Source organism: Moschus berezovskii, chromosome 14 (assembly GCF_049115385.1).
Source record: "Moschus berezovskii isolate FMDL1 chromosome 14, NW_MosBer_1.0, whole genome shotgun sequence".
NCBI classification, from domain to species: Eukaryota; Metazoa; Chordata; class Mammalia; order Artiodactyla; family Moschidae; genus Moschus; species Moschus berezovskii.
This window is the reverse complement of record NC_142473.1, coordinates 83,026,242-83,098,330: the sequence shown is the minus strand read 5'-3', so window position 1 is coordinate 83,098,330 and position 72,089 is coordinate 83,026,242. Positions and strand designations below refer to the sequence as shown.

The 72,089-nt window shown below is 39.9% G+C and overlaps 5 protein-coding genes and 1 pseudogene across 6 annotated transcripts; 5 read left to right on the top strand and 1 right to left on the bottom strand.

The window, feature by feature from the left end:
* Nucleotides 1–16,648: 16,648 nt before the first annotated feature.
* Nucleotides 16,649–17,590, top strand: LOC129537473 (olfactory receptor 10A7-like). The gene has a single exon (XM_055396865.1). It carries the CDS (start codon nt 16,649–16,651, stop codon nt 17,588–17,590), a length of 942 nt encoding a protein of 313 aa, XP_055252840.1.
* Nucleotides 17,591–28,625: 11,035 nt separating this feature from the next.
* Nucleotides 28,626–29,558, bottom strand: LOC129537474 (olfactory receptor 5AR1). Its single transcript, XM_055396867.2, has one exon. The coding sequence runs from the start codon at nt 29,556–29,558 to the stop codon at nt 28,626–28,628; it is 933 nt and encodes a 310-aa protein (XP_055252842.2).
* Nucleotides 29,559–33,741: 4,183 nt separating this feature from the next.
* Nucleotides 33,742–40,040, top strand: LOC129554094 (olfactory receptor 5AP2). The gene is made up of 2 exons (XM_088843526.1): nt 33,742–33,752; nt 39,119–40,040. The coding sequence occupies exons 1-2, from the start codon at nt 33,742–33,744 to the stop codon at nt 40,038–40,040; spliced, it is 933 nt and encodes a 310-aa protein (XP_088699652.1).
* On the top strand, nt 35,109–47,383 carry LOC148775685 (olfactory receptor 5AP2-like; annotated as a pseudogene). Its single transcript, XR_016039053.1, has 3 exons — nt 35,109–35,165; nt 42,017–42,652; nt 45,776–47,383. The product of XR_016039053.1 is annotated as an olfactory receptor 5AP2-like (transcript).
* Nucleotides 47,384–52,957: 5,574 nt separating this feature from the next.
* Nucleotides 52,958–53,903, top strand: LOC129554091 (olfactory receptor 5M10-like). The gene is given in 2 exon segments (XM_055422733.2): nt 52,958–53,874; nt 53,876–53,903. Coding segments are annotated over 2 exon segments (945 nt in total).
* A 12,024-nt stretch (nt 53,904–65,927) lies between these two features.
* LOC148775684 (olfactory receptor 5M10-like) lies at nt 65,928–66,896 on the top strand. Its single transcript, XM_088843404.1, has one exon. It carries the CDS (start codon nt 65,928–65,930, stop codon nt 66,894–66,896), a length of 969 nt encoding a protein of 322 aa, XP_088699530.1.
* Nucleotides 66,897–72,089: the final 5,193 nt, after the last annotated feature.

Genomic DNA, 72,089 nt, shown 5'->3' with positions numbered 1-72,089 from the left:
GTCCAAGGGACTCTCAAGAGTCTTCTCCAACACCACAGTTCAAAAGCATCGATTCTTCGGCACTCAGCTTTATTTACAGTCCAACTCTTATATCCATACATGTCCTGGAAAAATCATAGCCTTGACTAGACAGACCTTTGCTGGCAAAGTAATGTTTCTGCTTTTTTTTTTTAATTAAAAAAAATTTTTTTTTTAAAAAAAGGAATTGCCTTATGTTTATTTTTTTCACCACACACATTACTTTTTTATTTTTTATTATAATTTTTTAAATTTATTTTAATTGGAGGCTAATTACTTTACATTATTTTTTGTTTGTTTTTTTATTTTTTTGTAATTAATTTATTTTTTATTGGAGGCAAATTATTTTACAATATTATATTGGTTGGTTTTGCCATACATTGACATGAATTCACCCCGGGTTTACATAAGTTCCCCCTCCTGAACCCCCCTCCCACCTCCCTCCTCCCTTTATCCTCCCTCTGGGTCATCCCTGCATGCCAGCCCCGAGCATCCTATAACATGCATTGACCCTGAACTAGTGATTCATTTCACATATGACAACATACGTGTTTCAATGACATTCTCCCAAATCATCCCACCCTCACCCTCTCCCACAGAGTCCCAAAGACTGATCTATACATCTGTGTCTCGTATACAGGGTTATCATTTTCATCTTTCTAAATTCCATATATATGCGTTAGTATGCTGTATGGTGTTTTACTTTCTGGCTTACTTCACTCTGTATAATAGGCTCCAGTTTCATCCACCTCATTAGAACTGATTCAAATGTATTCTTTTTAATGGCTGAGAAATACTCCATTGTGTATATGTACCAAAGCTTTCTTATCCATTCGTCTGCAGATGGACATCTAGGTTGCTTCCATGCCCTGGCTATTATAAACAGTGCTGCAATGAACATTGGAGTACATGTGTCTCTTTCAATTCTGGTTTCCTTGGTGTGTATGCCCAGGAGTGTGATTGCTGGATCATATGGCAGTTCTATTTCCAGTTTTTTGAGGAATCTCCACACTGTTCTCCATAGTGGCTGTACTAGTTTGCATTCCCACCAACAGTGTAAGAGGGTTCCTTTCTCTCCACATCCTCTCCAGCATTTATTGCATGTAGACTTTTGGATAGCAGCCATTCTGACTGGTGTGAAATGGTACCTCATTGTGGTTTTGATTTGCATCTCTCTGATTATGAGGGATGTTGAGCATTTTTTCTTGTGTTTGTTAGCCATCTGTATGTCTTCTTTGGAGAAATGTCTGTTTAGATCTTTGGCCCATTTTTTGATTGGGTCACTTATTTTTCTGGAATTGAGCTGCAGGAGCTGCTTGTATATTTTGGAGATTAATCCTTTATCAGTTGCTTCATTTGTTATTATTTTCTCCCATTTCGAAGGCTGTCTTTTCACCTTGCTTATAGTTTCCTTTGCTGTGCAGAAGCTTTTGATTTTAATTAGGTCCCATTTGTTTATTTTTGCTTTTATTTCCAATATTCTGGGAAGTGGGTCATGGAGGATCCTGCTGTGATTTATGTCGGAGAGTGTTTTGCCTACGTTCTCCTCTAGGAGTTTTATAGTTTCTGGTCTTACATTTAGCTCTCTAATCCATTTTGAGTTTATTTTTGTGTATGGTGTTAGGAAGTGTTCTAGTTTCATTCTTTTACAAGTGGCTGACCAGTTTTCCCAGCACCACTTGTTAAAGAGACTGTCCTTTCTCCATTTTATATTCTTGCCTCCTTTGTCAAAGATGAGGTGTCCATAGGTGCGTGGATTTATCTCTGGGCTTTCTATTTTGTTCCATTTATCTATATTTCTGTCTTTATGCCAGTACCATACTGTCTTGATGACTGTGGCTTTGTAGTAGAGCCTGAAGTCCGGCAGGTTAATTCCCCCAGTTCCATTTTTCTTCCTCAAGATTGCTTTGGCTATTCGAAGTTTTTTGTATTTCCATACAAATTGTGAGATTATTTGTTCTAGTTCTGTGAAAAATATCATTGGTAGCTTGATAGGGATTGCATTGAATGTATAAATTACTTTGGGTAGTATACTTATTTTTACAATATTTATTCTTCCAATCCATGAGCATGGTATATTTCTCCATCTATTAGTGTCCTCTTTGATTGCTTTCAGTAGTGTTTTATAGTTTTCTATGTACAAGTCTTTTGTTTCCTTAGGTAGATATATTCCTAAGTATTTAATTCTTTTCGTTGCAACAGTGAATGGAATAGTTTCCTTAATTTCTCTTTCTATTTTCTCATTATTAGTGTATAGGAATGCAAGGGATTTCTGTGTGTTGATTTTATATCCTGCAACGTTACTGTAATCATTGATCAGCTCTAGTAGTTTTCTGGTAGAGTCTCTAGGGTTTTCTGTGTAGAGGATCATGTCATCAGCGAACAGTGAAAGTTTTACTTCTTCTTTTCCAATTTGTATTCCTTTTATGTCTTTTTCTGCTCTGATTGCTGTGGCCAAAACTTCCAGAACTATGTTGAATAGTAGTGGTGAGAGTGGGCACCCTTGTCTTGTTCCTGACTTTAGGGGAAATGCTTTCAGTTTTTCACCATTGAGGATAATGTTTGCTGTGGGTTTGTCATATATAGCTTTTATTATGTTGAGGTATGTCCCTTCTATTCCCACTTTCTGGAGAGTTTTTATCATAAATGGATGTTGAATTTTGTCAAAGGCTTTCTCTGCATCTATTGAGATAATCATATGATTTTTATTTTTCAGTTTGTTAATGTGGTGTATTACATTGATTGATTTGCGGATATTGAAGAATCCTTGCATTCCTTTAGAGAAGAGCTAACACCTATTCTACTCAAACTCTTCCAGAAAATTGCTGAGGAAGGGAAACTTCCAAACTCATTCTATGAGGTCACCATCACCCTAATCCCAAAACCTGGTAAAGACCCCACAAAAAAAGAAAACTACAGGCCAATATCACTGATGAACATAGATGCAAAAATCCTTAACAAAATTCTAGCAATCAGAATCCAACAACACATTAAGAAGATCATACATCATGACCAAGTGGGCTTTATCCCAGGAATACTTTACATTATTGTATTGGTTTTGCCATACATTGACATGAATCTGCCCTGGGTGTACATGTGTTCCCCATCTTGAACCCCCCTCCCACATCCCTCCCTATCCCATCCCTGTGGTTCACCCCAGTACACCAGTCCCGAGCATCCTGACCTCCATGACCCACCTCCCAGAATATTGAAAATAAAAGCAAAAATAAACAAATGGGATCTAATTAAAATTAAAAGCTTCTGCACAGCAAAGGAAACTATAAGCAAGGTGAAAAGACAGCCTTCAGAATGGGAGAAAATAATAGCAAATGAAGCCACTGACAAAGGATTAATCTCAAAAATATACAAGCAACTCCTGCAGCTGAATTCCAGAAAAACAAACGACCCAATCAAAACATGGGCCAAAGAACTAAACAGACATTTCTCCGAAGAAGACATACAGATGGCTAACAAACACATGAAAAGATGCTCAACATCCCTCATAATCAGAGAAATGCAAATCAAAACCACAATGAGGTACCATTTCACACCAGTCAGAATGGCTGCTATCCAAAAGTCTACATGCAAAAAATGCTGGAGAGTGTGTGGAGAAAAGGGAACCCTCTTACACTGTTGGTGGGAAAGCAAACTAGTACAACCACTATGGAGAACAGTGTGGAGATTCCTCAAAAAACTGGAAATAGAACTGCCATATGGCCCAGCAATCCCACTCCTGGGCATACACACTGAGGAAACCAGAATTGAAAGAGACACATGTATCCCAATGTTCATTGCAGCACTGTTTACAATAGCCAGGACATGGAAGCAACCTAGATGTCCATCTGCAGACGAATGGATAAGAAAGCTTTGGTGCATATACACAATGGAGTATTACTCGGCAATTAAAAAGAATACATTTGAATCAGTTCTAATGAGGTGGATGAGAGTGAAGTAAGCCAGAAAGAAAAACACCAATACAGTATACTAACGTATATATATGGAATTTAGAAAGATGATAACCTTAACCCTGTATATGAGACAGCAAAAGAGACACAGATGTATAGAACAGTCTTTTGGACTCTGTGGGAGAGGGTGAGGGTGGGATGATTTGGGAGAATGGCATTGAAACATTATCATATGTGAAAAGAATCGCCAGTCCAGGTTCAATGCACGTATACGCCTTTTGAACTGCGGAGGGCATCGCCATGAAAGGATTATCAGACTTCTTCCCGTTAGAAGACATCTGCCAACCCGGGTGCCCCTCTTTCTTCTTTCCCCGAATCCGTTCTCATTGTCACCTGTCTGAAGGACTCCGGGGGCCTTACACAGCCAGGATCCTCATCCTGAACTCTGTTCCCATCATGAGACATACTCACATGCCTCGGTTTATTAACATGATTAAGTCCCTGCCTCACTTTATCAATGTTGGCAGAATCTTGGCACTGCTGCTGAACAGAAATAGGAGACAGGGTTTTGGAGAAAAGACATAGAGTAACTTTATTTCTTTGCCAGTCAAAGAAGGAACATAGAAGGCTAGCACCTCAAGAACTGTGCCTTCCTCTCAGGGAAGTAGGGAGAGGTTTTATAGCCAGGGCTCACGGTCTGGGGTAGGTGAAAATGATCAGAGTGGTGAAACTCTTTCATTCTTCCTTTCTTCGGCAAAATCTATGGTCAAGCCAGCATCAGGAGGTTCAGTAACAGTCTAGTATCTCTGAGGTTATCTGCCTGTGACTTTTTTTTTTTTTTTTCTGAAATCCAGACTGCTACAAGGGATTGTAGCGGGAGAAGAATGACAGGTGCAGAGTATAATTCATACGGAGTCAGAGAGTAATTCGCTTTGTGAAAGGCATGTCTACCTACAAGTGTTTGTTAGAGCAACAGCCAAAGAATAACCCAGATTGTTTAACTCTTGCAGACCTGTTTAGCTGGTTTGTGTTTAAGGCCGTTTATTCATTTCTATTTTTGCTGCAACATTAATCCTGCCATGGTCTTTAGAAAAAAGCTCATGAGCATTACCCTGTGGTTCTACATTAACAGAAGAGGGTGAAACATGGTAAGTAATGGTGGTCACCTCTCACAGGTCCAGTGTAGATTATTTGCTAAGTACAGTGAGGATTTGGCCAATCAAATTACAACTGCTACAATGTCTGCCTGCTGCTGCTAAGTCACTTGAGTCGTGTCCGACTCTGTGTGACCCCATAGATGGAAGCCCACCAGGCTCCCCCGTCCCTGGGATTCTCCAGGCAAGAACACTGGAGTGGGTTGCCATTTCCTTCTCCAATGTGTGAAAGTGAAAAGGGAAAGTGAAGTCGCTCAGTCGTGTCCGACCCTTAGCGACCCCATGGACTGCAGCCTACCAGGCTCCTCCATCCATGGGATTTTCTAGGCAAGAGTACTGGAGTGGCGTGCCATTGCCTTCTCCACAATGTCTGCCTACTTGGTAGATATTCAGGCAACAGCTTCACCCTCTCTCACTGATTTCCTTCCATGACTCCTCATTCTTTTGGGATAAAATTCAAAACTCATTTTAGACAGCTCTTTTTATGTTCTTGAGCTCAACTGCTGAGTGATTCTACAGAATTCAAATCCTTTCTCCTCCAGGCATTAGACGCCCTGGCAGGGACTTGGCTGAACAACGAAAGGTTGTTACAAATTCATATTTTATTACCTCCTCTCCTTATATTTGGTAATCTGCAGTATTAAATGGCTGTATTCACCTCTCACCTGGGTGGATGGGCAAGGTGGTAGGCTGCATGTCGCATGAATTTTTAAAGCATGCACTCTCAGAGACATTCTGCCTGTGCCCAAAGCCTGGCTCTGTTACCCACTAACCTAGTGAACGTGGGCAAGTTACTGAACCTCTCAGAGACTTTGGGGTTTGTGGGCTGGGATTCTATCATACATTAAATTATACAATCCATGTTTACTGAAGCACTCAAGATATTTGAATCTGTTACCTGAATAACTGCCAAGTAGGTGACACTGTAGTAGTTGCGATTTGAGTGGCCAAACCCTCCCTGTACTTAATGAATAGTCTACACCGAACCTGCGAGTGGTGACCAGCATGACTCACCGTGCTTCACCCTCGTCAGCTGTCCCACCGCATCTTGATCACTGGCTGATACTGCACCAAGAGTCTGAGCTTGCCGGGAGGGAACTGATGCTGTCAGTCTGAACAGGAGTGGGGTCCACAGTTTCCCTCCATCGGCCTTACCTGGGCTTCTCTAAGTGGCCTTTGGTTTGAATGTCTCTTTTAAAGCCAAGTTAATTCTACTTCTCTTCCACAAGCTCCAAATTGTCCAACTTCATATCTATTGCCTAAGTACATAGCTTTGCTCCTTTAGCTCAGGATCACAAGAATAACCTCCTAATTAGCTACTGCTATCTTCCACAAATCCTATCTTTCTTAAAAACACTTCTGGTGATGCATTTTCTCTCACTGAATTCCTTCCATGACTCTTCATTCTTTCAGGATAAAGTTCAAACTCCTTGACTCAGCACACAAGACTCTTCACAATTTGCCCACTAGACCCTGAGGATCTAGCAGTGAATAAGAAGACAAGTTCTTGGTCCATAACAAGTGTACATTCTGGTAGGGGAGACAGATCAAATACTACTGAAATTATTAATAAAAGCTTTGAGGGTATGTTAAAGAGTACCCAGACCCATAGGTACAGGAAAATCCACCTAGTCATGAAAACTATTAGAATATCAGAGCTAGGTGAAAAATATCATCTTATCTCCCTCATTTACTATATGCGAGGTTCAAGGCACAGAGGCCAAAGCACAGTAGACATTATTGCCAGTGCTTTATTTTTCTGGAAGACTACACTGACTCCTTAGAATTTTGATTATCGCTATCTCTATTTTTCTTTTTTTAACATTTGAGTGTCATTTCAGATGTAAAACTGGTATTGTTGCTCTGCTTTTTAAAATAATTCTTATATTTTATATATTTTGAAGTATTTATGGATGAAATTATATAATATCTAGGAATTGATTGAAAACAATCAAGAATGGGGAATGGAAAGGGCTACAGAAAACAAGACTAGTTATGAGTCAAGCATTATGGAAGCTGAGTGACAGTTACTTGGAGGTTCATTATGGAAGCCTTTTGCTTTTGCCTGTGGAAAGTTTTCCACAATGAAAACTAAAAAAACAAAAAAACCCAGTATGAGAATCCTTTGGTAAAATTTCTCTGGGTTCCAGACCAGTTCCTGGGATTCTTCCCAAGAGACATCACCCTGTATGTCTTTCAATGAGTCTACAAAAAACTCTACACACTCCTTTGAAAAGGAGGCCATATCTGCTCTGCTGGATTCATGTCCAAGAGGCATGGGAAAAATCAAACAAACCAACTCCTGGAGGTAAAACTGAAAAAGGACCAGAGGCTGAAGGAAGAATCCCAGAGATGATGATGGTCCTCGCTCGCTGCCAGACTATCTTCTTAGCGCCAGCGCCTCAGCAGTCCCTGGCTAAGCAGTACTTGAGGGCCGGTGGGGAGGCCCTTCTCCAGCAGACGTTCCGGTTCTAGTACTACCTCTGTTGCCTACTATCTGTGTGACCTTGAGCAAGTTCCTGACCTTCTCTGTGCCTCTCTCTCCTCACCTATAAAACGGGGATACGAGTATCAGTTTGGTGAGGGTTATGTGTTTATGCCTGGCGTAAGGTAAGTACTAAATAAATGTCAGCTGGCATTGACATCATTGCCTGAGCTTACCAGAAATCGGACTGAGAGTAAGAGCAGCCGTGAAAATGCAGCTCACCACCGTGTCCTGACCACCTGCAGCACAGAAGCCAACACAAAGGCTCCAACTGCTGCTGCCGTGGCCTTGACTTATGCTGGAGTCCCCAGGTTGGAGGGGAGGGCTGTGCTGCAGGGCGGGGAGCAGACGGCTTCTCCCCACTGCGGGCCCACCAAGCCCTCCCCCGGCCAAAGTCCCGGGAGCCGGGCCTCACTGGGTGTGTGCTCACCAGCAGCCCACCACAGGCAGGGGGCTTCCTCGTATGGGAGGTGGTCCTCCCAAAGACCCAGCACCAACTTCGGCTGGACAGGTTTCTGAGGGCTGAAGAGGATGATGGAGGAGCAGTGGGGACACCCTGGAAGACACTCCTTCCGTTCCAGCTCGGCCACGGGCAGCGCCAGGTTCTCAGCCAGGTGGCTGGGGCCTGGGGGAGGCCCTTCTCCAGCAGGAACCCGTCCAGGTCCACGGACAGCGGGTGGAACGGCTCGCAGTCACCTGACAAGGTCTGCTTGCAGACTCGCCCTTGGCTGTCTCGGCCTGTTCTTCGCCAGCTCTTCCATCTCTTTATCGCGGAGTGCCTCAGGCCGGGGCATCTCCAGGACCAGTGAGAGGGAGTCAGGTCGGCCCCGGCCCAGGCTGCGCACCGTGGCCTCAGGAGGCTTCTTTTCACCCGCCTCCTGGGGACGGAACCCGGGACCCTCCGCGATGGTGGCAGGTACTGCGCAGGCGCTGCCTCCCACCCCTCCCCTGGGTGTGTCCGACGTCGCTCTGGAGTGTTAATTTATCTATTAAATTTATTTTAGTCTTGTTAATAAAGCTGTCTGCTCTTCGAGGGCGGAACACAAGTGTGTCCACAGTCCACGTGCCTGAAGTGCACCTTGGCCACCATACAAGGTTCTCCATGGTTGCATGTTGGCGTCCCTGAAGTGGGACTGGGAAGTCCTCCAAGTTCGACTCCCTTGGACAGAGGCTGGGATTAAGGAGCCCAAGCTCGTTCTGCTTGTTGCTCCAGGCCAACGAATCCGGAGACGAGTTGTTGGAACAAAGGATAAAGACTAGTCCGAAAGCTAACTGACAGAGAAAGGGAGACTCACCGGTCAGAGCGCCATCCTCCGTGCGTCTGCATGCGGGCGCCTTTATTTGCATAGGGGCGGGGCTTGCTGCGGCAGCAACCAATGGCTGAGGGGGCCACTAACGGTCGGTCTTCAGTTACCGACAGCCTCCTGCCTGGGGGCGGGGTTTACTGGGGCGCCGGCCAATGGTGGAGCAGGGCTGCCCCAGCGTGTGCCCGCCTCCCGGCCTCAGAGCAGAACTGTGCCACTGCAGAAAGCAGCCGGTCAGAAGTACCAGCCGCTCCAGCAGTCGTCCTTCAGCTCTCAGTGGAGCAAGTCATGCAGACGGGAGAGGCGACAGTGGCCGCGTAGAGACAGCGGAGGTACCGTCAACTGGGATCGCTGTCTGAGGCGGCGGGCGCCAGGGGCTCACCCCACAGCCAGCCTGTGACCACCAGGGTGGCCCCGGATGGGCAGTGGGAGCAGCTGGCATGCCTGGTGGCAAGAGGGGTGCAGGTGGAGAGGTGTAGGGGAGCGGCCGTGGCCTCAGCGGAAAGGAACAGGACAGTGCAATGGAGGCAAAAGCCCATCACGTCTCAGGTTCGGACTACGGCAGCCACCACTGCACTGGTGGATTTTGCCCTCAGAAATTCCAGCCAGGCCTGGACCTTGTACCCTCTGCAGGACCGCTCCGAGATGTGTTTGGTGGCTTGAAGAGAAAAAAAAGAAAACAGCCCTTGAAAAATAGGTATTTACTGAACAGGCCCTCAGGGCAACTCTGGTGCTAGAGATATAACAAAACCACTGCTCTCAAGGAGCTGATGTTATTTTCCTGTTCTTAAATTTTATGAAGAGCAAGGATATACTTATTCATTTACCAGGTTTCTGTGTTAAAACTTATATCTCAATGAAATGAGATAACAAATGATTTCGGATGGTGTTGAATACTGTGAAGGAAATAAAAGAGGTTAAAGTGTTTAGGGAATGACAGACTCTCATAGGGAGGGAACAGGGATTTTGTGCAACAGTTTGATCAAACAGAGGGGGGCCGGGATAATAAATAGGTACCCATCGTGCAAATATCTGGGAGATCCAGATAGCTAGGACACCGAGTTCAAAGCTGCTGGGGAGGCGAAGAAGAGGGTAAAGAATGAGAACAGTTAGAAAGCTGACCTTTTCCAGTCCTGTGGCCACTGCTGAGTTTTCACATTTGCTGGCATATTGAGTGCAGCACTTTCACAGCATCATCTTTCATGATTTGAAATATCTCAACTGGAATTCCATCACCTCCACTAGCTTTGTTTGTAGTGATACTTTCTAAGGCCCACTTGACTTCACATTCCAGGATGTCTGGCTGTAGGTGAGTAACCACACCATCGTGATTATCTGGGTCTTGAAGATCTTTTTTGTACAGTTCTTCTGTGTATTCTTGCCACCTCTTCTGAAAATCTTCTGCTTCTGTTAGGTCCATACCATTTCTGTCACAAGAGAATACTCTATACATGGACATCACCAGATGGTCAACACTGAAATCAGATTGATTATATTCTTTGCAGCCAAAGATGGAGAAGCTGTATACCGTCAGCAGAAACAAGACCAGGAGCTGACTGTGGCTCAGATCATGAGCTCCTTATTGTCAAATTCAGATTTAAATTGAAGAATGTAGGGAAAACCACTAGACCATTCAGATATGACCTGAATCAAATCCCTTATGATTATAGAGTGGAAGTGAGAAATAGATTTAAGGGATTAGATCTGATAGAGTGCATGAAGAACTGTGGACGGAGGTTCATGGCATTGTAGAGGAGAGAGGTATCAAGACCATCCCCATGAAAAGAAATGCAAAAAAGCAAAATGGCTGTCTGAGGAGGCCTTACAAATAGCTGTGAAAAGAAGGGAAGCTAAAAGCAAAGGAGAAAAGGAAAGATATACCCATTTGAATGCAGAGTTCCAAAGAATAGAAAGGAGAGATAAGAAAGACTTCTTCAGCGATCAATGCAAAGAAATAGAGGAAAACAACAGAATGGGAAAGACTAGAGATCTCTTCAAGAAAATTAGAGCTACCAAGGGAACATTTCATTCAAAGATGGGCTTAATAAAGGACAGAAATTGTATGGATCATAGTGTATTACTGCTTAAAATTTGCAAATATTGTAATCGGAATAAAACTGAAACTTCTTACGATTTAGCTAAAACGGTACTACTCAAAAGCGTGGTTCAAAACCAGCATCATGAGCATCTTGTTTGAAAAGAAGACTCTTGGGACCTGACTCAGAACTACTGAATTAAAATCTGCATTTTAACAAAAAAACTATGCTATTATGTATAGTAAAGTTTGATAAGAACTCATCAGAAGATCCAGCATAATTTGTTCCCTACATACTTTTTATTTTTATTTTTTTTAGTATTTATTTATTTATTTTACACAATTTTTTATTAGAAAACTGAAATTTACAATGTGTTTATATCACTCACTGAGTACATGGCATTTAAAAACAACATCATTACAGAAAGATAACAAAAATACAAAGTCTTAAAACCTACAGGATATGGAAAACATTGTCCACTGAGGCCTTAAATGTAGTAGACTTTACATAAAAAGGAAAAGCAATGAGTAAAGGCAGCTTTGACTCTGTTGAGCCTCTCAATTTTATCTTTATTTTTATTGCATTAATACCTGGTATGTATTAGTTGCTTTCTTTTCTTTATGATTATTCTGTTTATTTTGCTAACTTCTTAAACTGACTGTATACTTGCATATTTATCTTTTGAAAATGACATATATAATCATATTTAAATGTATTAAATATGATTATATTTTATGTGTGTGTTTGTATGCACTCAGTCACGTCTGACTGTTTGTGACACCATGGACTGTAGCCCTCCCGGCTCCTCTATCCATGGAATTTTCCAGCCAAGAATACAGGAGCAAGTTGCCATCTCCTACTCTAGCTGATCTTCCCAATCAGGAATCGAAGCCCTGTCTCTTGCATCTTGTACATTGGCAGGTGGATTCTTTACCGCTGTGCAACCTGGAAACTTTTTACATGTGTTTACACATATTTAAAGATATATACGTGCACATATAAATACACACATAATGTCATGATAAACCATGGATCACATTAGCTATCTCATATTGCTGAAGAAGCCTCCAGGGTTTATAATATGTTCTTGGGATGACCATGGCCCTAGACAGCATATCTATTAATATGAGAAATGTTTAATTGCTTTTCATATCACTACTATGCAAATCAAATCACGTGATCTGCTCTGATATCAATAAAATGGAGTCTCCTCTGTTTCTCAGAGTCCTGAGATGCAAATGAGAAAATTTACGTCAAAGGAGGCTGTGTCTACCATGTACTATTCCTCCTTTGCATACTGGATAACTTCCACCATAATGCCAGGGTCAATGCATTCTGAGGGGGACGACAACTCATGGGGATCTAAGCTGGGAGATTCCAGCATCATTTAAAGCAAAATGTAATTGGATATTTTGAAAAGTCTTAGATGAATGTAGTACATTTTAGATGGTTTTCACACAATGGTTCTTAAAAGCTGGAATACAGTAGGGAAAAAAAAAAGGAAGTAACAAATGGAACGCCCAGCTTATTTCAGGCTTCAGTTCAGTTCAGTTCAGTCGCTCAGTCGTGTCCGGCTCTTTGCGACCCCATGAATCACAGCACGCCAGGCCTCCCTGTCCATCACCAACTCCCGGAGTTCACTCAAACTCATGTCCATGGAGTCGGTGATGCCATCCAGCCATCTCATTCTCTGTCGTCCCCGTCTCCTCCCACCCCCAATCCTTCCCAGCATCAGACTCTTTTCCAGTGAGTCAACTCGTCACATGAGGTGGCCAAAGTATTGGAGTTTCAGCTTCAGCATCAGTCCTTAGCTTTGTCTAATCCACAGTTGTATCTTTTTCCCAGTAAAATGTTGAAAGAATAAGATTTCAAGGGCTCACCTGTGAGGCTTTTAAAAATACCTATTTCTAAGTCCTATTTGCAGAGATTTTGATTCAGAATATGGCCTGGGAATTGATATTAAAATCAAACAAGGAACAACAACCAACTATAGTGCATTCAGGAGTTGAGAATTATGAGATTAAGTTATATTATTATGTGGAGACATTATTCGACTCAGCTGGCTCTTTGCACATTGAAAGTACTTAATAAATACTAACTTTCTAGTTTGCTCTTCTTCTCTCCTTCCCTCCTTCTCCCTTCCTTCCTTGCTTCTCTTCTTCCCTACTTTCATTTTTCCTTTTTTTCTTCCCTTTAGATTCACAACAAGGGAGTGATGTAGTGGTCTGAATATTTTAATGTCCATTTTGAAAATGAATAAATTTAGGAAAGTGAGATGATACACTTGAGCTTACAAAACTTGTAAGTTTCCATGCTACCCTTAGTGTTTCCTTATAAACAGTTTGCGTTTATCAGCTATGCAATTGTGGATGATTCCAGAGTTTAGCATGATCTAGGAGAAGAGAATCTAGAGTTCAAATATTCTATGTGGACAATTGAGAGTATACTAGGGTCATGCTGCTGCTGCTGCTAAGTACTTCAGTCGTGTCTGACTCTGTGTGACCCCATAGACAGCAGCCCACCAGGCTCCCCCGTCTCTGGGATTCTCCAGGCAAGAACACTGGAGTGGGTATACTAGGGTCATAATCATCTCTAAATTCAGTTGATTTTAGGACATGACTCTGTGCATGGTCTTTGACGCCTTAGAGTTTGACACTTTAGAGTTTGCTTTTTGTGTTGAATGCATCTACTTTTATGATTGCCAGAATTAGGCAACACAGAAGGTTGAGAATACCCTGGTCACTTGGAAGGTATTGTTTAACCTGGTACTGGTTCAAATGTAGGAGATGGAAAAGAAGGGAGCAACTGATACACACAGCAACCAGGACTCCCTCAGAACAAATCATTAATTAAATTTTAATCACTGGTCTTGGGACATCATCCCTCAAGAATCTAAAATTCAGTCTAAGATACTGAGATGAGAAAACTCAAATAACTTAGGGATTTCACTGTGCATGCATTCATTATCTTTATTTTTAATCTATAAAAAGGTTGGGTTGGATTATAGCAGTGTCTCATTTGTGGTTATCATAGAAGAAGCTTTATTTTATTTTCATGGAATTATAGTTTTTACACATGGATATCATGTCTTTTTTTTTTTTGCATGAATAAGTGGTGAGGACAGATATGAAGATTATTTCTACACAACACTTATCAGTTTTAGGTATTTTATCTGTGTTGTTTCTGATTTCAATTGTTTATTGAAATATTAAAATAATAATAGTAGTAAAATAGAGTAATAAATTATTTAAATAAAGGACATTTTGGACTTAGGTAAACTCAAGTATAAATTTATGACTTTGCTAAATATCCCAACTTTGAGACAGTTGTATACTCTCTGACCATCAATTTTCTCATATTTAAAATGTACATAAGTTCTATTGGAATTGTTGTGAAGATATGATTTACTATCAGCAAAGTACTTAAACAGTTTGTCATGTAATAGAGAATTATAATAGGTAGCATTTAATGTCACTTTTTTAAGTGATTTTTTTTTCTTTTCCATATAGAAATATTTTTTTCTAGGGGTTGGGTTCAGGTGGAAAAGTGATTTAATTGCCTCAGTGTGTCTGTGTGTGTATGTGTGTGTGTGCTCAGTTACTCAGTTATGTCTGACTCTTGGCGACCCACTGATTGTAGCCCTCCAGGCTGCTCTGTCCATGGAACTCTCCAGGCAAGAATGCTGGAGTGGGTAACCATTCCCTTCTTTCTATTCTTAAAAGACTTAGTTTATCTATCATGTGGTGTAGAGATTAGGAGTGCTCTTAATTCCTGTCTTGGGCACTTAACAAAGATCCCCTAATGAGGATCGCATATATATGTATATAAAATAATGATCGAGTTGAGTCCTTACAAGATATAGCTGACTCTGTTCTAGGTGCTTCATGTATTCTTTCATTCACCTGGTCCATCAGCTCTATGAGAATGCCCACTCTTGCCCCTGCCGTGCAGGTAAGTAGAGTTAAGCACAGACTGGTGGTCTGAATTGTACAAGCAAGGCCTCCCAGTTGGTGAAAAGTGGAGCCAGGCCTGTGATCTCAACTCTCCAGTGGTGGGCCCTGCTCACCATGTGCCAGCTCGCTGTCAACTGAGAAACTCACTCTGCATATCCCTTGCTATCTTGCTGATCACTTCTTAGCATTACCTGAATGGCTCATTTTCAGAAGGACTTTCTGACTATTGTTTGGAGAGTCTAAAAGGCCTCTGTCCAGACCCATCCTTCCTTTATCTCTGGACTTCATATTTTAGATCATTTGGCTTATCGGCTCACTGAGCTGTTTGATTTGAAAAGCCTTGATTTAAATCAAAATATAAGAAGACTGTCTAAAATGTATCACGTGCAAATTAATATTATTTGAAAATGATGTTTTGCATAAAGTAGTCTTTTTCATGATCTGCAACTACTACTTGGTTCATAAATGTCTTCTTGGGATATTTATGAAGATTCCTCACTTTCTTGGGAATCAATTTGTTTCCTTCATCTCAACTTTATATGGACAGTAGGGTTTATGAGAGTATCAAAATGTCTGCTGTGTTTATCAGAGCAAGCCCAGCATCTGGTACGTACTAGATTATTGATAAGACAGATTTCAAAGGAAGAAAGAAAGAAAAATAAAGAATGAAGAATGAGTAGATGAAGAGCTGGCAGCTTCTTGATATTGTAACTGTGCGCACCTCTAGGACTCTTCATTACTCCGTACGTTTCCAACTCCCTGCTTTTGATCTGCTGCAAATCAGTGAAGCACACACACTATTGATAACTCTGTGCATAAACTAAGAGTAGGTAAGCACAAGGCATAGTGGCTAAGGAACTCTCAGTGAATCGACCAAGTAAGTTTAACTTGTCTGGATCCTTTTTAATGCTATTATTTCTCTGAATTTTTTTTTTTTAAATTAGAGAATTCTTCATGAAAGTGGTGAAGCTGGGAGAACTGGCAGTTAGTGTGATCGATCGCTGGTTTTGTGATTGTGTGCACACTCTGTTCTTAGGGTATCAGAGTGTCTAATCACTAGAAAGCTGCATGAAGGCGATACAGAAGATACACAGGCCAGCGTTCCGGCATTTACTTTAAGGTTGGCGGGTAGCACATGAAGCAAAGCCCTTTATTACTTTTACCTTGAGTGCTACAACATGCTGTTGCTAGGTGCAGAACACAGACATAATTAGATCTATTTGAAGAGAGAAGCATAAGTAACGTTTTGAAGAATGGGTATGATTTGGAAAGATTGTGTGCATGCGTGCTCAGTCACTTTAGTCCTGCCTGACTCTTTGTGACCCTCTAGACTGTAGCCCACCAGGATCCTCTGTCCATGGGATTCTCCAGACAAAAATACTGGCGTGGGTTGCTGTGCTCTCCTCCAGGGGATCTTCCTGAAACCCAGGGATCGAACATGTATCTCCTGTGCCTTCTTCATTGCTGGCAGATTCTTTACCACTGAGCCCCCAAGGAAACCCTTGAAAAGATTATGAACAGCCAAAAGCACACACCCTTAGAGAAAAGACAACAATATCTATTTCACTTCATGAGTATTTGACTTTGACTATTCTCTTGGAATATTTCCTTTGAAAGCAGAAGAAATGCTTTCCACTTGTAATAGAACTCAGATACTCAAGACATATCATCAGACCAAGACTTCTCCTTGCTGTCTTACATATGTCCTAAATTTCCAACGTTGTGACCTAGAAGGCATTTGATTTCTTCTTTGGGTGAATGGATGGTTCTATGAAAGAGAGGTGACCTCAAAAATGAATATGATAAAAACAAACTTCACTGTGACTGAATTTGTGTTCCTGGGGCTCTCATCACAGCCAAAGATGCGGCTCATTCTTTTTATTATGTTCTTGTTCTTCTATTTATTAACCGTGGTGGGGAATATTATTATTATCACTATCATCCAGATAGAAACACGCCTCCAAACTCCAATGTACTTTTTCCTCACTAATTTATCCTTTCTGGATATCTGCTATACATCCACTGATGTCCCACAAATGCTGTCCAACATGGTGGGCAGAAAGACCATCCCATTTTCTAGATGTGCTACCCAGATGTACTTCTCCCTGTCCTTTGGAATGACTGAATGTGTTCTCCTTGGAGTCATGGCTTATGACAGATATGTGGCCATCTGCCATCCTCTTCACTACACAGTCATTATGAACCAAAGCACCTGTGTCCAGTTGGCAGGCATTTCTTGGGCCAGTAGTTTCCTGAGTTCCACGGTCATCAACGTCTTCACCTTGAGTTTACCCTTCTGTGGACCCAATGTCCTGGATCACTTCTTCTGTGAGGTTCCTTCCGTCCTGCGGTTGGCTTGCACTGACACCTCGTTCACCGAGATGGTGGTTTTCGTCTTCACTGTCATTATTGTCTTCATTCCTTTTCTCCTCATTGTTGTCTCCTACGCCCGAATCCTTCTGACAGTTCTCAGGATGCGGTCAGCCTCGGGAAGGCACAAGGCTCTGTCCACCTGTGCCTCCCATCTGACAGTGGTGGCCTTATTCTATGGAACTGGTATCTTCATGTACATGAGACCCCAGTCAAAGACCTCCAGGGCTGGGGGCAAGATCATCGCAGTATTCTACACTGTGATCACGCCCATGCTCAACCCCTTGATCTACAGCCTAAGGAACCAAGATGTGAAAGGGGCTCTAAGAAGAGCTCTGGCAAAACGGAGGACACGAGAGCTCTGAATGGGACACGATGTCAGCTGTTAATGTAAGATGACTGACTTCTGAATATGAAGTGACAGAGTGAAAAGTAGCTCCGACGGTCAGTATCTTCCCTGCCAACTCATAAAAGGCACATCATTCCAGCTGCAAACTCAACAAGCATCATGGCTCCCCCAAGGACAAACCACAGCTTTCATGTGTCAAAGCAACACCCTTTATTGAATGACTACTCTTTTCTTACTCCCTGAGAAATCTTGCTTCTCTAAAATCATAGACTGTCTGTAAATAATTTCCTTAAATCATATCAATAAGGTGAATTATCTTAACTTCGGTTAACTATACATGAAGTATGTAAAGGGCCTTGATAGAATAATTCTCCATTTTTAACTCAGATGCAGAACTTCAGATAAGCATTTTTGGATGCCACATTTCACATCTTAATTTTGTAGTTTCCAAGGAACCAAGACCCTGCAGCTACTTTGTGGTTTAGACCTGATTTTTACCCCATTACACACAGCCCTGCTTTGAAATGAATCTATCAAATATTTCTTCATTTAACTTTTACTTTAACCCTACCCTTTCCCCTAAATCCTGCTGTGTGGTATTCCTCTTTACAGTGGATCAATAAATCTGATTTTATCTGACTATAGGCTTATTCCTGGTGGTCCTAGGCTGATTGTGTGGACAGGATAGCAATGGTCAGAAGCAGAAGATTTGGTCAAATGTGAATGAATGAATAAACTCATTCATTCACTATGTATTATTGAATGATTATAGAACATAATGCTAAATAAAGCAGAAATACTTCCTTTCCTTATGTACACATACATATAATATACATATAATTTGGACACTTACATTGGCAAATTATGATAAATGGAATAAGGGAAATACTGATCAAGCGGCAGGGCAGACAAGCTGCAGACAAAGATTGGAAGGAGAAGTAGTCACATTGAGAAGTTTTCTATGTAGAGGCGGTTTGTGGGCAAAGACTGGAGAAAACTTTATCTCAGGGGATAAAAAAACTAGTGAGAAGCAGGAGGTGTGTGGTGAGCAGACCATAGCCAGACCATGCGGGACTACGCTGATTGTGGTAAGGAGTAGGAATTCATTCTTAGAAATTATCAAGAAGGGTGATATGACACAACCAGTTTTGAAAGGTTTTTCTGAATGCTGTATAGCAGACAGATACACATGTGTGTATCACAAATGTGTGGAAACGATTCCTGCGTTTTGAAGCTTTTCAACCATTGATATCTTTAGAAAAGAATCAAAACCAATACAATAATGTAAACTAATTAGCCTCCAATTAAATAAATTTAAAAAAAATCATTCCTTAAATTAAGAGAATAGCAAAAACAAACAAACAAAAAGCTTAAAGATGGCTTTTGAGTACAGAAGTAGTAGTTTCTAAAATTTCATCACTTGCTTATTTCACAATTTAGAATAAAATAAAAAGAAGGTAATTTCCATTTTACAGATGTCCAAAAATTAAATGCAACCATTTATTTTAATTAAATACAGGGGTTGTACCAATCAAGAAAAGGACTATCTCTGATTAAACAGGTGAAGGAAGCATCACTGGTTTAAAGAATGTTTTTAAAAATTTAAAGCAGGGGCTTTTCATTTAAGATTGCAATTCCAATGCAGGTGTCATGGATTCAATCCCTGGTTGAGAAACTAAGATCCCACATGCTGTGAGCCAAAAATAAATAAATTCATTAAAAAAGTAAAAAGCCATTAACCTTCTTTTTATCTAGATATCTCTAATCTCTCTAGAAGAGATTTATTATAAAATAATTTTAAAATGTATAATTATAAACCTGTCAAAGTTTATTCTGAAATGGTTTTCACTTTTTGGACACACTATATTAATTTTAAGAACAATGAACTTTCGCTGTAGGTGCAGAAACACTACTATCATACCTCATACATCATGTCACAGCTTTCTCAGTAGGTATCTTGGCTCTTTAAGAGAGCAAAATTAGTTTAACATTACTGTTAGAAAATACGAGGGTTGTAAACTATTGAAAAGGAGAAAAGTCACAGGGAAACAAATTATTTGTTATCAGTACTCTATTCCAAAATCATCTGAAAGCTGAACTACTTCTTTGATATCATCTATTTTGCTGTTCTCCTTCACTTAAACATCAATAGTGACTTTGGGCCCATTTGAACCTTCAATGGTCCAGCTCACCATAAACCATAGGCAATAGGGGCTTTCAACAAGTGCTTCACAGCACAGTACTGTCTAAATCTTGATTCATCAGTTTAATCAAAATATCAGATCGAATACAGCCATGTACCAGACCTTCATAGAGTTTCCCCAAACCTCTTCTCAATTCTACTTATCATTTTCTATAATGCTGTACATTTCCCTGTTTTCAGAATACTGGACTAGGAACCAGTAGAAGTTAGCTCTCCCCCCAGCTCTACTATTTAAGAGTACATTAGCTTGCCACTTGGGCTTCCCAGGTGGCTCCAGTGGTAAATAACCTGCTTGCCAACGCAAAACAGACATAGAAGACACCAGCGCAATCTTGTTATACCATATGATTTGAGGATGAAGAGAGACTACCTTAAAGTTTCACAGTCCACCAAGAAAGCTCCCTGTGCTCGATCTTGTTTGACTCTTTGTGGTCCCATGGACTGAAGCCCACCAGACTCCTCAGTCCATGAAATTTTCCAGGCAAGAATACTGGAGTGGGTTGCCATTTCTTCTCTAGGGGATTTTCCCCACTCAGGGGTTGAACTTGAATCTCTTGTTTCCTGCATTGGCAGCAGATTTTTTACCACTGGCATCACTGGCTTCATATAAAAAGAGTATGTGTTTTAATGTTATAGAAAAATTACATGTGCAGTACTTTTCTAGCACAAAGGACTGCTGCCATTAGTTAATACCCAAAATGCTTAAATACACTACTTGGGATTTTCTCATATTTTAATATCTGAATTAGGGCATTTTTGAGAGTAAAAGGTTGCACAATTGATACTTACTCTAAGAGAGTAGGAAAAAAATAAAACTCTCAAGCAAAGGGACAACTGGCCATGGTAATAGTATCTTGTTTGTTCTTACAGAAACTCCATGCTGTAGGTATTATTGCTACCATTTTACAGATGAGAAAAATCTGGAAGATGATTTCAGGAGTGAGTCCTAGAAAAAAGTAATGACTGACTTGTGACATAAAACAGAAGCATGTGTTTTCTAGGTGGGTTAGTTTTTATTTGATGCATAGGACTTCCGTTCCGTTCCGTTCAGTCGCTCAGTCGTGTCCGACTCTTTGCGACCCCGTGGACTGTAGCCTACCAGGCTTCTCCGTCCATGGGATTCTCCAGGCAAGAATACTGGAGTGGGTTACCATTTCCTTCTCCAGGGGATCTTTCCGACCCAGGGATCGAACCCAGGCCTCCCGCATTGGAGACAGACGTTTTACCCTCTGAGCCACCAGGGAAGCCCTGATGCATAGGACTAGAAGCAAGAAATTTTAAGGTATATTTAAGTTCAATGTAACTTGTACTTCTAAGGGCTTTCCCTGGTAGCTCAACTGGTAAAGAATCCACCTGTTATGCAGAAGACCCCAGTTTGATTCCTGGGTGGGGTTGATTCCTGGGAGAGGAATAGGCTACCTACTCCCTTTTACTTGGGCTTCCCTGGTGGCTCAGATAATGAAGAAACCACCTGCAATGCGGGAGACCAGGATTCCATCCCTGGGTTGGGAAGATTCCCTGGAGGAGGGCATGACAACCCCTTTCTGTATTCTTGCCTGGAGAATCCCATGGACAGAGGGGCCTGGTGGGCTTCAGTCCTTAGAGTCACAAAGAGTCAGACACACCTGAGTGACTAACAATTTCTCATGCTTCTAAGAGGCGGGATGTCGAAGCAAATGCCTGAGATGAAGCTGAAAATGCTGAATTTCAGGTGTCATCTGTGGATGGCATTCATAGAACTGATTTTATTATGGGCTCCTATTCCTGTCTCCAGAAGCCAGCTCTGATGAAGAGGCTTATTTCACTAACATTTGATCTAGCAGAGTTAAATACAGAGATATCAAAACAGCTGTTTTCAGAGCACCTCAAGTGGCTGCTTAGTTTCGGTGCTTGGTTGTTTGAAGCGGTCTGGGCATCAAATACTCACTCCTTTCTTTTCATGAACGTTTCTCGGTGTCCATTGGGAGGTTTCTATTGCCATGGCAACATCCAGGCGCATCTTACGTAGTGTCTGTTTCATGGCATTTATACACATATGTGCACAGCTATCACACCCACAGGGGCAACTTGTCAGTGAAAGGACTAGCTGTTCAGAGGAGTCGGTTTTCTCAGCAGTTCAGTGGATCAGAGAATGAGGGCTTTTTGGAGAGTGGTAGGCAAGCTGGTCCTTGAAGGAAGAGACCAGTTTGAATATTCCGAGATGTGGACTTCAGACTATTAGAGAAGCAGGAAGTAGGACGGAAGGAGTAGAGAGCTGGGAAGAATACAGAGGTAGAAAAATGTGAAGGCCATTCAAGAAATAACTTTACAGGAGGATTTTTGCACAAAACAAGCAGGGAGAAACAGTATCAGATTCGGTTTAAGGTAGAGGACTTAGAATACTGAGCAAAGGACTTTGGCAATTTTACAGCTTCCGTGTTAGGGAATAGGGGTAACTATGGGATAGGATGAGGAATCTTAGACCCTACTTATGCCTGGTATCCTCTCTAAGGAGCTTCCCAAGTGACACTAGTGGTAATGATGCAGGAGTGTAAGAGACACAGATTCCATCCCTGGGTCGGGGAGAGCCCCTGAAGGAGGGCACGGCAGCCCACTCCAGTATTCTTGCCTGGAGAATCCCATGGACAGAGGAGCCTGGCGGGTTACAGTCCATGGGGTCTCAAAGAGTCGGACACGACTGAGCCACTGAACTGTACTGATGAATGTAAGCTAGGTGAAGTCAGAAATGATAGACAAATAGATAGATTTAAGCACCAATTGCTAAAAAAAAAATAATCTCACCTGAGCTTTTATAGCTTGAGAGTGGAGAAGCTGAGTTTATCCTCAGCTTTATCTCACTCTGACATCTTCTGTATTAACCGCTTTTGCATCAATTTTTGCCTTTAGTTGCTCTTAGTATGGTGTTTATTAGTTCTTTGTTGATTAAAGAGAACAGCCATTCAAAAGGTTTTTGTAGTATACTGTAGAGAATATGATCAAAATCAAAATACTTACCTTTATTATGATTGCATTGCTGGATAAAGTTTTTAATGTATGAAAGATAACTCAAACCTTTTTAAACACCAGACATTTATGTATACTTATTTGAGCAAACTAATAGGATGCTGCTGCTGCTGCTAAGTCACTTCAGTCGTGTCCGACTCTGTGTGACCCCATAGACGGAAGCCCACCAGGCTCCCCCGTCCCTGGGATTCTCCAGGCAAGAACACTGGAGTGGGTTGCCATTTCCTTCTCCAATGTGTGAAAGTGAAAACTGAAAGTGAAGTCGCAGGTGAAGTATAAATAATGCCTTCGTTTTACTGTTGAAAAGAGGGCAGTACAGAGACATGGCAGGGTTTATCTGACATGATTATTGGTGGGACTGACTCAGACTATGGTGATCCAGCCTCTATCCACTATTCTCTTTCCATTATAAGTTGATCTAATGCTTCAACCACCAATTACATGGAAAAAATTAGTTTCCTCATTTAATTGCATCACAGTTACAGTGATCCTTTTCGCAGTTGAGATATAAATGAAGCAAAAATAGGAGGAATTATGTTTATTATATAATTTATGGGACAGATTTTTAACAGAGATCACTGCATATTATTGGACAAATGATAAAAAGTAAGCATTATTATTCCCATTTAGTAGGTAAAGGAATGTAGGCTTACAGAGACTTATTAAGTTGTCCAAAGTCTTAAAACAGAAAGAAATAGCAGAACCTATATGAGGACTATTTTCAAATACTACAAAGCCTGAATATTTTCCATTGGTCAGAGTGGAGAGGAGAGCCCTTGGATCAACTTTTGACTCTATTACTTACATTTGACAAGTTTATTGATCTTTCTGAATTTTGGTTTTAACCTCTTTAAAATGGGAATAATGGTTACCACTTTTCATTGTGATAAGAACCTAAAGAAATTTAAAGTGATTCATTTACTGACTGGATACAACTATCAATTAAGAAAGAGAGAATAAAAAGGTAGTCCTTTAATAGCAAAGTCACTGAATATTGATTTGAGACATAGAAATGATATTCAGAGATCTTTCTGGTGGTGAAGCTACTATTCGTTTCTTTTTTAAAAATTATGACATATACTACTTGGTTTGTAGTTAATGGGAAAGGAAAGCCCCATTTTCTTACTTTTCACATAGCATATATAGGATTATTCATTGGGTTATTAAAAATAAAAACAAAAACACTCAAAACAGAAGGCTAAATCTCTGGACTGTTTCAGGACTGCCAACACTGCTGCTGCTGCTAAGTGGCTTCAGTCGTGTCCGATTCTGTGTGACCCCATAGACGGCAGCCCACCAGTCTCCTCTGTCCCTCCGATTCTCCAGGCAAGAACACTGGAGGGGGTTCCCGTTTCCTTCTCCTCCCAACTCTACACCTGTCTATTAACCCCTGTAGTTTCCTCCATAATGTGACACCAGAGATATTTTAAGAACTCATGATATGGTTGAGTGATTTTGAACCAGGTCAATTTCAACTCATATATAATGACACCCATCAGAAAGACTGGTAAATTCCGAGGCTTCTATCCCTAAAACTCTCTGATGCTTTTCATGATGAGTGAGGATGCTCTATACTTTAAGGCCACCCTTGTGTTTCCCTGACCTTTCACTATACTGTACTGGAGGAAGGGCTGAGATAGAAATATTGTAAGTATTTGAAATGGATGATGCGACGGCATTTCAACATATCTGAGAAAACTCTGGTGTCCTTAGATCCCAGCCTCTGTCTCTACCCGATCCTGATGCTGGCACTCTCGCTTTCTAATCCAAGATCTGTAGGCTTCCCAGGTGCTCAGCCGCTCAGTTGTGTCCGACTCTTTGTGACCCCCAAGGACTGTAGCCACCAGGCTCCTCTGTCCATAGACTTCTCCAAGTAAGAATACTGGAGTGGGTTGCCATTTCCCTCTCCACTTCCCAGGTGGCACAGTGGTAAAAAAGAATCTGCCTGCCAATGCAGGAGATGCAAGAGATGGGAGTTTGATCCCTGCGTCGGGAAGATCCCCTGGAGTAGGAAATGGAAACCCACTACAGTATTGTTGCTGAGATAACTCCAGGGACAGAGGAACCTGGAGGGCTACAGTCCATGGAATCACAAAGAATTGGACACACGCGTGCACCCACACCATAATATTGAGAACACACAAAGAAAAGTTATATCTTCCTCTGTTGTCAGTCATTGATACATCAGAGTTAATGGAACTATTCTTTGATAAGGGCCTTGGGATGATGGTGGAAAACATGAAGACTCTTGGCGTCTTGTGATTAGAAGAGAGGGAAAGGAAGGCAGAGGGGAAATTAAGGATGAAAGCTGGACAGCCAGTCCTATAGACATTACAGTCTTGCTAAAATTAGCCTTAGGGATTGATCCAAACTATGTCCTAGAGCTTCTCTAAGGACTGAAAGGATGTAGCTATGTGAGGCTGACCAAACTCAGATGTCTACCCTTTTCAATATTCAGAAGAAGAGATCATAGGGTACCAGTGATTATTAGGTGAAACCAACCACTGGGCATCAGGGAAAACTGAGGACAGGAAAAAAAGTCTTTTCAATACTCACCAACGTAGTTAGCAGAGCCTGAGTCTCCAGTTCTTATTCTTGGGCTTTGCATTGTTGTTCAGTTGCTCAGTTGTGTCCAACCCTTTGCAACCCCATGGACTGCAGTGTGCCAGGATTCCCTGTCCTTCACTGTCTCCCAGAGTTTGCTCAAACTTATGTCCATTGGTCTGATGATGCCATGCAACCATGTCACCCTGTCACGCCCTTCTCCTCCTGCCCTCAATCTTTCCCTTTGCATAGCTCCTGATTTTGTTGGTGGCAGGAGTTTTAGACATAAAACACGGTAAACTCTCCGTGGAAGCACAGACAACCCCTGTCCTTGGCACACATGTGTCTCATGTTTGTATCCTCCAGAGACACATATCTAGCATTTATAAGGTTTTCCTGAAGATATGCATGAAAGGGTACTGGGATGAGTTAAGTCATCCTTCACATCAGCCCCATTTCTCATATGTTTAGCTAAGTTTTCTCTGACTTCCTTTCACAGTAGAGAAATTTTCAACATTTGAATCTATCATTCTTCATGACTCTGAAAAAATAATATTCTTTAGAGCGATGGTTATTTATTTCCTCTTTCATGTCTTGTCTCCATTTCTAATCAACCTGTGAGCCAATTTCAAAAACAGGAACAAACAGACAAAAAAACATGTATATCAGCGGGTAATGTGAGGGAGGGATAAATTAGAAGATTGGGATTGACATACACACTGCGGCTGCTAAGTCGCTTCAGTCATGTCCGACTCTGTGCAACCCCATAGATGGCAGCCCACCAGGCTCCTCTCCAGGCAAGAACACTGGAAAGGGTTGCCATTTCCTTCTCCAACGCATGAAAGTGAAAAGTGAAAGTGAAGTCAGTCGTGTCCGACTCTTCTCAACCCCATGGACTGGAGCCTACCAGGCTCTTCCGTCCTTGGGAGGTTTCAGGCGAGAGTACTGGAGTGGGGTGTCATTGCCCTCTGTGGACATGAAACACTACTACATATAAAACAGATAATTAATAAGGACCTACTGGATAGCATAGGGAAGTCTACTCAATACTCTGTAATGACCTATATGGAAAAAGAATCTAAAAAAGAGTAGCTATATGTGTATCAGATTCACTTTAATATACACCGGAAACTAGTACAACATTGAAAATGATCTGTCTTCCAATAAGAATTAAAAAAAAAGAAAAAGAAAAATCTAATGCATCTTTCTCAGCTTGACTTTCAAAAATATTAGTTCATCTTTTCTTCAGATCATAGAGTTAAAGATTACTGAAAATCCTTCGGAATTTAGGATTGACTGTACAAAAAAGATCTTCATGACCAAGATAATCACGATGGTATGATCACTCACCTAGAGCCAGACATCTTTGAATGTGAAGTCAAGTGGGCCTTAGAAAGCATCACTACGAACAAAGCTAGTGGAGGTGATGGAATTCCAGTTGAGCTATTTCAAATCCTGAAAGATGATGCTGTGAAAGTGCTGCACTCGATATGCCAGCAAATTTGGAAAACGCAGCGTGGCCACAGGACTGGAAAAGGTCAGTCTTCATTCCAATCCCAAAGAAAGGCAATGCCAAAGAATGCTCAAACTACCGCATAATTGCACTCATCTCACACGCTAGTAAAGTCATGCTCAAAATTCTCCAAGCCAGGCTTCAGCAATACGTGAACTGTGAACTTCCAGATGTTCAAGTAGGTTTTAGAAAAGGCAGAGGAACCAGAGATCAAATTGTTGCCAACATCTCCTGGATCATGGAGAAAGCAAGAGAGTTCCAGAAAAACATCTATTTCTGCTTCATTGACTATGCCAAAGCCTTTGACTGTGTGGATCACAATAAACTGTGGAACATTCTGAAAAAGATGGGAATCCCAGACCACCTGACCTGCCTCTTGAGAAATCTGTATGCACGTCAAGAAGCAACAGTTAGAACTGCACATGAAACAACAGACTGGTTCCAAACAGGAAAAGGAGTACGCCAAGGCTGTATATTGTCACCCTGTTTATTTTACTTATATGCAGAGTACATCATGAGGAACGCTGGCCTGGAAGAAACACAAGCTGGAATCAAGATTGATGGGAGAAATATCAATAACCTCAGATAGGCAGATGACACCACCCTTATGGCAGAAAGTGAAGAGGAACTCAAAAGCCTCTTGATGAAAGTGAAAGAGGAGAGTGAAAAGGTTGGCTTGAAGCTCAACATTCAGCAAACTAAGATCATGGCATCTGATTCCATCACTTCATGAGAATTAGATGAGGAGACAGTGGAAACAGTGTCAGACTTTATTTTTTTGGGCTCCAAAATCACTGCAGATGCTGATTGCAGCCATGAAATTGAAAGACGCTTACTCCTTGGAAGGAAAGTTATGACCAACCTAGATAGCATATTAAAAAGCAGAGACATTACTTTGCCAACAAAGGTCCATCTAGTCAAGTCTATGGTTTTTCCAGTGGTCATCTATGGATGTAAGAGTTGGACTGTGAAGAAAGCTGAGCACCGAAAAATTGATGCTTTTGAACTGTGGTGTTGGAGGAGACTCTTGACGGTCCCTTGGACTGCAAGGAGATCCAACCAGTCCATTCTAAAGGAGATCAATCCTGGGTGTTCATTGGAAGAACTGATGCTAGAGCTGAAACTCCAATACTTTGGCCACCTCATGTGAAGAGTTGACTCATTGGAAAAGACTCTGATGCTGGGAGGGATTGGGGGCAGGAGGAGAAGGGGACAACAGAGTATGAGATGGCTGGATGGCATCACCGACTCGTTGCATATGAGTTTGTGTGAAGTCCGGGAGTTGGTGATGGACAGGGAGGCCTGGGGTGCTGTGATTCATGGGGTCGCTAAGAGTCGGACACGACTGAGCGACTGAAGTGAACTGAACTGAACTAGAGGATATAATGCTTAGTGAATTAAGTCAGACAGAGAAAGACAAATACTGCATGATATCTCTTATATGTGGAATATAACAAAACAAAACAAACTAGTCAATATAACAAATCTACAGAATACGCTACAAGAATATCTTGTACAGTACAAGGAACATAGGCAGTATTTTATAATAATTATAAGTGAAGTATAACCTTTAAAATTTTTGAATAAGTATGCTGTACATGGAAACTTATACAAAACTGCACATCAACTGTACCTCAATTTTTTTAAAAAAATAGAAGATTGACTCAGCAAATAGTTGGTAACTTGTAGTGCTTATGGGAATGTTAGTAGAATTTTTTATTTCCTGCCACATCCTTCTACCACTATTATTTATCTGTGTTAATATTTTTTTCATTTTCGTTATTAATATTATTGAGGTTTCTTTCCAATTATTTTCTTGAGAGCAGCCTTCACATCCTTGTTCCGTAAGCTGTAGATCAAGGGATTCAACATGGGGATGATAACCGTGTAGAACACAGAGGCCCATTTGTCTTGATCCAGGGAGTAGCTGGATGTTGGCCTCAGGTACATGAACATGACTGTGCCGTAAAAAAGTGTGACGCCAGTGAGGTGAGACCCGCAGGTGGAGAAAGCCTTACGGCGGCCTTCAGCTGAGCGCATTCTGATAATTGCGACGAGGATGAAGCCATAAGAGATAAAGATGGTGAGGATGGTGCTGAATTCAATGAAGCCACAGAGACTGAAGAGCAAGATCTCACTGATGTAGGTGTCTGAGCAAGAGAGGGCTAAGAGTGGTGGGATTTCACAGAAGAAGTGGTTGATGATGTTCGAACCACAGTAACTCAGACTGAAAGTGAGGGAAGTGTGGGCGACTAAACTCACCAAGCCAGCCAGGTAGGAGCCCAGCATGAGAGCCAAGCAGACTCGCGTGGACATGCGAGTGCTGTAGTGGAGGGGTCGACAGATGGCCACAAAGCGGTCATAGGCCATGGCAACCAGGACGTAGCACTCGGCATCCACAAAGCCTACGAAGAACGCAAACTGGGTGGCACAGCTGGAAAAAGAGATGACTTTGCACTTTGTTAGGAAGTCAGCCAGCATCCTGGGGGCAATGGCTGAGGAGTAGCCCAGGTCGACGAAAGAGAGGTTGCAGAGGAAGAAATACATGGGTGTGTGAAGCTGAGTGTCTGTCACGATCAGGATAATCATCCCAACATTCCCCACGACATTGGCCAGGTAGACCAAGAGGAAGACCACAAAAAAGATGATCTGCAGCTGAGGGTCTTGAGTGATGCCCATGAAGATAAACTCGGTCACCACTGAGTGGTTTTCTTTATCCATCTTTTCAATTTTATGTGTGTCTGGATTTGGCTTATTGTTTGAGGTGATTCTTAAAAATCTTCCCAGTAATTAGATTCAGTGATCCACAGGACAAATCAAATTACTTCGGTGAAGGTGATGGCCTTGGGTTTTCTGCAGAAACTCAGTCAACAAAGGAGAAGATGTTAGTGTTTTAGGGATGGCAAAACTTTTTCTCCAAAAACCTTGTGTTCTGAGGTCATTTACCACATAGTACCAAATGTTTGACTTGATTGGTGTGAATATATGCCTAACTAATTAGTAAAGAATAGTTTTGAGTGCCCCTTCTTTCTAAAACAAAGCAGACAACAAACATGAACTCTCATTGCAGATTGACACACAAACACACACAAAAAAATCCCAGGGTCACAGGATATAACACATCATACCACCCTGCTCCCCACACACAAACACATACACAGAAAGTGAAATACTTGGAGCAGAGGGTGAGCAATATAAGATAAAGCAGTGAATAAAGATAATTTTTAAAAGGCCAGAATGCAAACTGTATGCCAGAATTTTCATTTCTTCCACACATTATGTAATTTCATCCTCCTCACAGCTCTATGAAGTAGGTGCCAACATTACCTCCATCTTACATCTGAAAAGAGCAAGGCTAGATTCTAAATACCTTCCATACAATCGAGAGCCAGTGAGTAGCAGAGGGGCTCTGACTCTAGAGTCTGCTTCACTGTGCCATCTTCTGTGTGCGTATGATCTGATGGAGGTTACAGATCTTTATTTTTGTGCCCACCTTTCTTTCTTTCCTGTCTTGCCTCTTATTCATGGGCATGGAATTAGTTCTTTAGTTTCTCTGATCTTTAGAAGCACCCAGGCTCTTGGCATGGAGCATAACCAGGACGAAGACACTGCTGTGTCTTTGAACGATTTTATTGCCTAGCCAACAGCTTCAACTCAGAGTTAAGATTCAAGGATTCCTCTCTTGGGAGAATAGGGAAAGTGTTATCCATCTCTATGGACACACAGGAGTATGCATTGGTAAACTTCTTTTTCTCTGTTTTTACAGATAACTGGTCCATGGAAGAATTCTAAGAAGGGAGTGGGCAAGAGTAACCCAAACTTAGCCAAACTATGAACTTAGAAATAAGTAGCACCCTCTATGCAAACCTGAAAGAAGTCAGACTGGATCTACCCTATTTGATTTATTGCTCAAGAAAGACAAGAAAGTAGAGTAGTAGAGTGCATCTTTCACTGGGGTGTGGTCATTCATAATGGGCTTCCCAGGTGGTGCTAGTGGTAAAGAACCCGCCTGTCAATGAAGGTAGACGTAAGAGACCCGGGTTCAATTCCTGGGTCTGGGAGATCCCCTAGAGAAGGGCATGGCAATCCACTCCAGTATTCTTGCCTGGAGAATCCCGTGGACAGAGGAGCCTGGCAGGATACAATCCATGGGGCCACAGAGAGTCAAACACGACTGAAGTGACTTAGCACGCAGTATGCATACGTTCGTAATGAGCTAAATCTTAGTGTGATTGATAGTAATACCCCCATCAACTCAATTAATCATTTGGACTTGATGAGTTGCTGTGAGATGCAGCTTCCTGATATGCGAAATGAATGGGGGAGAGAATGTAAACTCTATGGAGCTTTCTAATTCTAGCAGTTTAAATTCTGACTTAGAGTGAGACATCTAAAAGTCAAACCCATGGTCTGTATCTCTTCTGTAAACTTTAAGGTGGCATGGACCTGATGCCAAGGAAATCCATGTCCAAAGGAGCACTGAGTAGCATAACACTCCACTCTGAACAGGTCGTATTTCTTTTTAGCCCCAAACAGGCTGACATGGGATTAACTTGTGTGGTTTTGTGTTTGTTTGTTTGTTTTTTACCTTTTGGAGAGAGGTCCAATGTCTCCTCTTCTCTTACTTAGTTATGCTGAACAAATATTCTGAGAAGCATCCCAAGATGAGCAATCACCCTCCTGCTGTCCCTGAGCCATCAGCTCATCTCACTTTTGCTTCTATTTGCAGGAAGTATTTAAGTTTCAGAATCATCACTTCTCCCAGAAGAAATATGATGAAATGGTTTTTGCACTCACAGGAGACTCAGAGATTTGATGAACTGTCATTCCCTATGGAATTTCACTCTCTCTCCCTTCAGCTTTAATGATAAAAGAAGGAAACACAAGGGAATTTTTTTCCAGCCTCTCTAGTTGTGGTAACTGAGTCAATGATGAATGCTGCACGCACTGTTTTTACAACCCCCAAACTGCCTTCATGATGTTATTTTGACTGTAATTTAGAAAGTTCTGCTTACTGATGCCAGAAGTCACTTCAAAGAGGATAAGACTTTCCATGCTATACAGAGTGGCCATATTTTGTTGCTGCTTAGTCACTCAGTCATGTCTTACTCTGCAATCTCATGGACTACACGCCAGGCTTCCCTGTCCTTCAACATCTCCCTCAGTTTGCTCAGACTCGTGTCCTTTGAGTCAGTGAAGCCATCCAACCATCTCATGTTTAAACTCTATTTCTCTATTTAATTTGAAAGAATCTGGAATAAAAAACTGAAATTTAACAACAACACCAAAACCCAAATTTTTGAGATTAATCTTTTTGAGAGCCTAGTGGATAGGAAGGAGAAGGCAATGGCAAGCCACTCCAGTACTCTTGCCTAGAAAATCCCATGGATGGAGGAGCCTGGTAGGCTGCAGTCCGTGGGGTCGCTAAAGGTCGGACACGACTGAGCGACTTCCCTTTCACTTTTCACTTTCACACATTGGAGAAGGAAATGGCAACCCACTCCAGTGTTCTTGCCTGGAGAATCCCAGGGACGGGGGAGCCTGGTGGGCTTCCGTCTATGGGGTCACACAGAGTCGGACACGACTGAAGTGACTTAGCAGCAGCAGCAGTGGATAGGAAAAGGAAAAAAAAAAAGGGCTGCAGAACATTAGCATTTATTCATCAGAGATTCTGCAGGGTAATTTCCATATTTGGTCAATTGAATCTTCTGATGGTACCACGATTGCGATCAGAAAATTCATATGAGGAAAAGTCATATCTTCGTTAGTCAGCATTACCTCTGTTTTGTGATGAATAAATAGTAGTTGCTTGTTTTTTGGACTTGAGAGTCCCATGGTTCTCCATAAAAACTGCATTACAACTTGTCAGTGGTTTCTCTTTTATGGTGCCAATCTCACATTCTTATTTCCAAGGTGAATTCTCAGAAAACTCCATGGAGATCTTGTTGCATCCCAACTCCTGATGGTCCCCATCTTGGCATTAGGGAGATAAAGTACCGTCTGTTTTCTAAGATAGTTATTTATTTGTCTGTGCCAGGTCTTATTTGTAGCATGTAGGATCTTTGTTGCTTCCTGTGGGATTTTTTGTTGCAGAGCATGGACTGTTGTGGTGGCACATGGGCTCAGTAGTAGAGGCTGGCTGGTTCCAGTAGCTGTGGAGGGTAGGCTTATTTGCTCTGGGCATGTATGATCCTAGTTCCCTGACCAGGGATTGAACCCATGTCCCCTCAATTGCAAGGTGGGTTCTTATCCACTGGACTGCCAGGGAAGTCCCTGTCTGGTGCCTCTTTGAATGACACTTAAAGTGGGTTTAGAAATTAATTGTTTTCTTATTCTGAAGCTCCTTTAGACTTTCTGCTTCACAGCGTGGGCTGACTAGGACCTGCCCCCCAGCCTGTCCATGATTAATTACTCCTATGGTGTTCGGTAGTCTCATTCCACCACTGTGTTATCACCTAGGGTCCTTTCAGTCTTATATCCCTTACCACTGATCTCTCAGTGCTGTGTGATCTTTCTTCCAGCTTCCACCCACACTCCTGTATAATAATGAATTCACTATTAATTGAAGAAAGGTTATTTATTTACTTATTAAGTAAACTTCATTGTTTGCCAATTATGTTTCAGACTCTGTGTTGATAGGAGTCTACTGTATTTTCCCTCTAAGGAAAGGCTAAGATTTAACCAAAATAATGCAAATACTGCTTGAATTGCTAGAGATAAAGCCAGGTATCTTTTAAGTCTTTGTGTCCCCCAGAATTTAGTGCAAATTACATTGATTACATTGTACTGAGAGAAATCAATTGGGGTATCTTCTCAAAGTGACATAGATAATATAAAAGATCATCATATGTTGATCAATTAGTTTCAGACTCTGTATCTCTTATATGGAAAATACATTTAAGCAATGGGAAACTTGTAAGCATCAATCTAGACTACTTAGGCTGATAGCTATTTCTTATTCTAGACAATAGGGAGGACAGTCAGGGTGGGGAGACTCTTGCTTATCAGTCGGCTATCTCTGTGTATTTGATGCAACAATTCACATGCGTTCATCCATTCATCTACAGATTCAACCTATGAAGTGGGTGTCGGTGTTCCTACACAGAAATGGAAACGCTGAGATATGAAGACGCTTGATGCATTATCCAAAGTCACACCATCAGTGACAGAGAGCCAGGACCGAAAGTCAGGTCAGTCCTTGTTCTTGCTGCCTCCCTTTGCCTCCCTCAATTAGTCCATTACCGTCATTCAGGCGGCATAATTTCCCCGATGTACCCAAAGTCCTCATACGAGGCAAGATCAGAGATTGAACTAACCTGCTCTTTGTGGGTATTTTTAATGTTCCGAAGGGCACCAGACCACTAACTGTTGGGGTGACAGCAAAAGGGTGCTTAATGGTGATTAGAGGGGCTTCCCTTGTGTTTCAGTGATTAGGAATCTGCCTGGCAGTGCAGGGAACATGGGTTCCATCCCTGGTCGGGGAAGATCTGACATGCCAGAAAGACCTGGTGCTGGAGCTACTACGCTGTGCCGCAGCACTCAGCAGCCTGGAGTCTGTGAGCTACAACTACTGAAGCCCACACACCGAAGCCCGTGTGCTGCAGCAAAAGACCACCATAATGAGAAGCCTGTGTACTGCAATGAGACAGCAGTCCCTGCTCGTGGCAATTAGTGAAAGTCTGACGTAGCAATGAAGCAATAAAAAAAAAAAAAAATCAAAACAGTGGTTAGGAATACTCATCTGAAAATTCATTCTTATTAGCCCCATTTATCCCAAGGGTAAAGGAGAGGAACACAAAAGAGACATGTGATTGCAGAGGAGGCGGGGAAAAAAGTATATTAAAATGAGATGACATGAGGAAGACAGTCCCCAGAGCCATAAGAACAAGAAATATATCCTATTTAAGATGTCAGCATGCTTACTGCAGACTCCAGTCTAGGAACTCTCCAACCAGAAATAGCTGCAAACAGTATTACCAATACACTGCAGCAATGTATTCTATATTTTGAAATGTATTTTACATTTTAACATATGGGGATTCTTACCTTAAAGGAAAAGTAAAAATAAGAAGGACTCAGTCTCTGCTGAATGTGAGTGATTCTCTCAGGACAGGGAAGATGTAAGTGTTTCAGTTTTCTTGTCTCTGTAATGATTGGTGTCTAAAGTCCTTTACAACTGTGTCTACTCCTTAACCTGGGACGATGAGAGGAAACTTTTCTAAAAAGTTTTTTATGTTTTCTTGCCTCCTGATTTTCTTTTTCAGCTGAATTTGGGCATTGGATAAGAACAAGCAAAGGGATCAAGTAGAAGTCAACCAATTAAGAAAGGTAAGAAAAAAATATTAAATTTGTGTACCATGTAGGTTACTGATCTGAAGAAAAATTCACAATCTTGTTAACTTCTCCAATTACCCACAGAGCCAAGGTTCCAAGAATACTAAATGACTAAAAAGTATGTTAAATAACTGCTCTGTCCATTTTTATCAATACAAAATTTGTTAGTCTTCAGGAGAAAGCTAAGGAGAATAAATAATATGACTTGAATGCTTTTTTAAACACCAGAGATTTTAAGGAAATCTTACTATTATTTTCACAAACTCTTAGAAATTGAAAACTCAGATGAAGAATCTCTGGACTAGATGGTTGACTGCAAACTCTAAGCTGGGGGAAAGAGTATATTTCACAAAAACAAGAAATGTATTTGCTAAGGAAGAAGAGAGAATGAAGCATGGAATTTGCAATGCTAGATGTAAAATGAATGGTATTTTGCTAAAAAACAAATTAATGAGACTGAGTTCTGAAAAAGGAAATTTTCAGCCACTATAATTATATTTTCTTTTTAGGAGATATACACATTTTTTTCCCTAATGCAGGTAATGGATTCTAATGTATTAATATAAAGTTCTGAGAATTACAATATCAACATATCTGTATATTAGTTCTCACATCTATTATTGACAAGGTCCTTATAAATGACCTCAAATGTTAAGAGAAGGAGAACTGCACTGACTGGATCTAAATTAGACATGCACAGGCTCTCTGGGACTCTGAGCAGTAGTCACCAATCTTTGGTACATCTCATTTCTCATGTGCAAAAAGAGAACTATAATACTGCCTATCACACATAATTTAAATAAAATAATGCAGGAAAAATACTTAACATAGAGCTTGTAGATCATAGGGAATGATTAACCTAATTTAGTACTTATTATTTGTACACATCATTGACTTTCTTTATGTGCCTAAGACACACACAAAAGTTTCTAGAGCATTTTATTCTTTCTGCTATTTCTGATGGAAAAGTCCTCTCACGGATGCTTTCTTGTTGAAGATGAGAGGGAAAGACCCATTCCTTCTTTTTAATACCAGCTGAAGATGCTCTTCTGTGAAGTTCAAACAGCAACTTTAGTCCAAGGACAAGGAGCTAGGCTGAGTATCTGTCGAGTGAAATCAGAAGAGAGGCAGTGTAGTTTTGAGGAACAAATAATGTGGCATCAAGAGACCTATGTTCTAGCCAGCATTCATCACTGATTAGCTGAGACATTTCTATACTTCACTGACCTCACCTAACAAAAGATTATCTTCTTAATACTCATGGGCATATTCTTGATTGTCTCCCTCACTGAATTGTGGTAAGGCTTAGATAGGATAACGGGTGCAGTGATACATTGAAAGTATTGCAGTACTGTATAAAAGTGCCAGGCTTTTTGCTTATTGGAGTCTTGAGTCCCTGAGCGGATCTGAGTATGACTAGGCACTTCTTGTACAGTGGTGTCTGTAAGAATGGAACCAGATCCTGCCACCCTTCCCCCAAGCTGCGCTCAGTAGATCCTTAAACATCAATATTAGCACTGGTGCTGAGTTACTTTGATCTTCTGTTTTAAGTTTTTTCTAAAAGATTTATATTAATTCAGTTCAATCGCTTAGTCATGTCTGATTGTTTGAGCCATGGACTGTAGCACACCAGGCTACCCTGCCCATCACCTACTCCTGGAGCTTGCTCAAACACATGCCCATTGAGTCGGTGATGCCATCCAACCATCTCGTCTTCTGTCATCCACTTCTCCTGCCTTCAATCTTTCCCAGCCTCAGGGTCTTTTCCCATGAGTCACTTCTTCTCATCAGGTGGTCAAAGTATTGGCATTTCAGCTCACCATCAGTCCTTCCAATGAATATCCAGGACTGATCTCCTTTAGGATTGACTGGTTGGATCTCCTTGCTGTCCAAGGGACTCTCAAGAGTCTTCTCCAACACCACGCTTCAAAAGCATTGATTCTTCGGTGCTCAGCTTTATATATATGCCGAATTGCTTCAGCCATGTCCAACTCTGTGCAACCCTATGGACTGTGGCATTTCCCTCATAACTCAGTTTGCTAATAATCTTCCTGCAAAGCAGAAGACCTGGTTTCAACTCCTGAGTAAGGAAATGGCAACCCATTCTGGTATTCTTGCCTGGAGAATCGCAAGGACAGAGGAGCCTGGCAGGCTACAGCACGGGGTCACAAGAATCGGGCACAACTGAGCAACTGGGCACGCGTGGACTGTAGCCCACCAGGCTCCTCTGTCCGTGGGATTCTCTAGGCAAGAATACTGGCATGGGTTTCCGTGACTTCCTCGAGGCGGTCTTCCCTATCCAGGGATCAAATTCCCATTTTGTGCATCTCCTGCATTGTAGGCAGATTCTTTACCACTGAGCCACTGGGGAAGCCCATGTATATTTGACCATGCCACACAGTATGTGAGATCTTAGTTCCCCCAATCAGATATCCAACCCACACCCCTTGCAGTAGAAAAATGGAATCCTAACCATTAGACTACCAGGATATTTCACCTTATGTTTTAGTTTCAGACAGTACCAAATAGTTTGCTGCTCTAAATGATAAGGGGTTTAACGCTCTGAGATATAATTCGATAACTAAGTTAGCATCATGTTATCTACTGTTTTATAATCTAAGGCCATGGACCAGGTGAGGAATTGGAGTGGAAATAGAGAATTTCACTAGAGTAATTGGCCTAAACTTTTACTTTAAAGTTTAGGCTGGGGACGTGCTTTTCTTCTTTTTTCCTCCGTTCCTCCCTCTCTCCCTTCCTTCCATCTTTCCTTTCTTTCTTCTATCTTTTTCTTTCTTTCTTCTTCCTTTTGTCCTGGATTTCACTTCATTATACATTTCTAAGGGTAAACTTTACCTCCACTTAGATGACCTAGCATTAAATTATTCCTCAGATTTAGTATGGAGGCCGGAACGTTCTGTGTGCTGCTGGTGGTGTTTTCTGCTTCTGTTGTGATCCTGTGAATCTGAGTGTCGGGCGGGAGTTTTCTCTGCCCTGGCTTGTTCTATTACTTTCATCTGGGATGTGAGCTTATTCTTACAACCTGATTCTCTAAAAATTGAAGGGGATTTTTCCAAATGCTCAATATTTAACTTACTTTATTTTTTCTGTAAATGCTGACACTGGAAAATTAGGGTAGGGTTGGAACCATGCTGGCTATATGGGAATAGTCTCCTGGCTTGGCCATCAACTTTTAAAATTACCCCTACCACCAGAAAATTCAAATTCATTTTATTTTTTAATATTTAATCATTTTCAACATTTTTCATTCATTTCATTCATTCAGCTAGTACTGCTGAAGAACAGGCAGTGGCCTGAATTCATTTTGACACTTTTCTCTGGGAAATGTGCCTAAAAGGTGTGCTAATACATCAATCAATTTATTTACCATAAACAATGAGATACGTCTCAAGGATAAGTTCCTGTAATTATCCAGTAAATAGTTAATGCCAGAAGTGCTCATAATTGGCGGACATGTGTCCCTTCTTTTAAGGTCATTTGTTAGTTGGCAGCACACCTGGAACTCAACACAGTGTTTTCATGTCTTTTAATGTCAAACTTAGCACACTTTTTACTGTCTTTCACCTTATACACTGTGCTAAAATTTGCACGTGTACATGTCGGTAAAGAGATATTTAAGTTGTCATATATTTGTTGTTTAGCTGCTAAGTCATGTCCAACCCTTTGTGACCCCATGGACTGTAGCCTGCCAGTCTCTTCTGTCCATGGAATGTTCTAGGCAAAAATACTGGAGTGGGTTGCCATTTCCTTCTCCAGGGGATGTTCCCCACCCAAGGATCGAAACTGAAGCTCCTGTATTGGCAAGCTTGTTTACCAGGGAGTCAGCAGGGAAGCCCACCTGTCATGTATTCATCCGAATAAATAGCACGTTCTATCTCTTCTTCTATTGCAGCTCAAATGGTCAGATATATGAAAGAGGTGCAAACCAGGAATCAAACAGAAGTGACAGAATTTATTCTCTTAGGACTCTCAGACAATTCAGAGCTACAGGTTGTCCTCTTTGGATTGTTTCTGTTGATCTATATGGCAACCATGGTGGGTAATTTGGGGATGATTGTGTTAATTAAGATGGACCCTTGTCTCCACACCCCCATGTACTTTTTTCTCAGCAGTCTCTCGTTTGTTGATGCCTCTTACTCTTCTTCTGTCACTCCTAAGATGCTGGCGAACCTTGTGGCTGAGAGGAAGGCCATTTCTTTTAATGGGTGTGCTGCCCAGTTCTATTTCTTTGGCTCCTTCCTGGGGACTGAGTGCTTCTTGTTAGCTATGATGGCGTATGACCGCTACGCAGCTATTTGGAACCCTTTGCTGTATCCAGTTCTCATGTCTGGGAGAATTTGCTTCTTGCTAGTGGCTACCTCATTCCTAGCAGGTTTTGGAAATGCAGCCATACACACAGGAATGACTTTCAACTTGTCCTTTTGTGGCTCCAATAAGATCAATCACTTCTACTGTGATACACCACCCCTGCTCAAACTCTCTTGCTCTGATACCCGCATCAATGACATCGTGATCATGGCTTTCTCCAGTGTTAATGTCATCGGCTGTGTTATGATCGTCCTCATTTCCTACCTATGCATCCTCACCGCCATCTTGAGGATGCCCTCCTTAGAGGGCAGGCACAAAGCCTTCTCCACCTGCGCCTCTCACCTCATGGCCGTCACCATATTCTTTGGGACGATTCTCTTCATGTACTTACGTCCTACGTCTAGCTACTCAATGGAGCAGGACAAGATTGTCTCTGTCTTTTATACTGTAGTGATCCCTATGCTAAATCCCCTCATCTACAGTTTGAAAAATAAGGATGTGAAAGGGGCCTTAAAGAAGATCTTGCAGCAACAGATATTGTGAAGCCATATTACATATCACCCTGTGACGGGGAATAAGAATGTTTTCATGTTAGTTGTATTGTCTAATTGCTTGAACTGTTTTTCTGTGTTAAAGTATATTGTTTAAAATGAGATGTATTCTTAATTTCCTGGTGTCCTAAATGTGTACTTATTAGCCTATAGTATGAATCAATACAGTGAAAGAAGGCAGTGTCTGGTAAAATAGCAAAATATTTGGAATTGGCTGACCTAGATTTAAATCTCAATTTCAATATTGAGCTTTTTCACTCTTAATTTTATATATATATATATAGGAGAAGGCAATGGCAAGCCACTCCAGTACTCTTGACTAGAAAATCCCATGGATGGAGCATCCTGGTAGGCTGCAGTCCGTGGGGTCGCTAAGGGTCAGACACGACTGAGCGACTTCACTTTCACCTTTCACTTTCACACATTGGAGAAGGAAATGGCAACCCACTCAAGTGTTCTTGCCTAGAGTGGGGTCAAACAGAGTTGGACACGACTGAAGTGACTTAGCAGCATATATATATATATATATATATATGTAAATATTATATATATATATATAACTTTGATTGGATCTTGGAAGATAGACCCTGAGACAGATATTTGTATTTAGGAAATTTATTGGAGAGTGTTCCCAGGAACAATACTGATAAAGAAGTAAGGGAAATAGGATTGGGTAGAAGAAACTAATTTGTGATGAAATTGTAAGAGAGTATTTAGCCAGTTCCATGTAGGGAAGATCCCCTGGAGAAGGAAATGGTAACCCACTCCAGTATTCTTGCCTGGAGAATCCCATGGGCGGAGAAGCCTGGTAGGCTACAGTCCATGGGGTCGCAAAGAGTCGGACACGACTGAGCAACTGAACGGAACGGAACAGAACGGATGTAGAGATCTGGAGTTGAGATTATCCTTCTCAGAAATGTTTCAAATTTGAACAGGTATTTATACCTCCATAATAACCTGCTTTAGATATGGGTCACCCACTGGAAGAGGTCTAATTTTTAGAATGACAATGACTTTCAGCAGGGATATTCCAAGAGTAGAGTTCAGCTATGAGGTGTCAGCTTTCGATGCCCTAGGAAGCTGGGGAAGTAAATACTTCAATACTGAAGGTCCAATCTGGGTAGTATATCACAGCATCTATTATAAATAGTAACACTCTTCCATTCACATGGATGTCAAGAGTTCAGTTCAGTTCAGTCGCTCAGTCGTATCCGACTCTCCGCGACCCCATGAATCACAACACGCCAGGCCTCCCTGTCCATCACCAACTCCTGGAGTTCACTCAAACTCATGTCCACAGAGTCGGTGATGCCATCCAGCCATCTCATTCTCGGTCGTCCCCTTCTCCTCCTGCCCCCAACCTTTCCCAGCATCAGAGTCTTTTCCAGTGAGTCAACTCGCCGCATGAGGTAGCCAAAGTATTGGAGTTTCAGCTTTAGCATCAGTCCTTCCAATGAACACCCAGGACTGATCTCCTTTAGAATGGACTGGTTGGATCTCCTTGCAGAAAAAGGGACTCTCAAGAGTCTTCTCCAACACCACAGTTCAAAAGCATCAATTCTTTGGCGATCAGCTTTCTTCACAGTCCAACTCTGTCAAGAGTACCAAATACTAAAAAAGAAAGTCTTAGCTGTTTAATAATATGGCTGCCATAGCAGTGATGGGGGATATAGTTTACTGACTTTGTGAATTAACTGAAATATTTTGGAGTGTAGTAATGTCAAAGTCAAAGTGTTTTAACTTTTTATCTGTAGCCCAGCCAAAGTTTCACATAATTTTCAATAAACATTTATCAAACACAATTATCTATTTATTGCTCATTGTAGTGGGGTCGGGGCTGTCAATGTTGGAACAACAGGGAAAAAAACTGTCTTTTATGAGATGATATGTTGAAGAAGGACTAAACAATGATTTGGAATCAGCTAAATGTCTGTTTCCTATTTCTTTCCATCCCACTCTCCACTACAGACCAGAAGGTGGAATGCCAATGTTCCAAATGAGACCACTTCATCTCCAAAAGGTTTGTTAGGGACCACAAAGGAGGAGATAACTCATCCTACCCCCTGTAACAGCCCTCCAATCTCCTGGTAATTCCACTTTTAATTATTAACCAACGTTTCTCTCAAAGACATCAGTGGAAAAATGTGTTTAGCAGGTAACACATGCTAGAGATATACCATGTGAGAAAACAAAATTCTTGATTTCATTAAACTTGTTTTTGAGTGAGGAAGACTTTATTGTCAACAGCAAAGTGTGTCTGTGTAAACAGACATTTGTTCCTGTTTGTGTGGGATGCATCTGTGTGACATGGATAAGTTCAGTTCAGTCCAGTCGCTCAGTCGTGTCCGACTCTCTGCGACCCCATGAATCACAGTACGCCAGGCCTCCCTGTCCATCACCAACTCCTGGAGTTCACCCAAACTCATGTCCATTGAGTTGGTGATACCATCCAGCCATCTCATCCTCTGTCATCCCCTTCTCCTCCCGCCCTCAATCCCTCCCAGCATCAGGGTCTTTTCCAATGAGTCAACTTGTCGCATGAGATGGCCCAAGTACTGGAGTTTCAGCTTCAGCATCAGTCCCACCAATGAACACCCAGGACTGGTAAGTGGATAAGAGTTGTGCTTTAAAGAAATTAAAGCGAGAGAATAGGGTTGTGTGGGAGTAGAGCAACCTGTGGAAATATCGTTTGAGCAAGTCCTGCCTGGAATGACTGCATGAACATCTGTGGTGAATACAAAGGCCCTGAGGTAAGAACCTCCTTGGTTTGTTAAAAGAATAGTAAGGGAACAATTATACATGAAACTGAGTGAGCAAATAAAAAGAAAAAAGCCACAGTCAGGAAGGTGTTTGGGAGTGATGGGTCGGTTGGAGTAGGTTATGGTAACTCATCCAGTATTCTTGCCTATTAAAATAGAAACGAGCATGGATTATATTTTCAGTGGAATTCTGAAATCTTGAGTCAAGACCTAATAAATTTTATATCATTTAATTTAATTCAATGTTATTCACAATGGAGTCTTAAGACCATAAAAGAGATATTGTACTTCAAATGCCTAACTTATTCACAAAGGTATAAGTGACTCTCTGGGGAGAAAATAGTTCAATTATCTCAGTGAAAAATAAGTGGGTGTCTTAATTTTGGGTTAGTATATTTCAGGCTTTCATTTTTTTAGTGTTTTGCAAAGATGATTAAATCTCAAGAGCATCATCACAACCTTAATAATCTGACCCTCAGCCTCAAATTCAGAAGCAGCATCTTACACTTTTTGTTGAATTAATTAACCATATCTTAAGTCTGTCACAACTGAGTTCCTTATGTCACTTTCATTTTCATCAAAGCTATAAATTTCATGCTGTAGGGGAAAAAAATTGTATTCCTCCAAAAACCAATAAATAAAACTAAACTTATAAACACCACTACTTTCAGTGAGTATGTCTTAAGGACAGCAGGTAAGATGATTTATCTATGATTGGTTAGCTATAGAAAGCTTCAAAGAGGATTCAAAAAGCATTCAAGGAATTAAGACAAAACCTCTCCATGCTCTGTGACAACCTGGAGGGACAGGGTTGGCAGGGATGGAGGCTCGGCATGGAGGGGACACACGTGTGCCTATGGCCGATTCATATTGATGTAGGCAGAAAGCATCACAATATTGTAATTATCCTCCAATTAAGATAAATAAATAAAAAAAATAAAAACACTATATCATTAAATTGCAATATGTCTGAAATACTGAATTTTACCAACTAACACAATTTTTTTTTTTGAAGAAAGGGGTTTAGGATGAATAATAAAGATGAGGATTTTATAGAATATTCACCCTATGCATACACAGGCAAACACACATGTACACATGCATCTCTCTGTGTATATATGTGTGTTTTTCTGTTGTATAAAGCAGGGAAATTTAATTAATTTTGTGCAGAAAGAGTGCCAAAGTACTTGGCATGTTTAATACACTGTGTAGTAGATTAAATAAAATTATTTTATTCTCTTATATGCACACTTTGAGAAACCACTGCAATTGTCAGCCTTTGTCTATCTATATATCTATAGACATAAGCATATGTAAACACACACATATAAGGTCATATATGGCATATAGAATATAATTCCATTTATGTCATATATATATAATGTATATATATTTATATGTATAAAGTGGAGGTCTACAAAGTGACTGTGAATTTTTTAAGTGATATTTTACAGGGTGGAATTTAACTGATTTTAGAGAAAGAATGGTCAGTTAAAGGACTATTGTAGTAATCTAGGTGAAAGACAGGAGAAGGCAATGGTACCCCACTCCAGTACTCTTGCCTAGAAAATCCCATGGATGGAGGAGCCTGGTAGGCTGCAGTCCCTGGGGTCGCTAAGGGTCGGACACAACTGAGCGACTTCACTTTCCCTTTTCACTTTCACACATTGGAGAAGGAAATGGCAACCCACTCCAGTGTTCTTGCCTGGAGAATCCCAGGGACGAGGGAGCCTGGTGGGCTTCCATCTATGGGGTCACACAGAGTCGGACACGACTGAAGTGCAGGTGAAAGATGATGTTGGCTTGAGCCTTAATGGTAGAAACAAAGATGGAAGGAGGTAGTTGGTTTGTTGACGTAGATATTTTGAAAATAGAGATAACATAATTATCTGACAGACTAGTTACATAGTGTGTGAAAAAGAAGAGAGAACAATTTCTTCAATATCTGCTTCTATTTAGTTTTTATTTGAACACTTGGAAGTAGAGAGTTGTCACTGACTCGAGACAGAGAATGTTATGTTTGGGAAAATTAAAGGAAGACATTAGCAAATCAGCTTTGAGTCAGGTTGAGCCATTATTGGATACTGTGAAAATGTGAGCACGTGATTGATTATAAATCTGGGATTTGGGTAAGAGGTCAGGGCTGGAATAAATTCAGGAGTTGTAAATATATAGATAGTATTTATAGTCATGAGACTGAATAAGATCATGAAGGTAGAGTATAAATAGAAAAAAAAAAGAGAGAGAGAGGATCACAAAATGAGTTCTGAGCTACTCCAATCTTAATAGTCAGAGAAAAGAAGAATAAACAAAAAAGGCTGAGAAGGAGCAACCCATATGGTAAGAGGAAAGCTCAGAATGTTGTATCCTGGAAGACAACAGATGATAGCTTTTCAAGGAGTAGTTAGCAATTAACTCTGCCAAATACTATTGATGGATCAGAAAGTTGAAGATTGATAACTGACCACTGAATTTGGCAGCATAAAGAACCCTGACAACCTTGACAAGAACCATTTCTGTGGAGTGATGGAGTGAAAGTTTGATTAGAGTGGGCTTAAGAGAAAATAGGAAAAAAACCAAACAACTGAATTCAGAAAGTATTATATATCCAACTATGTCTTACATTTCATTGCCAAAGAGAATGTAAAGGAACTGAATGATAGACAGTGAAGGCAAAACGATCAACGGAGGAGGTGGGAAACTTTGGGGGGTAAGGTGAGATACAGACAGGCAGGGGCTGATTATCAACAACTTCACACACACATGGACAAACGCCCGCTTTAAAATAAAAGTTGCTGAGTTAACTTAAGAAATCTTTTTGTTGTTCTGCAGTTAAAAACATAAAAAGCCTTATTATACATGTTCTTTACACATTTTAAAAGTAATTTTACAGTAGAGAATACACTGTTTGATTTTCTTTTTTTTTTTTTTTGCATAATTTATATCACTGATGTCTTTCTTATCTCAGCAAGCAAATCATCCATTCTGAGACAAAGGGATGAACAACCATTCGACAGTGACTGAATTTATTCTCCTGGTGTTCAGCGATCATCCAGAGCTACAGAGTCTTCTTTTTATGGTATTTCTAGTCATCCATATGATCACTGTGTTTGGAAATCTTGGCATGACCCTGTTAATCAAGACTGACTCACATCTCCACACTCCAATATATTTTTTCCTCAGTAACCTATCCCTTGTTGACTTCTGTTACTCTTCTCTCATTGCCTCTAAAATGCTCGTAAATTTCTGGGCATTTCATTCAATGAGTGTGCCACTCAGTTCTTCTTTTTTGGTTCCTTTGCTGGCATTGAGGGATTCCTGTTGACCATGATGGCCTATGACCGTTACGTGGCCATCTGCAAACCTCTCCTTTACACGATCACTATGTCCCCCCAACTTAACGTCCTGCTGGTGTTGGCCACATACCTCGCTGGCTTCATACATGCTGCCATTCACACGGGCATCATCTTCCAGCTGTCTTTCTGCCACTCCAGTGTCATCAACGACTTTTTCTGTGACATTCCACCCCTCCTGAAACTCCCTTGTTCTGACAATGAAGCTGTCAAACTCGTGCCAATGAAGCTGTCATTTTTGCTTTTGCCAGTTTTAATGAACTGAGCTGCCTCCTCACTATTCTCATTTCCTCTCTCCACATCCTCACCGCCATCTTGAGGATCTGCTCTGCTGAGGGGAGGCACAAGGCCTTCTCCACATGTGCGTCCCACCTGATGGTGGCCGCCATCTTCTTTGGTACAATCCTGTCATGGATCTGCGCCCAGCTCCAGCTACTCAATGGACCAAAGTGGTGTCTGTGTTTTATCCAGTGGTCATCCCATGTTAAATCCTCTCATCTGTAGTCTGAGAAACAAGGAGGCCGAAACTTCCTTTGGCAAAAATTTTAAAACATCCTCTTTTTGCTTCTGTATTTAGAACTGCCAAAGTGTGGGCTTTTGGGACTCAGAGGGAACTTAGAAATGGTCAAATCCACATGTGCTTACTCTGGCTCCATGTCATTCTGTCATGAGATTTCTTTTTTTTTTTTCCCTAACAGTGGAATTGGACCAAATATTCCAAGCATCCTGGGGAATATGATTGCTCTATATAAATCCCATTTATTCCAGAGAATCTATATGCTTAGATAATTAGAAAAAACTAATTATCATAGTTCAACTCCCTATTTAGGAGCAAAACTCAAAATGCTGCTGCTGCTAAGTCACTTCAGTCATGTCCAACTCTGTGTGACCCCATAGACGGCAGCCCACCAGGCTCCCCTGTCCCTGGGATTCTTTAGGCAAGAACACTGGAGTGGGTTGCCATTTCCTTCTCCAATGTGTGAAAGTGAAAAGGGAAAGTGAAGTCACTCAGTCATGTCCAACTCATAGCGATTCCATGGACTGCAGTCTACCAGGCTCCTCCATCCATGGGATTTTCCAGGCAAGAGTACTGGAGTGGCTTGCCATTGCCTTCTCCAAAAATAGACAAAATAGGCATACCTAAAATATATTGTAGTCTTTGTTCCAGACCGCTGCAATAAGTGAATGCATTATAAAGCAAATTACATAATTTTTTGGTTTCCCAGCACATGTAACGGTTATATTTATATTATATTGTAGTCTATTAAGTATGCAACAGCATTATGTCTAATGTGTATATATTTTAATTAAAATACTTTATTAAAATCTAGCCTACAGTGAGTTATAATCATTTCACTGGTGAAGGGTATTGCCTTACTGCTGATGACTGCTGACTGATCAGCGTGGCAGTTGCTCAAAATCTGGGTTGTGGTGACAATTTCTAAAAATGCAGCAATGAAGTTTGCCACATCAATTGACACTGTCACAAAAGATTTGCCTGTAGCATGCAATGCTGTTCCACAGCATTCTACCCACAGCAGAACTTTGAAAGCTCGAATTGATTCTCTCAAAGGCTGCCACTGCTTTATCAACTAAGTTTATGCAATATTCTAAATCCTTTGTTGTCATGTCAACAATCCATACAACGTTTTTCACCAGGAGTGAGTCCATCTCGAGAAACGATTTGCTTTGCACATCCGCAAGAAGCAAGTCCTCATCCATTCAAGTTTTATCCCGAGATTGCGGCGATTGAGTCACATCTTCAGTCTCTGCTGCGAATCGAGTTCTCTCACTAGTTCCACTGCATCTGCAGCTACTCCCTCCACTGAAAGTTTGAACTCCTCAAAGCCATTCATGAAGGTGGGGTACAAATTTCCCCAAATCCTCGTAACGTTAGTATTTTTACATCTTCCAAATGGATCATGAATGTTCTTAATGGCATCCACAACAATGAATCCATTCTGGAAGCTTTCATTTTCCTTTGCCCAGACATCGAAGAAATCACTATCTATACCAGCCATAGCTTTACAAAACATATTTTTAAAATAATAACATCTGAAAGTTGAAATGACACCTTGATCTATAGGCTGCAGAATGGATGGGGAATGCTATTGCTCTGTTGTGTTAGCAGGCATAAAAACAGCACATATCTTGTTGTACATCTCCATTAGAACTCTTGGGTGAACAGGTGCATTGTCAATAAGTAATAGTACTTTAAAAAGAAATCTTTGTTTTTAATTCTTTTTATTTTATTTTTTTATGAGCAGTAGATCTCAACAGTGAGCTTAAAATATTTCATGAACCATGCTTCTCAGGTGGCACTAGTGGTAAAGAACTCGCCTATCAATGCAGGAGATATAAGAGACGTGGGTTTGATCCCTGGGCTGGGAAGATTCCCCTGGAGTAGGCATGGCAACCCACTCCAGTATTTCTGCCTGGAGAATCCCATGGACAGAGGAAGCCTGGCAGGCGACAGTCCATATTGTAGCACAGAGTTGGACACAACTGAAGAAACTTAGCAGCAGCAGCATGTTGTAAACAGATGTGCTGTCAGCTACACTGTTGTTTTATGTATAGAGCAGAGGCAGAGTAGATTTAGCATACTTCTTAAGGGCCCTAGAATGTTCAAAGTGGTAAATGAGCATTGGCTTTAATTGAAGCCTTGAACTACATCAGCCCCTAACAAGAGAGTCAGTCAATCCTTTGAAGGTTTGAAGTGAGGCAAACCCTGTCCTTTGAAACTTTGACTTCTCTTTAGCTATGGAAGTCCTAGATAACATCTCTTTCCAATATAAGGCTATTTCACCCATATTGAAAATATGTTGTTCAGTGTAGCTGCTGCTGCTGCTAAGTCACTTCAGTCATGTCTGACTCTGTGCGACCCCATAGATGGTAGCCCACCAGGCTCCGCCATCTCTGGGATTCTCCAGGCAAGAACACTGGAGTGGGCTGCCATTTCCAGTTTTTTGAGTGCTGTAGTTCCTTACTAACTCTTAAAATCAGATAGTGAAAATCATTTAATGATTTTCCTTCTGTCTCAAAATTGTTTTGGTTAATTTAAGATTTTTTTTTTTTTTAACAATCTCTATATAACTTAGAATCAGTTTGTCTATTAAAAATAAGCCAGCTGAACTGGCATTAAAACTATTGATCAATTTTAGGCAAATTGGTATCTTAAAAATATTGGACTTAAATTACTGAATATCACAATCCACAAGGAAGATACATCTATCTGTTATTTAAATCTCCTTTAATTTCTCTCTGCAAGCAGTGTTTTGTGGTTATCAGTATGTAACTCTTGCAGTTTTATTAAAACAAATCATTTTTAAGTGGCTTACTCTTTTGATGTTATTATAAGTAATATATAAAAAGATTTATTTTCTTTTTTTAATTTATTTTTAAATTTATTTATTTTAATTGGAAGTTAATTACTTTACATTATTGTATTGGTTTTGCCATACATTGGCATGAATCTGCATTTATTTTCTAGTTATGGTTGGTTTTTACATAATAATATAAACAATCTATGTATATTGATCTTTACCATGTGACCTTCCACTATATAGTCTTAGCTTTTCTTTGGCATATTAAAAAATGGGATGTACAACTGAATGATCACTACAATAAATCTAGTTAACATTTTATTTGTGTATCTTAAATGGAGATTCTATATAAACTATTAAGTGATCTGTGAATAGGATGCTTTTATTTTTTTCCCTTTCAATCAGTAAAATTTTATTACATAGATTAGAACTTCTAGTATATTATTAATCTGCCATAACAAAAATTTAGTGAATTAAATAATCACAAGAACACAAAAGTGGTGTCAGTGGGATAGTTTCAATTATCTGATTATTTGACATTTGTGTAGCTAAAGCAATTATGTGTTCTTTTAGCAGACACATGTCAACTGGTCTTTGTAATTGAACCTGAGTGATATTAACTAAGGAATTAGTGTTTTCAAATATAAATTAAATAGAGTCTCCTGAAAGCTTTCTAGGGAAATAAAATAAGAACGCTTAAAACTCTTCTTTTAGCTAGTATCAAAGTTAAATAGGTAACGTCTGTGCCCTCCAGTATTATTTGTTGTTATATATGTAAAAAAATAAGCATGTACTTCTTATGTGTGAACCTCTGGTCAAGTGATCCCATACTGAAAAGTATTGTTATTTTGCCTTTCCAGAGTTAATTCACTATTTTTTTTTTTTCTACTTGTTCAATTGCTATTGAGTTAGTCTTACCTCTTCTTGGAAAAATCTGTTTGTAAATATTATGATTATTACAATGTTATTCTATATTAAAGTATATCAGGATATAGTGGTGTGGTGGTGTAATCACTGAGTCGTGTCTAACTCTTGTGTGCCCAGGGACTGTAGCCCACCAGTCTACTCGGTCCATGGGATTCTCCAAGGAGGAATATTGGAGTGGGTTGCCATTTCCTTCTCCAGGGTATCTTCCTAACTCAGGGATTGAGCCAGTGTTTCCTGCTTGACAGGCTGATTCTTTATTGTCTGAGCCACCAGGGAAGCCCATCTCAGAATGTATTTACATACATATATAAGTACTTTAGGAAACCAATGCTGACATTCAGCTTAAAGAAGGGTCAAATCTTCAAGTATTGTAAAATAAGGAATCTTCACATTAAAGGGTCAGGAAATAAGGCTCTATTATCCTACAATTAGCCTTACAATCACATAAGAAACTTTTATTTCATGGGAATATTTAGGATTTTACACTTTAAATTTTTATTTAATTTGTTCAAGGAATCAAGGTAAAACAGAAAATGTTGGGATAAATAAATGTTTTCTACCCCAATCTAAAAAATATATGGTTAGCCTCAAATCTCCCCTAATCTGTTAAGTTGATGGCAATATATATTTTTATAATGATATACAGCTTTATTTCACTGACTGATTTCTCAGACTGTAACCCAGTATCTGGAAATCTAAAACAATCAGAGATGCCTCTCTTGTCTTAATGAGACTCTACTTTAATTCCTTTGATGGTATTGGCTGGAGTTATCAATGCCCTGGAAGATAGAGGCTACTGAGACCATCTCTAGATTCCTTTATTCTCTAACAAATGCAGTATCAAAGAGTATTCAGATACTCTTTATTCATACTTGACCTCTCCTCCTAAATCACCAATTTTGTGATACGTCAATTTTATGAATGATCCTGGTTCTCAGTCATTTTTAAACACAAAAAATGCAAAATTCATCCAACCACACTTTTGTACTTTCATAGTATTAAAAATGATGGTGAACTTCTTTATTTTTGCCAAAGATCTCAGACACATAGTATAAAGCAGGGTACAAAGATGTTATGCAGAGATTTTGGTCTTGAAGGAAAATTAAAGATCTCAAAGCATGAAATTAAGGTTATGCCCTTGAGGGAACAAAGTCTATCTTAATTGGATTATAAGAATTTTTAAAAATATACTCTTGGGAATATTTTTAAGAAACACATTATAAATCTTCCCACCTCATTTTAGAAAATATGGTAAGTCATTTTTACTGGTAAGTCAGTTTTACAGGTAAGTCATTTTCTACATTTGTTCATTAAAAATATGTTTTCTGTTTTGTGTGAAGATTAATATTCTCACCGACACTGAAAAAAATACTTTCATCATTTACACTTGTTTTTTCTATTCAAATATTAATATTTCATGACATTTCTGAAAAATCAAGTATTATATACAGGCTCTTCTGATGTGCAGTAAAAACTAAATTTAAAAAGCCTTAAGGTGAAATTCTTGAGGCATAATGTTTCCAGTCATATCATACTTTCACAAAAAAACAGAAATGATTATCCCAGCTGGGAGCTAAATCCACATTTATATATTATCCTAACATGCTTCCCTAAAAACAAATATATTCAGAAGTGTGTCAGTTTAAAAAAAATAATGGAAGCAAATTCCTCTTCAGATATTTGAATTCTTTATTTATTGTTCAAATTCTGCCTTCTCAGATTTTCTTTGAATGGCCATCTAAAAGCACTCCACCTTTAATTTTCTTCATAGTGTTTTCTTTTAAGTGACGTGCTGCTGTAAACATTTGTCTATGTACTCAATATATGTTACCTCTCTTACAATATATGCTTCACCAGGATAGGTAATTTGCTCACTCATGTAACCCCAGGAGCTAGAACAGAAAAAAAAAAAAAAGCCTCCATAAATAATGTGTGGGTGAATTTAAAAAGCAGAAAGAACAATTCTTCATTCTGTACCTTCTCAGCCATATGTCAAGAGATGCATCTACTAATTAAATGTCTTCTGAAAGAATTTAAGCCAGACAAGTACGGGTTTCACGAGATAATGCTGGACTGAAAATGTCTTCTGTTGTGTGTCAAAAACAATAGGGTATCAGAGCTGCAGGGACCATAGAAACTGCATCTTCCATTTGTCCATTTGAATGATGCCACTGACCTGCTGCTTTCCAGACCTGGTTTTCATTCTTTTGGCTTTCTTTTTCACAGAATTTGAAAAAAAAAAATACTGAATATGGAGTTCTCCAAGAAAACAGGTTTAATTGTATATATGTATACATGATTTACAAGTAAGAAAGAGAAAGGGAATGTGTAAGTTTGTGAGTGTTTCCGGTATACATATAGAAAAATATATTGCAAAGAGATAAAGTGCAAATATTTACATAGATGCTCTGATGCATTGGTTGAGAACAGTAAGTTCCTTATAGAGAGATAGATCAAAAGTAAATGACAAAAGAATGGAATAAATGCAGAATCAGGATCAGATAGAATTCTTCACTTTGCCACTTTCAGCTTTTAAGGGATGAGAAGATGTCTTCCCCCAACCACACTGCAGTGACTGAATTCATTCTCCTGGGACTCACAGATGACCCAGCACTACAGAAGGCCCTGTTTGGGGTGTTCCTGGTGATCTACCTAATCACACTGGCAGGGAATCTGGGCATGATCGTGCTGATCAGGGCCGATCCCCACCTCCAGACTCCCATGTACTTCTTTCTCAGCCACCTCTCCTTTGTAGACCTTTGCTATTCCTCCAATGTTACTCCAAATATGCTGCACAATTTCCTCTCAGACCAGAAGACCATCTCCTATGCTGGATGCTTCACACAGTGTCTTCTCTTCATTGCCCTGGTGATCACTGAGTTTTATCTCCTTGCTTCAATGGCCTTGGACCGCTATGTAGCCATCTGCAGCCCTCTCCATTACAGCACCAGGATGTCCAAGGGCGTTTGCACCTTTCTAGTCACAGTCCCTTATACTTGGGGATTCCTCAATGGTCTCTCTCAGGCCCTGCTGACCTTTCACTTGTCCTTCTGTGACTCCCTTGCGATCAACCATTTCTACTGTGCTGATCCTCCTCTGATAATGCTGGCCTGCTCTGACACCTACGTCAAAAAGATGGCGATGTTTGTGGTTGCTGGTTTCACTCTCTCAAGCTCTTTGTTCATCATTCTCCTGTCTTATGTTTTCATCGTTGCATCTATCTTGGCGATCCGTTCTGTGGAAGGCAGGCACAAAGCCTTTTCTACCTGTGGTTCCCACCTGGCAACAGTCACTCTATTTTACGGAACCCTCTTCTGCATGTACTTGAGGCCGCCATCTGAGAAGTCGGTACAGGAGTCCAAAATATTTGCAGTCTTTTATAGTTTTTTCAGCCCAATGTTGAACCCACTGATTTACAGTATGAGGAATAAGGATGTGATCCAAGCCGTGCAGCAAATGATTAAGAGAAATCTTTCATAAAATTGCAGTTTAAGCATCTGTTCATTTGATATGACTGTGTCTGTAACAGCCTTGTGTTTTAGAGATTAGAAATGAGTAAAGCAGAACTCTACCTGTGATAGAATTCCAGGTTCCTTTTTTTTTTTTTTTTGAGGTTCAGGATAATTTAGTCATTGAGACATGACGTATAGTAATCTCTTCTTTTGGTTAAACAAAGAGCTGTGTTTCACTCTTAGCCAACAGAACATTCTGATGTCAAGATTTATATCCAGTTTGAAAATATGTTTTAAAATCATTGCAAAGTACTTAACATTTTGCCTAAATTTTATAGTCTTGAAAACCACTGTGGCTTTTAGGACCCAAATTTAAACTCAGTCTTTGCAATTCTTAATCCAATGGTTGACATATTTGGAGTGTCTCAGTTTTTTATTATTCTACTTATTGACCTCTATTTGTGATTTATGTTTTTGTACTCTGTAAGCCTTTGGGTGAAACTCACCTCTGAAATTCTTGAGAATATACATCAACATGTATTAAAGTAACACAATTATAGTTGACTTCTCACTTTTATGTCATCATGCATTAAATCCTAACAAATTAACTAGTCAGAAAACTATCCATTTATAAGCTTTCCTTTGTTAGGCACAGAGAGACTAAATGACCTATCCAAAGTCATTCAGACACTTAGCAACACAAAGGCAGTTTGATTCCAAATTCTCTCTTTCCAATTCATGTTGAAGTGGCTAAACCTCTTTTGTCTGCATGATAAGTTACTTCAGTTGTGTCTGACTCTTTGTGACCTTACCAACTGTAGCCCATCAGGCTCCTCTGTCCATGGGATTCTCCAGGCAAGAATACTGGAGAGGGTTGCCATGCCCTCCTCCAGAGGACCTTCCTAGCCCAGGGATCGAAGCCACATCTCTTATCTCTCCTGCTTTGGCAGGTGGGTTCTTTAGTACTAGCACCACCCAAGAAACTGAGCTAAACCCCTTATTATATAACAAATACTGGATGGGATGTTGGGGGTGATGAATTGACTAGGTTATTGCTATAAATTATCATGTTAATTGTAATGAGAGCAAGATGACTAGTAACAGCTAATGTGAATTTCTTCTACATGTCCTCAGGATAAGTTGTGGGTAATGTAATAGAACTGTCCTGTTGTTCCATGTAAAGCAGGCAATTTTGATACGTGGAAGATTTATTTTGAATGTATTTTATGAATATATTTTTCAGATCATAAAACACATGTTCATTATAAATGACTAGAAAATAAAAACAGATGTGAAGAAATAGCTTTTATGAGTTATGTGTTCTAAACCAATGAATGAATTCTCTTTGTGTTTTTAAATATCTCTTCTCAATAATTTTATGTACATATATTATTATAATTGATAAAGCAAAATTGGAATCGTGCTATATATAAATCTTGAGTTTCACTTGATAGTATAAGGTTTACATTTCAAAGATACTATTTTTGGTGAACATCACTTTTAATGCAGTTAATACTAGCAATTAAATCAAACTAACTTGGTTACAAAAATAATTGAACATACTAACTGTGGAAAAACAAAGAAATACCAAAAAATATAAAACATAATGTTTTATAAATTCCTTATATATATGCATTAATATGCTGTATTGGTGTTTTTCTTTCTGATTCACTTCACTTTGTATAATAGACTCCAGTTTCATACACCTCATTAGAACTGATTCAAATGCATTCCTTTTAATAGCTGAGTAATATTCCACTGTGTATATGTACCTCTGCTTTCTTATCCATTCATCTGCTGATGGACATTTAGGTTGCTTCCATGTCCTAACTATTGTAAACAGTGCTGCAATGAACATTGGGGTACACGTGTCTCTTTCAATTCTAGTTTCCTTTGTGTATGCCCAGCAATGGGATTGCTGGGTCATATGGTAGTTCTATTTCCAGTTTTTTAAGGAATCTCCACACTGTTCTCCATAGTAGCTGTACTAGTTTGCATTCCCACTAACAGTGTAAGAGGGTTGCTTTTTCTCCGCACCGTCTCCAGCATTTATTGTTTGTAAACTTTTTGATAGCAGCCATTCTGACCGGCGTGAGATGGTACTCCATTGGCTTCAGTTTTTTGTTGGCTCCTGAAAGAGTCCACACACAGTTCATTGTCACAAAGGTATCTTCCTAAGGAAACTCGCAATACATCTGCTTACCTCAAATCCAGAGAGAAAGAGATACTACTGGCAAAACAAAAGTCACAGTTTTGTATAGCCTAATTATGGAAGTGACATCCATCATCTTTGCCATATTCTGTTCACCCTCTCCAGCATTTATTGTTTGTAGACTTTTGGATAGCAGCCATTCTGACTGCATGAGATGGTACCTCATTGTGGTTAGGATTTGCATTTCTCTGATAATGAGTGATGTTGAGCATCTTTTCATGTGTGTATTAGCCATTTGTATGTCTTCTTTGGAGAAATGTCTGTCTAGTTCTTTGGCTCATTTTTCGACTGGGTCATTTATTTTTCTGGAATTGAGCTGCAGGAACTGATCTATTTTTCTAAATAGATTTTCTAAATCAAGTTTTTCTAAATTTGATCTATTTTTGAGATTAATTCTTTGTCAGTTGCTTCCTTTGCTATTATTTTCTCCTATCCTGAAGGCTGTCTTTTCACCTTGCTTATAGTTTCCTTCATTGTGCACAAGCTTTTAAGTTTCATTAGGTCTCATTTATTTATTTTTGCTTTTATTTCCATTACTCTGGGAGGTGGGTCATATAGGATCGTGCTGTGATTTATGTCAGAGAGTGTTCTGCCTATGTTTTCCTCTAGGAGTTTTATAGTTTCTGGTCTTACATTTAGATCTTTATTCCCTTTTGAGTTTATTTTTGTGCACGTTGTTAGAAAGTGTTCTAGTTTCATTCTTTTACAAGTAGTTGACCAGTTTTCCCAACCACTTGTTAAAGAGATGGTCTTTCCTCCATTGTATATTCTTTCCTCCTTTGTCAAAGATAAGGTGTGTGGATTTATCTCTGGGCTTTCCATTTAGTTCCATTGAGCTATATTTGTTGTCTTTGTGCCAGTACCATACTGTCTTGATGACTGTAGCTTTGTAGTACAGTCTGAAGTTAGGTTGATTCCTCCAGTTCCATTCCTTTTTTTTCTCAAGATTGTTTTTGCTATTCAAGGTTTTTGTATTTCCACACAAATTGTGAAATTATTTATTCTAGTTCTCTGAAAAATACCATTGGTAGCTTGATAGGAATTGCATTGAATCTATAGATTGCTTTGGGTAGTATACTCATTTTCAAAATATCAATTCTTCTAATCCATGAACATGGTATATTTCTCCATCTATTTGTGTCATCTTTGATTTCATTCATCAGTATTTTATAGTTTTCAATATATAGGTCTTTTGTTTCCATAGGTAGACTTACTCCTAAGTATTTTATTCTTTTTGTTGCAATTGTGAATGGAATTGTTTCCTTAATTTCTCTGTTTTCTCATTGTTAGTGTATAGGAATGAAAGAGATTTCTGTGTGTTAATTTTATATCCTGCAACTTTACTATATTCATTGATTAGCTCTAGTAATTTCCTGGTGGAGTCTTTAGGGTTTTCTATGTAGAGGATCATATCATCTGCAAACAGTGAGAGTTTTACTTCTTTTTTTACAATCTGGATTCATTTCTTTTTCTTCTGTGATTGCTGTGGCTAAAAGTTCCAAAACTATGTTGAATAGTAGTGGTGAGAGTGGGCACCCTTGTCTTGTTCCTGACTTTAGGGGAAATGTTTCCTATTTTTCACCCTTGAGGATAATGTTAGCTGTGGGTTTATCATATATTGCTTTTATTATGTTGAGGTATGTTCCTTCTATGCATGCTTTCTGGAAGGTTTTTATCATAAATGGATGTTGAATTTTGTCAAAGGATTTCTCTGCATCTATTGAAATAATTATATGGATTTTACCTTTCAATTTGTTAATGTGGTATATGACATTGATTGATTTGTAAATATTGAAGAATCCTTGTATTCCTGGGATAAAGCCCACTTGGTCATGATGTGTGATCTTTTTAATATGCTGTTGGATTCTGTTTGCTAAAATTTTGTTCAGGATTTTTGCATCTATGTTCATTAGTGATATTGGTCTGTATTTTTCTTTTTTTGTGGTGTCTTTGTCTGGTTTTGGTATTAGGGTGATGGTGGCCTCATAGGATTAGTTTGGAAGTTTACCATCCTCTGCAATTTTCTGGAAGAGTTTGAGGAGTATAGGTGCTAGCTCTTCTCTAAATGTTAGAATGGTACAATTTTTTGGTAGAATTCAGCTGTGAAGCCATCTGGTCCTGGGATTTTGCTTGTTGGAAGATTTCTGATTATAGTTTCAATTTCTGTGCTTGTTATGGGTCTGTTAAGATTTTCTATTTCTTCCTTGGTCAGTTTTAGAAAGTTACACATGATAGTAAAGTCATGCTCAAAATTCTCCAAGGCAGGCTTCAGCAATATGTGAACCGTGAAATTCCAGATGTTCAAGCAAGTTTTAGAAAAGGCAGAGGAACCAGAGATCAAATTGCCAACATCTGCTGGATCATGGAGAAAGCAAGAGAGTTCCAGAAAAAGATCTATTTCTGCTTCATTGACTATGCCAAAGCCTTTGACTGTGTGGATCCCAATAAACTATGGAAAATTCTGAAAGAGATGGGAATACTAGACCACCTGACCTGCCTCTTGAGAAACCTGTATGCAGGTCAGGAAGCAACAGTTAGAACTGGACATGGAACAACAGACTGGTTCCAAATAGGAAAAGAAGTACGTCAAGGTTGTATATTGTCACCCTGCTTATTTAACTTATATGCAGAGTACATCATGAGGAATGCTGGGCTGGAAGAAGCACAAGCTGGAATCAAGATTGCTGGGAGAAATATCAATAACCTCAGATATGCAGATGACACCACCCTTATGGCAAAAAGTGAAGAGGAACTAAAGAGCCTCTTGATGAAAGTGAAAGAGGAGAGTGAAAAGGTTGGCTTGAAGCTCAACATTCAGAAAACAAAGATCATGGCATCTGGTCCCATCACTTCATGGGAAATAGATGGGGAAACAGTGGAAACATCACTGAGGATGCTGATTGCAGCCATGAAATTAAAAGACGCTTACTCCTTGGAAAGATAGTTATGACCAACCTAGATAGCATATTAAAAAGCAGAGACATTACTTTGCCAACAAAGGTCCATCTAGTCAAGGCTATGGTTTTTCCCAGTGTCATGTATGGATGTGAGAGTTGGACTGTGAAGAAAGCTGAGCATTGAAGAATTGATGCTTTTGAACTGTGGTGTTGGAGAAGACTCTTGAGAGTCCCTTGGACTGCAAGGAGTTCCAACCAGTCCATTCTAAAGGAGATCAATACTGGGTGTTCATTGGAAGGACTGATGCTAAAGCTGAAACTCCAATACTTTGGCCACCTCATGTGAAGAGTTGACTCATTGGAAAAGACTCTGATGCTGGGAGGGGTTGGGGGCGGGAGGAGAAGGGGATGACAGAGAATGAGATGGCTGGATGGCATCACCAACTCGATGGACATGAGTTTGAGTGAACTCTGGGGGTTGTTGATGGACAGGGAGGCCTGGCGTGCTGATTTTCATGGGGTCGCAAAGAATCGGACACAACTGAGCGACTGAACTGAACTGATAATTTTCTAAGGATTTGTCCATTTCTTCCAAGTTGTCCATTTTATTGGCATATATTTGCTGATAGTAGTTTCTTTTGATCCTTCTTATTTCTTTGTTGTCTGTTGTGACGTCTCCATTTTAATTTCTAATTTTGTTGATTTGATTCTTCTCCATTTTTTTTTCCTTGATGAGTCTGGCTAATTGTTAGTGTATTTTATTTATCTTCTCAAAAACCCAGCTTTTAGCTCTGTTGATTTTTGCTATAGTCTTCTTTGTTTCTTTTTATCATTTATGTCTGCCCTAATTTTTATCAGTTTTCTTTCTACTAACCCTGGGATTCTTCATTTCTTCTTTTTCTAGTTTCTATAGGTGTAGAGTTGGTTTTTTTTATTTGATTTTTCTCTTGTTTCTAGAGGTAAGCTTGTATTGCTATGAACTTTCCCCTTAGCACTGCTTTTACTGAATCCTATAGGTTTTGGGTTGTGTTTTCATTTTCATTCGTTTCTATGCATATTTTTATTTCTTTTTTTTTTATTTATTCTGTGATACGTTGGTTATTCAGAAGTGTGTTGTTTAGCTTCCCTATGTTTGTATTTTTAATAGTTGTTTGTTTTTTTTTTCCCTGTAGTTGACATCTGTGGGGAGCCGGCCTGAACAAGGCCCCAAATGTCGGCCCTGGGAACGCCTTGTAAGTGCTGTTCCCTGTCCCGCCACCCCTTAAAAGAGTCATAAAATGTTTACCAGGCCTTCTTTGTTCTTCCTTGAGAAAAACAGAGAAAATGACTCTTTGCTTGGTTTCCTGTTTTTTCCCCCCAGATTTATGTAGGTATGTTTTCCTTATCTCTTAAAATAGATTAAGAATGTACTCCCTAATCTTTATAGCCTGTGGACTTGTTTCTCTTATCTCGTGAGCATTAGTCTAAATGCCAAGCTTGTCTTAGAAAGCAAACAAGCCTTTGTAATCTTCTATAGATGCAATAACTAACCTGGTAAATGACTTGGTATTTTTATGTACCCTGTTCCCTGTCTCACTTGGTATATAAACCCTAGCCTTCTTCAATAAAGTCACTGATTTGCTTCACGAGCATTCAGTCCTCTCGATCCCATTCTTTACTCCTTCATTCTTTTCTCAGGCCTTTACATCGTTGCGATCCGGACTGTTCTCTTTGCCGGCAGGCTCTGGCATCTCCTCTGGTTTGGTGGGTGTTTATCATGTTCTTTTACCTGCTGAATATTTCTTTGCCTTTTCATCTTGTTTAGATTGCTGTGTTTGGGGTGGCCTTTCTGTATGCTGGAAGTTTGTGGTTCCTGTTCATTGTGGAGGTTCCCCCCTGTGGGTGGATTTGGACGAGTGGCTTGTCATGGTTTCCTGGTTAGGGAAGCTTGCATCGGTGTTGTGGTGGGTGAAGCTGGATTTCTTCCCTCTGGAGTGCAATGAAGTGTAAAGTAGTGAGCTTTGAGGTGTCTCTGGGTTTGGTGTGACTTTTGGCTGCCTGTATATTAATGCTCAGGGTTATGTTCCTGTGTTGCTGGAGAATTAGCTTGGTATGTCGTGCTCTGAAACTTGTTGGCTCTTGGGTAGGGCTTGGTTTCAGTGTAGGTAAGGAGGCTTTTGGATGAGCTCTTTTCAATTAATGTTCCCTGGAGTCAGGAGTTTTCTGGTGTTCTCAAGTTTTGGATTTAAGCCTCTGCCTCTGGTTTTCAGTCTTATTCTTACAGTAGCCTCAAGACTTTTCCATCCATACTGCACCTTTCGAAGAGAATGGGCTGCCTTTCTGGGTGTCTGGTGTCCTCTGCCAGCATTCAGAAGTTGTTTTGTGGAATTTTTTCAGTGTTCAAATGATCCTTCGATGAATTTTTGGGGGAAAAAATGGTCTCCCCATCCTTTTCCTCTGCCATCTTAGGACCTCCATCCTTGTTTAATGAAAGATTTTTTAAGTTCTGCAATGCTTTAAAATTTTCAAGAGGTTCATACACATGATTTTACATATTCTTATAATAACTCGATTTCCCCCTAACCCTATATTGCCTTTCCCCATTTCCCTCTCCCCACTGGTGGCCATAGTTTGTTTTCTATATTTGTGGGTTTGCTTCTTTTGTGTTTACTTATCAAGTTTGTTATATTTTTGGTATTCCACATACATGTCATATCATACAACATTTGTGTGTTTTCTCTTTCTGCATTATTTCAGCAGTTTAATGCCCTCCAAGTGAATTCATGTTCTCACAAACAGCAAAACTGTATTCATATACAATAAGTCATTTTCATATGAACCTTCAAGCTCTGAATTTTCAAAGACGTGAACGTGTTGTTCATATGTCGAATCACATAAGTTTGTTCTCATGACTGGTATACATTATGTGTGTAAATCCTCTACAAATGGTTGTGCTTTTGTGTATTCTGATGTCCAGTAGTGTACAGTATCTTTATTTCAAAGATATCCAGAGGCAAGTGTAAAATCGGTGTTGATTTTGAAGGACACTTCAGATCCTCTTAACTACACTGGTTTGGTGAATGAAAATATACGACATGAAGAAGAAGATCACTGCAGGTGCCTCATCATCAATAGAAATGTCCTTTTCTGCTCTGTATAGTTGATGCCCATGCCCACCTCAATCAGAGATGCTGCTTGGTCATGTCAAAGGGAAGGAGGGAGCAAGAATTATCTCACTATTCTGCTTGCCCAGGTGACTCTAATTCTCAAGAAAGGGATAGAGAAGCATGTCTAAGCCACATTCTCATATCAAGTTTATCTTCTATAATGCTGGTATTTTAGCTGGTATAGACTCCACCTGCAATGCAGGAGACATTGGCTCAATTCCTGGGTCAGGAAGTTCCCCTGCAGAAGGAGTAGGCTACCCACTCCAGTGTTCTTGGGCTTCCCTGGTGACTCAGACAGTAAAGAATCTGCCTGAAATGCAAAGACCTGGGTACAACCCCTGGATTGGAAAGATCCACTGGAGGAGGCCATGGCAACCCACTCTAGCATTCTTACCTGGAGAATCCCCATGGACAGAGGTGCCTGATAGGTGACAGTCCATGAAGTCACAAAGAGTCAGACCTGTTGAGTGAATAAGCGCAGCAGAATGCTAGTAATTTTAACCTCTGACTCCTGTGTGTAGTCTACAAGTGATCCATGACCCAGAAGGATGATGATTCAATGGCCCTTCTAGTATCCAGCAATGGTGAAGCCAAAAATATCACTTCAGTCACAACATTTATTGAGTAATTATTGTGTAACACTCTGGTCTGAGTCAGGGATGTGAGACAAAACAAAATCCTACTCAGAAGTTTTAACTGAAGAGAATTTAATGGAAAGAATTTAATTTAATGAGGACAATACTGGCAGTGTTAAGTAAATCAGTCCAAGAACTTGAAGTACCTGGAGGCTAAGTTCATAAGGCAATTTTCATACCAGTCCTGAAGCAGTCAACACAAGGGCCTCTGTCAGGATTCTAGTGTCATGAGATCCAGGAAGAGCATGCCAGGCCACCTTTTCAACACACACATTAGCAGGAATTGTCCTTGAAAAGATGCAGCCACCTTAACACTTCATTGTGAATCTGGGAGAAAATGAAATTTAGATACTTTTATCTTCTCTCATTTCTTTTATGCTCCTGGTTTCTCCCACTGGCCTAACTCAGATGGAAACTAAACACTCAAGGAGCCCTATTGATGGAGTTTAAGGATTAAGCTCCAGGTAGACCAAGAAAAAAAAAAAAAAGAAGAAGGAGATAAAAAAGATAAACTGTATAGATGGTCTAGACTGACAAAGAAGCATCATTAGTACATTTATATTATCTGTATATCCGTAGTCTTCCCTTTGCTAGGTATTTATTATGATAACAATTTAAAGTATAAAGAGCAAGATTCAGAATCAGTAAATAAGTAGTTCAAATGTAGCAAAAGTTATCTGACTGTCTGATGGTTTTCCTATATCATTCAGTCTTCTATCTGCATGAGAACTTAATAACTTCCCCAAGTCAAGTCTCAAAATATGAAGACATTTAGGCATAAGTTTAAAAAAAAATGAGTCCCATTAGTATACCATTTCAGAAGATTTGATTCCCTGAAGATACTGGGGAGAGGCAAGAATCACCTCCTCAATGGGCTTAAGATTTTAAAAAGAGTAAATCACTCATGGTGGTTTATAGTCTAAACGATTTTCTGTGAGAAATAATTGAACCCTAGGGTGCTGATTCCCTGTGACAATTCTGGTATAAATCCCTCAGCTTCTTCACATCTGTGCTGTCATTGGGAAATCACCCTTCTTTCTCAGGTAGGACTAGGTATTGAACAGTTTGCTATGCTGTGTACTTAGTCATTCAATCGTGTCTGACTTTTTGTGACCCCATGGACTGTAGCCCACCAGACTTTGTGCATGAGGATTCTCCAGGCAAGAATACTGGAGTGGGCTGCCCTGGCCTCCTCCAGGGGATTTTCCCAATCCAGGGTTCAAACCCAGGTCTTCTGCATTGCAGGCTGATGCTTTACCATCTGAGCCACCAGGGAAGCCCAAGAATACTGGAGTGGGTAGCCTATCCCTTCTCCAGAGGATCTTCTGGACCCTGAAATCAAAACAGTGTCTCCTGCATTGCTGGCATATTCTTTATCAGCTAAGCAAAATTCTATTTTTCTCATAGTACAAATATTTATAAATATACCATGGAGTGGTACCATTTCTTTTATAAATGGAAAAAGAAATAGATCAAAGGCCATAAGACAGAGCCTCAGGTCAAGAGTGTTTTTCAAGAATACAAAGCTTTATAGTGCTCAGAGCCATTTCTGTCCACTTCTCTCTAAGATTACATTGCCAAGTCAGTTCTTCGCATCAGGTGGCCAAAGTATTGGAGCTTCAGCTTCAGCATCAGTCCTTCCAATGAATGTTCAGGACTGATTTCTTTAGGATGAGCTCGTTGGATTTCCTTGCAGTCCAGGGGACTCTCAAGAGTCTTCTCCAACACCACAGTTCAAAAACATCAATTCTTAGGTGCTCAGCTTTCTTTATGGTCCAACTCTTATATCCATACCTGACTACTGGAAAAACCATACCTTGGACTAGACAGATCTTTGTTGGCAAATTAATGTCTCTGCTTTTTAATGTGTTGTCTAAGATCATCATAGATTTTCTTCCAAGGAGATGGTCTCCTTTATCATGTACAAAAGTTGTGAAATACACTTTCTGATTTCTTACATACAATCTCATTTTTATAAATAATATGATTATTATTATCAGTGTGACCTTAATAGAACTCAAATTGAATCACTATCATACAGTTTATTCTTCCATTCTGAAAGAGTTAAAATGAGGTAAAGTTACAACAAAATCATTACAGTTTGGGGATGGGTGTGTCAATCACTTTTTAAAAAATTATCTTCTTCTCAAGGGGACATTTTTAATACATTATTTTATCCCAATTATTCCCTCCTTTAATATTTAATACCACTGATAAATCTGTATATATAAAAATAATCATAATAATACTGTATTTTTACCTGTATTTATACAAAAACACCGATTTAATTTTGTGTCCCATGAGCCAATTGCTGCTGCTGCTAAGCCAACTATTGCCCTAAATAATTGCCTGAAATATACAAAGTTAAGGATAGCCTGGGCTATCTTACTGAAGTAAATTTGGTAACGAGAGGGCACCCTGAGGTAGGCAAGGGCGGATAAAATGAACACGCATCACAGGGTTAGGGACTAGCTCGAAAATGACCTTAAGGTTAGAGTGGCAGGTAGACAGACACTGGTTCTCTAAAGATCAGTCTGTTCCTTTTCCCTGAATCAAAGATCTATCTGTTCCTTTTCCCTGTATCATTCACCTGTGGGGGAAACAAAATAAATTTCAATCACTGACACTTTAGACGCCGCATCAAAATCATTCTGAAAACAAAGAATCATGGTTTTAAAGAAAAGGGTTTGTTAAGTGGCCTATTCATGATAATGATTTGTAGAAAAGATACAAGCTTCTCAACTATGAAAAGACTTGCAGAAAAACATTTGAAATTATGTAAATGTGTTCTATATTAAGTTAAATATTAAAGTATCTAGTGCATGATTGCTAGGTTATTTCTGAATATTTAAAGAAAAATTTGATGTGGAACATTTTTAAAGACTACTGAATTTCTTATAATATTGCTTCTGTTTTATGTTTTGTTTTTTTGGCCATGAGGCATGTGGGATCATAGTTCCCTAAAAGGGGATCAAATCCTCGTTCCCTGCATTGCAAAATGAAGTTCTAACTGCTGGATCACCTAGAACGTCCCCTATGTAACTTCTTTATGCCATATGTATTTAGAAGTTTGAAAGAAATAGGCATTGATGAAATGATGTGAGTAATGGAAAATGATAAAAAAAAATGCATTTTTATTTCCTCTACTTTAGACATCATTGGAAGCTGAACAAACATGATGTCAAAGGAAAACTACACGGAGGTGACTGAGTTTATCCTCCTGGGACTGACAGACCGAGCTGAGCTGCAGCCTGTCCTTTTTGGGGTCTTCCTGGTCATCTACCTGATCACAGTCTTCGGCAATGTGAGCATGATTTTGTTAATCAGAACTGACTCAAAGCTTCAGACTCCAATGTACTTCTTCCTCAGCCACCTCTCCTTTGTGGACCTCTGTTATGCCACCAATGTCACTCCTCAGATGCTGGTTCATTTCTTATCTGAGAGAAAAACCATTTCCTTCCTTGGTTGCTTTATACAGTTTGACTTTTTCATTTCCTTGGGGCTCACAGATAGCTATATGCTCACAGCAATGGCTTATGACCGCTACATGGCCATCGGCAAACCCTTGTTATATGGCAGCAAAATGTCCCGAGGGGTCTGCCTCTCTCTCGTTGCTACATCTTATATTTATGGCTTTGCAAATGGCCTTGCCCAGACCATCCTGATGCTCCGCCTCTCCTTCTGTGGACCCAATGAAATCAACCACTTTTACTGTGCAGACCCACCTCTCCTAGTCCTGGCCTGCTCAGATACTTCTGTCAACGAAACTGCCATGTTTGTGGTGGCTGGTTCCAACCTCATGTTTTCTCTCACCATCATCCTCATCTCCTACATTTTCATCTTTACAGCCATTCTGCAAATGCGTTCTCCAGAAGGGAGGCACAAGGCCTTCTCCACCTGTGGGTCTCATCTGACAGTTGTCACTATGTTTTATGGAACACTGTTCTGGATGTATCTGAGGCCGCCTTCTGAGGCATCTGTAGAACAGGGCAAAATTGCAGCTGTTTTTTATATCTTTCTGAGTCCTATGCTAAACCCTTTGATCTACAGCCTTCGGAACAAAGATGTTAAAAGAGTAATAAAAAAAATGATTCAAGAGAAATTGTTTGTCAATTCGGGTACACATTTGGTCAACGGTATGTAATATTTTGTATACTCTAACAAATTAGAGAGAATAATAAATTAATAAGTCCTTCTTTTTCATTGGCTTGTTTTCTTTTGTAAATCACTTAGAGACCTGAAAGAATGTGTAAGGTCATTACTTTGTGACATTTCACTGTATTTAAAATGAATATCATATAGAAATTCAATGATAAGACTAGATAGCATTGTTACCACTCAGTAAAATTAATAAAGGCCAGATAATTCTACCCACAGTATTTATAACAGTAAAAAGTTACAAAAGTTAGAATTTCCAAATGATGCTAAGGCAATGATAATTTGTTAGATATGGGAGGCTTAATAATTTCCAAACTATTTTTCAAAAGTTGTCATATCAGGAGGAAAAGTTTTTTTTTTTAATTTATTTATTTTAATTGGAGGCTAATTACTTTACAATATTGTATTGGTTTTGCCATACACTGACATGCATCCACCCCAGGTGTATATGTGTTCCCCATCTTGAAACCCCCTCACACTTCCCTCCCCATCCTATCCCTCTGGGTCATGGCAGTGCACCAGCCCCGAGCATCCTGTATCATGCATCGAACCTGGACTGGCGATTCGTTTCACATATGATAATATACATGTTTCAGTGCCATTCTCCCAAATTATCCCACCCACACCCTCTCCCACAGAGTCCAAAAGACTGTTCTATACATCTGTGTCTCTTTTGCTGTCTCGTATACAGGGTTATCATTACCATCTTTCTAAATTCCATATATATGTGTTAGTATACTGTATTGGGAGAAGGCAATGGCACCCCACTCCAGTACTCTTGCCTAGAAAATCCCATGGTAGGCTGTAGTCCATGGGGTCACTAAGGGCTGGACACGACTGAGCGACTTCACTTTCACTTTTCACTTTCACACATTGGAGAAGGCAATGGCAACCCATTCCAGTGTTCTTGCCTGGAGAATCCCAGGGACGGGGGAGCCTGGTGGACTTCTGTCTATGATGTCACACAGAGTCAGACACCGCTGAAGTGACTTAGCAGCAGCAGCATACTGTATTGGCATTTTTCTTTCTGGCTTATTTCACTCTGTATAATAGGCTCCAGTTTCATCCACCTCATTAGAACTGATTGCTGAGTAGTACTCCATTGTGTATATGTACCACAGCTTTCTTATCCATTAGTCTGCAGATGGACATCTAGGTTGCTTCCATGTCCTGGCTATTATAAACAGTGATGCGATGAACATTGGAGTACATGTGTCTCTTTCAATTCTGGTTTCCTCGGTGTGTATGCCCAGGAGTGCGATTGCTGGGTCGTATGGCAGTTCTATTTCCAGTTTTTTAAGGAATCTCCACACTGTTCTCCATAGTGGCTGTACTAGTTTGCATTCCCACCAACAGTGTAAGAGGGGTCCCTTTTCTCCACACCCTCTCCAGCATTTATTGCTTGTAGACTTTTGGATAGCAGCCATTCTGGCTGGCGTGAAATGGTATCTCATTGTGGTTTTGATTTGCATTTCTCTGATTATGAGGGATGTTGAACATCTTTTCATGTGTTTGTTAGCCATCTGTGTCTTCTTTGGAGAAATGTCTGTTTAGTTCTTTGGCCCATTTTTTGGTTGGGTCGTTTATTTTTCTGGAATTGAGCTTCAAGAGTTGCTTGTATATTTTTGAGATTAATCCTTTGTCAGTGGCTTCATTTGCTATTATTTTCTCCCATTCTGAAGGCAGTCTTTTCACCTTCCTTATAGTTTCCTTTGCCGTGCAAAACTTTTAGTTTTAATTAGGTCCTATTTGTTTATTTTTGCTTTTATTTCCAATATTCTGGGAGGTGGGTCATGGAGGATCCTTCTGTGATTTATGTCAGAGAATGTTTTGCCTATGTTCTCCTCAAGGATTTTTATAGTTTCTGGTCTTACGTTTAGATCTTTAATCCATTTTGAGTTTATTTTTGTGTATGGTGTTAGGGAGTGTTCTAGTTTCACTCTTTTACAAGTGGTTGACCAGTTTTCCCAGCACCACTTGTTAAAGAGATGGTCTTTTCTCCATTGAATATTCTTGCCTCCTTTGTCAAAGATAATGTGTCCATAGGTGCATGGATTTATCTCTGGGCTTTCTATTTTGTTCCATTGATCTATATTTCTGTCTTTATGCCAGTACCATACTGTCTTGATGACTGTAGCTTCGTAGTAGAGCTTGCAGTCTGGCAGGTTGATTCCCCCAGTTCCATTCTTCTTTCTCAAGATTGCTTTGGCTATTCGAGGTTTTTTGTATTTCCATACAAATTGTGAAATTATTTGTTCTAGCTCTGTGAAAAATACCATTGGTAGCTTGATAGGGATTGCATTGAATCTATAAATTACTTTGGGTAGTGTACTAATTTTCACAATATTTATTCTTCCAATCCATGAACACGGTATACTTCTCCATCTATTAGTGTCCTCTTTGATTTCTTTCACCAGTGTTTTATTGTTTTCTATATATAGGTCTTTTGTTTCTTTAGGTAGATATATTCCTAAGTATTTTATTGTTTTTGTTGCAATGGTGAATGGAGTTGTTTCTGCAATATCTCTATTTTCTCATTATTAGTGTATAGGAATGCAAGGAATTTCTGTGTGTTGATTTTATATCCTGCAACTTTATTATATTCCTTGATTAGCGCTAGCAATTTTCTGGTAGAGTCTTTAGGGTTTTCTGTGTAGAGGATCACGTCATCTGCAAACAGTGAGAGTTTTACTTCTTCTTTTCCAATTTGGATTCCTTTTATGTCTTTTTCTGCTCTGATTACTGTGGCCAAAACTTCCAAAACTAAGTTGAATAGTAGTGGTGAGAGTGGGCACCCTTGTCTTATTCCTGACTTTAGGGGAAATGCTTTCAATTTTTCATCATTGTGGATAATATTTGCTGTGGGTTTGTCATAGATAGCTTTTATTATGTTGAGGAATGATCCTTTTATTCCTGCCTTCTGGAGGGTTTTTATCATAAATGGATGTTGAATTTTGTCAAAGTCTTTCTCTGCATATATGATTTTTATTTTTCATTTTGTTAATGTGGTGTATTACATTGATTGATTTGCAGATATTGAAGAATCCTTGCAATCCTGGGATAAAACCCACTTGGTCATGATGTATGATCTTTTTATTATGTTGTTGGATTCTGTTTGCTAGAATTTTGTTAAGAAATTTTGCATCTATGTTCATCAGTGCTATTGGCCTATAGTTTTCTTTTTTGTGGCATCTTTGTCAGGTTTTGGTATTAGGGTGATGGTGACCTCATAGAATGAGATTGGAAGTTTACCTTCCTTTGCAATTTTCTGGAAGCGTTTGAGTAGGAGAGATGTTAGCTAGTTTTTTGTTTCTTTGCTTGTTTTTTTCCTTTGTGTACATTATATATCAGTTAAAACCATTGAGTTCTCTAAGAAATATATTTAGGTATTAGTACTGACCTATTTCTGGTGAAGGAAATGGCAATCCACTGCAGTATTATTGTCTGGAGAATCCCATAGCCAGAAGAGCCTGGTGAGACCCAATCCATGGGGTCACAGAATGTCAGACATGACCGGGCAGCTAAAACACACACACACTGGTCTATTTAGGCTTCCCTGTGGCTCAGATGGTAAAGAATCTGCCTGCAAAGCAGGAGACCTGGGTGCGACCTCTGAGTTTGGAAATTCCCCTGGAGGAGGACATGGCAACCCACTCCAGTGTTCTTCCCCGGAGAATCCCCTTGAACAGGGGAGCTTGGTGGGCTACAGTCCATGGTATCACAAAGAGTTGGACACGACTAAGTGACTAACCCCACAGTGAAATTCTTATTCATTAAAATTTTGACAGAACTATCCATTAATCAGTAAGTCTACTTTGTAATGAAATAGCAGAAGGATCTTAGAATATTTTAATTCTAGTTACATTCTGCTTCTAACTTATGTGACATCGTTTGGAAGTATAAATGTGATTCTTGACAAGAACTTTTACTTATGAATGAACTTTAAGTATTATTATTATATATGAATGTAATTATATTAAATGTTTATTTAATATCAATATTCCTTTAACTTTAGTGAACTTTGTCCATGAATATCTCACTGTTCTCTTTCCTCCCACACTTCAGGTTTAGTTTTCTTCTGCGCATTATATATATTAGCTTATTTCAGCGAGAATTTGTGTGAGACTAATTCTCCTTTTGTATTTTTCTGAGAATTTCTTGCTTTAATTTTAATTCTCAAAGAATGTATTTGGATATAAATGTAGATACACAAATACTTTATTTTCAGACTTGAAAATATTCCATTATCTGTCTTCCATTAGTTTTGGTAATACAGATGGTTGCACTATCAGATAATTTGTATTTCTCTGGAGGTAAAATATCGTAGTTTTATAATTTGCTAATTTTCAGTTTCAGCATTTGTCTTTGTTGGGATTTAGTTATATTTATCTTCTTACATTTTCATTGCCTCCTTGGCTGATCTTTCCAAGTCATATCATCTTAGTATATGGTCTGAAAATATCATCTAACTTTAGATGATAGAACTTTTCACAATTGCAATTTTAACAATATTTTTGTGATTGATGTTGTTCATTTTGTCCCCAGGATTGTCATCTTCAAGCTGACTTAGGTCCATGTTTGGCTTTGCTCACTAATTTAAAGTCAGTATATATCCCCAAACCTAGAATACAGGTGGTTCGGTAAATATCACCAGATTTAGTAAACTGTCACTATGCCTTTTGCATTATAATTGAGTAATTCAAGCTTTACTCTCTTCAACTTTCAGACATGATTTTCACTGAAAGTGAAAGTTAATTGCACAGTCTTGTCCTACTCTGTGATCCCATGGATTGTATCTTACTGGGCTCCCCCGTTCATGGAATTCTCCAGGCAGAGGTACTGGAGTGGGTTGTTCTTTCCTTCCACAGGGGATCTTCACAACTCATGGATTGAACCCAGGTCTCCTGTATTGCAGGCAGATTCTTTACCAACTGAGTCACTAAGGAAGTCCTCTAATAATATAAAACCATATTGTACAGCTGCAATGCTTCATCCCTCCCACCATAAAGAAGACATGCTTTAAGGACACAAAATATCTTTTGACTTTCTCTTAGGCACTTCATTAGGCAAATGGTGACAAATAGAATGCTCTCCCTGGATATTTGAGTTATGTGGATGGAGGAATGAATGAATTGATGGATAAATGAATGCCACAATATCCAGAGGATGTGTAATATTA

Excerpts from the sequence above, each read along its gene's own strand:
- LOC129537473 (XM_055396865.1), top strand. The coding sequence starts at position 16,649 with ATGAATATGATAAAAACAAACTTCACTGTGACTGAATTTGTGTTCCTG.
- LOC148775684 (XM_088843404.1), top strand. The coding sequence starts at position 65,928 with ATGATGTCAAAGGAAAACTACACGGAGGTGACTGAGTTTATCCTCCTG.
- LOC129537474 (XM_055396867.2), bottom strand. The coding sequence starts at position 29,558 with ATGGATAAAGAAAACCACTCAGTGGTGACCGAGTTTATCTTCATGGGC.